Source organism: Rhinopithecus roxellana, chromosome 12, assembly GCF_007565055.1.
Source record: "Rhinopithecus roxellana isolate Shanxi Qingling chromosome 12, ASM756505v1, whole genome shotgun sequence".
NCBI lineage: Eukaryota > Metazoa > Chordata > Mammalia > Primates > Cercopithecidae > Rhinopithecus > Rhinopithecus roxellana.
In genome coordinates this window covers 9645865-9716765 of record NC_044560.1, presented here as the reverse complement: position 1 = coordinate 9716765, position 70901 = coordinate 9645865, and the positions used below count along the sequence as shown (strand labels likewise).

Below are 70901 nucleotides of genomic sequence, written 5' to 3'. Positions count from 1 at the left end.
TAATATTCTATATGAAAGTCTCATTCATTCACAGAACATCAACTCTTTACCAGGTAGGCTTTGATATGCTCAGCCACAGAATTAGAGGAGAATGGAGTGGCAGACTTGTTGGAGCAGCCACATGATTTTTTTTTGGTCTACATTCTGTTCCATAGGCATCCTTGTATCTTCTGTCAATGAAAAGAGTCAAACTCTGTAAAATATTTGAAGAGCTGTAATCCCAGCACTTTGGGAGGCCGAGACGGGTGGATCACGAGGTCAGGAGATCGAGACCATCCTGGCTAACACGGTGAAACCCTGTCTCTACTAAAAACTACAAAAAACTAGCTGGGCGAGGTGGCGGCGCCTGTAGTCCCAGCTACCTGGGAGGCTGAGGCAGGAGAATGGCGTGAACGCGGGAGGCGGAGCTTGCAGTGAGCTGAGATCCGGCCACCGCACTCCAGCCTGGGTGACAGAGCAAGACTCCGTCTCAAAAAAAAAAAAAAAAAAAAAAAATATATATGTATGTATATATATATATATATATATATATATATATATATTTGAAGAGGTTTATTCTGAGGAAATATGAGTGACCCAATGGCCTGTGACATGGCTCTCAGGAGATTCTGAGAATAGGTGCCCAAGGTGGTCAGACTGCAACTTGGTTTTATACATTTTAGGGAGACATAAGACATCAATCAATACATGTAAGATGTACATTGGTTTGGTCCAGAAAGGTAGGACAACTGGAATTGAGGGCTTCCAGGTCATAGGTGGATTCAGAGTTTCTGATTGGTAATTTGTTAAAAGAGTTATTGTCTAAAGTCATGGCATCAGTAGGAAGAATGTCTGGTTAGATAAGGGGCTGTGGAGAACATGGTTTTATCATGCAGATGAAGCCTCCAGGTAACAGGCTTCAGAGATAATAAGTTGTAAATGTTTCTCATCAGACTTACAGCCTATCAGTCTTAAGGTCTGTGTTGATGTTAATGCTGGTCAGCTGGGCCCGAATTTCAAAAGGAAGGAGGGAATAATGAGGCCTATCTGAATCCCCCTTCCTATCATGGCCTGAACTAGTTTTTCAGGTTAAGTTTGGAATGCCCTTGGCTGAGAGGGGGAGTCCATTCAGATGGTTGTGGGGTTTAGAATTTTATTTTTGGTTTATATTTCACTGTACCCTTTCCCTCCTGGTGGGCAAGGACTGTGGAGTTTTGGGAAAGTACATGATATTCTTAAGAAACATTTAACCTTCCCCCCACCCAAAGGACATGGGGTTGGGGAAGCTGATTTGAATGTAAAAATGGAAAAAGGCAAGACTTCAACAAAGAGAATGTTGAGGTCTGTTTGACCTTCCCTTTCTGGACAGCATCCTTTGGCACGGTTTCAGTGCTCTTTGTCTCCTGCTGGCAGGAGGCAGACACATTTTCCCAGAGCAGCAACATCCTTTATCCACAGACCATTTCAGAAGTGCTATCTCTAAATTGCCTGCAGAGGTGGAAGGAGGTTTTGCTAAAACTGTTGACAGAGCAAAGCTGCAGCCAGATCAGAATCCTGCTGCTTGAAACTCCTGGGCTGTAGTTTTTGGAGGTTAGAAGAAGACCACAGTGGGCAGAAAGTGAGATTTCACTGGAAGGAAGCATCCCTATGTTGTCTGGGCAAGATGGATGAAAACATAGTGATGGTGGATCAGGGAGAGATTGCTCTGTTAAGAAACCCAGGCAATCTGTGGTTCCTTCATCCAGAATATTTGCTGTCCTGCAGTGATTGTTCAAATTACAAATATGGCCATGTTGCCTACTGTGGATAAAACCTTCATAAGCTCTGGATCCTTGCCCACTGCCCTTGGGATAAAGCCCAGACTCCTTAACCTGGCACACAACATTCCTCACTGTTTAGTCCCAGCATCCTTCTTACTGTCCCCCACCCTGCTTTTTACGGTCCAGCATCACTCAATTACTTACAGTTGTCTCAACCACCATGGTGACTCCTCTGGGTTGATTTACTGCTCTGAAAGAATCCCCATTCATACTTGAGGTCACCTCCTCCAGGAAGCCTTCTTTGACCTTCTCTGGACTGCACTAGATGTCCCTTCTTTGTCTCTCCCACTAAAATGTGAGTTCTGTAAGGACAGGGATTGTGATGTTTAAATCTCATATCCCTCAGCACCTAGCATGGGGCCTGCTGGGTCCCTAGCCCTTGTTTGAGACAACTGGGAATTCAGTCCCTCAGTGGGCAGGCTCATGCCCAAGGGGAAGGTGAGAGGAAGGGGCTGGGCGACACTTTGAAACTCCCCAGTCATGAGTCACTCTTCCTTCCAAGCAGGAGTGAGGGGAGGGGTAGAGAAAGGCTGGAAGGAAACAGGAGTATTAAGCACTCACACCCCCACCCCAACAGAATCAACTACTGCATTTATGCTTTAGAATGTCCACCACATCATTGCCAAATGAATTTCCTTTCCATGGTTTCCTTTTTATCCACTTTCTGTCTGTTTGTTTGTTCATTTGTTTTGTTTTTTAAGAGGTGGGGTCTCACTATGTTGCTCAGGCTGATCTTGAACTCGTGGGCCCAAGCAATCTGCCTGCCTCGGCCTTCCAAAGTGCTGCGATTACAGGTGTGAGCTCTGCGGTTGTTTTTTAATTAAGAATTATTTTAAATAAAAGCAACATAAATACATGGTTTTAAAAATACTAAGAGTTTATGTAGATCAGCTTATAATGAAAAGCAACAATCTTCTGTCCCAACTCTTTGTAAACCTAATGCCCCAGCCTAGAGATAATGATTTTTTTTTACCTTTTTAGCTATTTTTTTCTGAGTTTTCTTCATAGCTCTACTTTTCCTTCCTCCATCCCTCCCTCCCCCTCCTTCCCTCCCTCCCTCTCTTCCTCCCTTCCTTTCTTCCTTCCTCCCTTCCTTTCTTCCTCCCTTCCTTTTCTTCCTTCCTTCCTTCTTTTCTTCGTTTTCTTCCTGCCTGCCTTCCCTCCTTCCTTCCTTTCTTCCTGCTTTCCTTTTCTTCCAAGACAAAGTCTTGCTTTGTTGCCCAGGCTGGAGTGCAATGGCGAGATCATAGCTCACAGCCTCCAACTCCTGGGTTCAAGCGCTCGTCCTGCCTCAGCCTCCCAGGTAGCTAGGACTGTAAGTGTGAACCACTGAAACCACCTTTGCAAAAATTATAGCGGTGAGAAAATTACGGCAGTGGCAGAGATCTGATATAGCCAGCCTCCCCGCTCTTGCCTTTAGCTTTCAAGTTGCCTTAATTATTCCTGGCCTTAGGCTGAGCTAACTCTGAAAGACATTTAGTTTATAGTTTAAATGTTAATAGCCCTTCTCCAAACTCAACTGCTTTTGCAAGGCTAATGAAAGGCCCCCCAGCCTGGGGGAAGAGGAGCCTGAACTCTGCTAAGGTATAGACATAAAATTGTCAGCCATTTTTCTGGAGGTTACAAGATATACAACTTCCCCAATTCCTCGTGCGAATAACATCACTATTGTAGACTGGCCTTTTGAGATACCTTTCCAAGTTTTTTGCGTGTCAGACACCCATGGCTCCACCTGGACCCCCCAGTCAATAGCTCCACTGCTCCTGTGACCCCACACAGGAGCAACCCAGTACAAGAAGAGGCTTCAACTCCCTATGATTTCATCTCTGACCCAACCAATCAGCAGCAAGCACCCATTACCCAGTCAGCCCCAGCCCTTTCCCCAAACTGCCTTTGAAAAACTCCTAACCCAGGAGCTTTTGATGAGATTGACTTGAGTAATGACTTTGCCTCTCAAGTGGCATGGCTGGCCTCATGTCTATTAAACTCTTTCTTCACTGCAATGCCAGTGATTTGTTTTTCTAAGGCCACCAGAGCAGGCACAAAAGAACCAGCGACTAGGCAAGGGTAGGAGCAAAACTCCAAGTTTATTTTGGTCACCTAAGGTGTGGGGAAGAGGTCTGTCAGCCTCCGGCAAAGAAGGCCGACAGAGTCCCCCGGTGGGGCTCTCAGACGGAGTTCCTGCCGTCCTGACATCCCGACAGGAGTGGAGGACTGAGGAAGGCCGCGCGTGGCGTCCCTCCGGAGCGGCTTTTCTAGGAGTGGGAGGGCAATAGGCGGGGCACGGGCGTGTCAGGGGGCGTTCCGCAGGTGCGACCAGGTAAATCTTGGTCTCTTTGGATTGACGTCACCTGGCGCATGCCCAGTTGGTCTGCACCTTCCCGGGCGCCGACTGCATTTTCGTGCGCGCGGGAAAAGTTGGTGAAGAAGAACCCGGAAGTGCACCATCTTGCCTCCGTTCGTCCAAACAGTCCAACCTTTTATTGGTAATAGTGATAAGGGACGCCGTAGTCTGTCTGGCTACTTCCTGCTGTTAGGGGCGTCGTTAAGGTCGGGGCCCATGGTTGGCATTTGGACGTACGGATGAAGAATAAAATAAGGTATTAGTATAGGAATGAGGAATGGAAGCATTTGTTGGAATAGGGGCAAAACCCAGAAGGAAGGTCCCAGCAAGGTTGAGGAGTATGAGATAGTTAAGAAAATTTAGTAAGTTTGAGGCGAGTGGGGGAAAGCCAAACTGATTTCCACTGATTGCTTTCAGTAGGGGCCCTTTTTAGCTGGGAATGAGGAACGAGCGCGCAGAGTAGTTGTTGGCCAGGCAGCAATTAAAGAGTGGAGTTTTTGTGGAGTGGATGGCTTTCCGCTTACTCCTACTACAGAGATATTGGATGGAAGGCTAGGTCCAGAGAAGGACGGCAAAACAGAATAGGTAGCCTCGCTGTTGATTAAAAAATTGATTGTCCTACCCGCTACCAGGAGAGTTACCCGCGGCTCGGCGAGGGTGATGGGGGTCCCCGAGTCTCGGCACCTTCAGTTGTCGTTGTTGTCCAGATGTAGGAGCTGGAAGGAGCTCCCAGGATCCTGGGAAAGGGGGGTCACGTGAGGACGCGGCACCTGTTCTCAGGGTGGGGCAATGAGACTTCCAGTGTCCTCCCTGCTAGCAAGCAGGGCAGGGGGTTGCTGGTGGACGAGGGTTAGGACATTCACTGGCCCAATGTCCTGATGCCTTGCACTTATAGCAAGGCTGCGTTGGGGCTCGGGGACCTTGCGGACACCTGTTGGCATAGTGTCCTGCCTTGCCGCACTTATAGCAGGCTCCTTTCGTAGCCTTGGAGTCTGCGGAGTGTGTACTCTCTGGCCTGGGGTTACGACTGGGCTGTAAAGCCGCTGCTAGGAGCTGTAACTTCTGTTTGAGGCGAGCCTGCCGTCTCCTCTCTGGAGTTATAGACCTTAAAGGCTAATTTAACCAGGTCTTGTATTGGTGTCTGAGGACCATCCTCTACCTTCTGAAGTTTCTTACGAATGTCGGGAGCTGACTGAGAAATGAAATAAGACGCCAAAATGGTGGCCCCTGTGGGGGAGGCCGGGTCTAACCGGGTATACTGGGTTAGAACCTCAGTCAGTTAGGGTAGGGGTTAGGATAACCTGGAGGTTATGCCAAGTTAAGTCATAGGCCTGACAAAGGTATCTAAATTCCTTTATGTATATGGTAGGATTAGCTGAGAAATCACCTAAACGCTTCTCAATTTTGGAAAGATCGGCCAATGAAAAAGGGACATGTACTCTGACTACCCCCTCCGCCCCAGCCACCTCTCGCAAAGGCGCTAACACTGTAGGAGGGTGTGGGCAGAGACAGGGGACTCAAGACAGCCAGTTGGGGGCCCGGAAGGAGGCACGGGACCGAGTGGATTACTAGTAGATAAGGAGGAGGAAGGAGGAGTCTGGATGGGGGGAGGAGGAGGAGTCTGGGCAGGAAGGGAGGGGTTGGAGAGAGCGGGGAGAGAAGGAGTATAGGGCAGGTCGGGATGAGAGCGTAAGGCCCAAAAGCCTTGTACGTAATTAATTTCAGACCACTTGCCTAGCCGCTGGCAGAAATTGCTGAGGTCGATCACGCCACAGTGGAAAGGAAAATTAACCGCTTCCTCCTAAGGTCTTGTTCAAGCTGTAAGGTTTTTAAATTGGCTAGGAGGCACCCTAAGGGGGTGCTCTTTGGAAATTTGGACTGGGGGTTTCCCGTTTGTTTCCTCTTTACTTACACAATGGACACAATGGAAATGGAAGTGGATCTCTGCCTGGCTTCAAAGTGTCCTTTGGAACCAGCAGAGACAGACTGGAGGCTCATGGAGCCAAAGTGGAGATTACCTTCAGGCGGACGTCTCCCTCCTGAACGGGTCTCCTGAGCCACTTGGTGGCTCAAAAGTGGGCCTCGGACCTGTGCAGGATTTTTGGCCGAGGGAGGTAAAGAGGAGACAAGGGCACTTACCCCAGAGAGGCCGGTGCTCTTTGGAAATTTGGACTGGGGGTTTCCCGTTTGTTTCCTCTTTACTTACACAATGGACACAATGGAAATGGAAGTGGATCTCTGCCTGGCTTCAAAGCGTCCTTTGGAACCAGCAGAGACAGACTGGAGGCTCATGGAGCCAAAGTGGAGATTACCTTCAGGCGGACGTCTCCGTCCTGAACGGGTCTCCCGAGCCACTTGGTGGCTCAAAATGGACCTCGGACCTGCGCAGGATTTTGGCCGAGGGAGGTAAAGAGACAAGGGCACTTACCCCAGAGAGGCCGTGAGAGTGAGGGAAGCGGGTCTCAGGTCCCGGTCCGTCCGCGGCGTGGAACGAGGAGGAGGCTCCCCAGACCCTGGGGGCCCTGAGGAGGGGTCTCCTCCTGGGTTCGGCACCAACTGATTTGTTTTTCTAAGACCACCAGAGCGGGCACAAAAGAACCAGCGACTAGGCAAGGGTAGGAGCAAAACTGCAAGTTTATTTTGGTCACCTAAGGTGTGGGGAAGAGGTCTGTCGGCCTTCGGCAAAGAAGGCCGACAGAGTCCCCCGGTGGGGCTCTCGGAGTTCCTGCAGTCCTGACATCCCGACAGGAGTGGAGAACTGAGGAAGGCCGCGCGACAGGAGTGGAGAACTGAGGAAGGCCGCGCGTGGCGTCCCTCCGGAGCGGTTTTTCTAGGAGTGGGAGGGCAATAGGCGGGGCACGGGCGTGTCAGGGGGCGTTCCGCAGGTGCGACCAGGTAAATCTTGGTCTCTTCGGATTGACGTCACCTGGCGCATGCCCAGTTGGTCTGCACCTTCCCGGGCGCAGGCTGCATTTTCGTGCGCGCGGGAAAAGTTGGTGAAGAAGAACCCGGAAGTGCACCATCTTGCCTCCGTTCGTCCAAACAGCCAGGATTTTTGTTTGTGCAGTGGGCAGGAAGAACCCATTGGTGGTTACACCACCACATCAAGCTAATTTTTAAATTTTTTGTAGAGACAGGGTCTCGCCACATTGCCCAGGATGATCTCAAACTCCTGGCCTCAAGCGATCCTCCTGCCTCAGCCTCTCAAAATGCTGGGATTACAGGTATGAGCCATTGTGCCCAGCCTCTACTATTTCTTGATTTAGCAAACTGAGATATTTAAGGTACACAGCTGACCATGTGACCCCCACCTGAAACTGATGGCTGCCCTTTGGAATAAAGTCAAACTCCTTAACAGGGCTAACCAGGCCTGCATCTTATGACCCTTCCACCATGTTTATCTACTGTTTAATTTTATTTTGTTTTCCTTGTTCATGTACATTGTGAATTTTTACATCTTTAGAACACCTGCCTCCTGGCATGTGTGCCATATATATTATCCCCTCCTCTGGATTGTGGGCTGGATGTGAATGATTTGCTTCTATGGACTAGATTTGTCAAAAGTGATGGAATGTCACTTTCATGACATTCCAAAGACTCTGGTTTCTCTCTTGCTTGCTTGTTCTAAGAGAAGTGAGCTGCCAGGTTGTAAATTGCCCTGTGGAGAGGCCCACATAGCAAGGAATTGAATAGTAACGGCAACAGTCCATAGTGAACTGAATCCTGGCAGAAACTGTGAGTGAGCTTTGAAGTAGATCCACCCCCAGTCAAATCTTTGGATGAGACTGCAGCCCTTCCTGACACGTTCATTGCCACTTTATAAGAGACCTTGAGCCATAGCACCTGGCTCAGCCCAGATTCCTGCCCCACAGAGACTGTGAGATGATAAATATTTGTTGTCCTCAGCCACTAAATGGAGTAATTTGCTATACAGCAATAGATAACTAATGTCACTATTATGCCATATAGTTTTCTATTCAGTCATACAGTATTCTTTTTTTTTTTTTTTTTTTTTTTTTTTGAGATGGAGTCTCACTCTGTCACCCAGACTAGAGTGCAGTGGTGCAATCTCGGTTCACTGCAACTTCCGCCTCCCAGGTTCAAGTGATTTTCCAGTCTCAGCCTCCTGAGTAGCTGGGATTACAGGCGTGTGCCACCACAACCGGCTAATTTTTGTACTTTTTAGTAGAGACAGGGTTTTGCCATGTTGGCCAGGCTGGTCTTGAACTCCTGACTTCAGGTGATCCATCCGCCTCGGCCTTCTGGAGTATTGGTATTACAGGCATGAGCCACCATGCCCAGCCTAAAAATTTAATCTTCTTAACGCCTCTTTCCTGTACCCATAAAAAACTGTGTTTACAGATTGGGCATTCCTTCCACATCTGTTCCTGTGCTCATATCACCATATACAAAATATTAAACGCAGGCCGGGCACAGTGGCTCATGCCTGTAATCCCAGCACTTTGGGAGGCTGAGTCAGGTGGATCATGAGGTCAGGAGATCGAGATCATGTTGGTTAACATGGTGAAACACTGTCTGTACTAAAAAATACAAACAATTAGCCAGGCGTGGTGGTGGGCACTGTAGTCCCAGCTACTTGGGAGGCTGAGGCAGGAGAATGGTGCGAACCCGGAAGGAGGAGCCCGCAGTGAGCTGAGATTGCACCACCGCACTCCAGCCTGGGCGACAGAGCAAGACTCCGTCTCAAAAAAAAAAAAAAAAAAGAAATTAAACACATGAGGGACTTATTAGGTCATTCCATTATTTATTTATTTATTTATTTATTTATTTATTTATTTATTTATTTTTCCATCATTTATTCTTGAACAGTGTTCTCTGGCTTGATTTCAGACACAGAGATCCAAAGTACCCCGAATGTCTGTCAATTATAGCTGTGCTCTCCTCCCTGCCAAAAGGAAACCCTGAAGAGTCACATGGTTTACGTGAGCAATTAGCAGCAGCCGGCCAGAGCAGAAGAAATATACATGCTTCTATTAATTTCCACGGGAATCTGGGACTGTGCTTTAGGGTCCTAAAAAACACAGACAGCACTGGACAATAGAACACATGCTTGGCTGGGTGCGGTGGCTCATGCCTGTAATCCCAGCACTTTGGGAGGCTGAGGCAGGCAGATCACCTGAGGTTGGGAGTTTGAGACCAGCCTGACCAACATGGAGAAACCCCGTCTCTACTAAAAGTACAAAATTAGCCGGGTGTGGTGGCACAAGCCTGTAATCCCAGCTACTAGAGAGGCTGAGGCAGGAGAATCAATTGAACCTGGGAGGCAGAGGTTGCGGTGAGCCGAGATCAGCCATTGCACTCCAGTCTGGGCAACAAGAGCAAAACTCCCTCTCAAAAACCAAACAAACAAACAAAAAAAACACATGTGCTCTGAAAACACATGTCCTCAGCACTGCCCTCTGCACAATGGAACTGCAAAGTGAAAATGCTTTTATTGCCTTTCTACAGGCAAATGAGTTTTGTTCTTCCAAGAGGCCATTGTTGAAGAATCTCTAGAATTCTTTGAGAATCACCTTCCACAGACTGTTTCCACAAAGTATAAGGGCGCTGGGCTTAGTCCTTTGGTCAGTCTCATATTTTACCCTTCTCCAAACCCCATTCCCTTACTGGATGACACTTCTCTGCTCTAAAACATCCTCTACTCCAGGTGGTCTTGCATGAAGGCAAGTTTTACTTTTTGTTTTTTCTTTCTTTCTTTTTTGTTTTGTTTGAGACAGGGTCTGGCTCTGTCATCCAGACTGGAGTACAGTGGTGAGATCTTGGATCACTGCAACCTTCACCTCATGGGCTCAAGCGATCGTCCCATGTCAGTCTCCTGAGACGCTGGGATTACACATGCTCGCCACCACACCCTGCTAATTTTTCTGATTTTTTTTTGGAGATAGAGTCTTGCCCTGTTCCTCAGGCTGGACTACAGTGGCGCAATCTCGGCTCACTGCAACCTCAGCCTCCTGGGTTCAAACGATTCTTCTGCCTCAGCCTCCTGAGTAGCTGGGATTACAAGGCAAGCGCCACCACGCCCGGCTAATTTTTATAGTTTTAGTAGAGACAGCGTTTCATCATGTTGGTCAGGATGGTCTCGAACTCCTGACCTGGTGACCCACCCGCCTCGGCCTCCCAAAGTTTTGAGATTACAGGCATGAGCCACCATGGCTGGCCTAATTTTTAAAATTTTTTGTAAAGATGGGGTTTCACCATGTTGCCCAGGCTAGTCTTGAACTCTTGGACTCAAGAGATCTACCTGCTTCAGCCTCCTAAAGTGCTGGAATTACAGGTATGAGCCACTGCGCCCAGCCAAGTTCTACTCTTTCTGCTGCTTGCTGCCAGGGCTTTCTTCACCTTCAGGGCCACTTGTCATGAAGTACTATAATCACATAGATCTCATTTTCCCACTGATAAACTAGGAGCTCTGTGAGGGCAAGGACTTTGCCTCGCTTACTGCTGTGTCCCTTGGAACTGGTCTCAGCAGTAAGCACTGATAAATAATTGTGAAAAGAGGCCGGGCGTGGTGGCTCATGACTGCCTCGGCCTCCCACAGTGCTGGGATTATAGGCATGAGCCACTGCGCCCAGTCAAGCGTGTGTTCTATTGTCCAGTGCTGTCTGTGTTTTTTAGGACCCTAAAGCACAGTCCCAGTTTCCCGTGGAAATTAACAGAAGCATGTATATTTCTGCTGCTCTGGCCAGCTGCTGCTAATTGCTCATGTAAACCATGTGTCCTCGGTCAGGAGACTGAGACCATCCTGGCGAACACGGTGAAACCCCGTCTCTACTAAAAATACAAAAAAATTAGCCAGGCGTGGTGGCGGGCGCCTGTAGTCCCAGCTTCTAGGGAGGCTGAGGCAGGAGAATGGCGTGAACCCGGGAAGAGGCGGAGCTTGCAGTGAGCGGAGATCGCGCCACTGCACTCCAGCCTGGGCGACAGAGGGAGACTCCGTCTCAAAAAATAAATAAATAAAAAATGAAAATAATAATAATTTTGAAAAGAACGTATAGGCTGGATGCAGTGGGTTGCGCCTGTAATCCCAGTACTTTGGCAGGCCGAGGCAGGCGGATCACTTGAGGTCAGGAGTTCGAGACCAGCCTGACCAACATGGTGAAACCCTGTGTCTACTAAAATACAAAAATTAGACAGGCGTGGTGGCAGGTGTTTGTAATCCTAGCTACTCGGGAGGCTGAGGCAGGAGAATCGTTTGAACCCTGGAGGCAGAGGCTTCAGTGAGCTGAGATCATGCCACTGCACTCCCCACTGGGCAACAGAGGGAGACTCTTATCTCAAAAAAAAAAAAAAAAAAAATGCTGTAAAACACTGCTGCTTGTTTGCAAAAATCAAATCCAGCTTTAAAAAAAAATAAAATTTGTCACCCTTGATGAGGGTTAACAGTCAAGATTTACGGAGAATTTACCGAGGGTCAAACACTGGGCCTTTATTTTATTTTATTTTATTTTATTTTTTTGTGATGGAGCTTCACTTTTGTTGCCCAGGCTGGAGTGCAGTGACGTAATCTCAGCTCACTGCAACTTCTGCCTCCCGAGTTCAAGCGATTCTCTTGCCTCAGCCTCCTGAGTAGCAGGGATTACAGGCACCCACCACCATGCCCAGCTAATTTTTTGTATTTTTAGTAGAGACAGGGTTTCGCCATGTTGGTCAGGCTGGTTTTGAACTCTTGACCTCAGGTCATCCACCTGCCTTGGCCTCCCAAAGTGCTGGGATTACAGGCGTGAGCAACCATGTCTAGCCAACACTGGGCCTTTAAAATTGCATTATTTCAGTCAATCCTTGCCACAATCCTAGGGGCTGTATACTATTATCCCCATTCTGCAGATGAGGAAATTGAGTCTCAGAATAATGAAATAACTTGCCCAAAGTCACAAAGTTTGGAGGCTGTTCAACCCCAAAGTGCAAACCTTTAACCATATGTTATACCCTTTTTTTCTTTCTTTATATATTGTTGTTATTAATTTTTTTAATGTTTTGGAAATTAAAAAACAGATGTGTACAAAGAAGAAAATGTCAGTCATTCATATTTCCAATAAGCAGATTAATAACTGATGGCCAGATTTTCCTCTAGCTTCCTCTTTTTAAAAATTTCTCCACCCGCCTTTGCTGAGAACATTCAGAGGAGTGTGCTGAAGGCCCCCAAAGCCATTTCTTTTTGTTCTATTTATTTATTTGTTTATTCTGAGACGGAGTCTCACTCTGTTGCCCAGGCTGGCGTACAGTGGTGCGATCTTGGCTCACTGCAACCTCTGCCTCCAGGTTCAAGTGATTTTCCTGCCTCAGCCTCCTGAGTAGCTGGGATTACAGGCACACACCACCACGTCCGGCTGATTTTTTTGTATTTTTAGCAGAGACAGGGTTTTGCTGTGTTAGAGAGACTGGTCTCGAATTCCTGACCTCAAGTCAGGAGTGATCTACCTGCCTCGGCTGCCCAAAGTGCTAGGATTATAGGTGTGAGCCTCTGCACCTGGCCTGTTGTTGTTTTAGAGACAGGATCTCACTCTGTTGCCCAGGCTGGAGTGCAGTGATGTAGTCACGGCCCACTGTGGCCCTGAATTCCTGGCCTCAAGAGATCGGTCTGCTTCAGCCTCCTGAGTAGCTGGGACCACAGGCGAGCACCATAAGGCCAAGCTAATTTAATTTATTTAACTTATTTTATTATTTAATTTATTTATTAATTATTTGTTTATTTTAGAGACAGAGTCTCACTATGTTTACTTGTCTGGTCTTGAATTCCTGACCTCAAGAGGCCCTCCTACCTCAGCCTCCCACAGGGTTGGGATTATAGGTGTGAGCCACTGTTCTTGGCCACCAAAGCCATTTCTAAAGAAAGTCAGGCCAGGCATGGTGGCTCACGCCTGTAATCCTAGCACTCTGGGAGGCCGAGGCAGGTGGATCACGAGGTCAGGCGTTCAAGACCAGCCTGGCCAAGATGGTAAAACCCTGTCTCTACTAAAACTACAAAAATTGCAGGCGCTGTAATCCCAGCTACTCAGGAGGCTCAGGCAGGAGAATCACTTGAACCCGGGCAGCAGAGGTTGCAGTGAGCCGAGATCGCACCACTACACTTCAGCCTGGGTGACAGAGTGAGACTCCATCTCAAAAAAAAAAAAAAAAAAAAAAAAAAAAAAAAAAAAAACAACAACAACGGCAACATAGAGTTGTGTATCAAACAGCCATGCTGGAATGGCTGGGATGCTCCCAAGATGCCAGCAGATAAGTCTGAGTATGTTGTGGCAAAGCCATTCTCATCAGGTGGCAACACTGGATCAGGGTGGAAAGGGCTTCCAGGGAACGGGTGATGATACTTGGTTGCCTCTAAGTACTTGCTTGCCCTGGAAACAGGAAACCTAAGCTGTATTCTTACCCCACCCAATGAGCCAGCCCCAAGGCCAACTCCTCCTGGGAGGGCTCCCGGAGCTGTCATCCCCCTCCAGAGGACCCACCCTGGCTCCTTCCTTATTTAGTCCTGACCTTCCTAATGTGCGTGTGTGTATGTTGTGTGTGTGATAACCAGTGAACCCACGAAAGAAACAGTCCCTCTGTGTCCTCACACTCCAGGCAGCAGCGGGCTCCCCGACACACCCACCTGACACTTGGTTCTGCCTGGATCACAGTGTGCACTCCTGTGCGTTAGACCCGTGTACGCCTCACTCTCTCAATCTGTGAGGCTGGGAGTTCCTCAAGGGCAGAGGCTGTTTTTTTCTGCACTATTTGGCATATTTGACATATAAAAGATAATCAGTAAATTGAGACATCAGCTATGGGGGAATGGAAAAAAAATGCTTGGAATAAGACAGACGTAGTTTGTTGTTGTTGCTGTTGTTTTGAGATGGAGTCTCACTCTGTCACCCAGGCTGGAGGGCAGTGGCGCAATCTCAGTTCACTGCAACCTCTACCTCCTGGGTTCAAATGATTCTCCTGCCTCAGCCTCCTGAGTAGTGGGGATTACAGGCACTTGCCACCACACCCGGCTAATTTTTGTATTTTTTAGTAGAGACGTGGTTTCATAATGTTGGCCAGCTGGTCTCGAACTCCTGACCTCAGGTGATCTGCCCTCCTCGGCCTCCCAAAGTGCTGGGATTACAGGCGTGAGCCACCGCCCCAGCCCAGACAGACCTAGTTCTGATTCCAGTTCTGCCACATTAGCTGCTGTGTGACTTTGGGTGAGCAACTCAATCACTCTGAGCTTCGAGTTGCTTATTGCTAAATTGAGAACACTATAATCAACCTTTGAGTTTGATAAATGAGGACCGAACGGGTCCAGGTACGTCACATACCTCAGTATAGTGCCTGGCAAAAAGCATGCAATGTTTCCGGACCACAGTGGGGGTTAAGGGGCCTGGATTCTTTCTGAGCTTTGCTTTTGTCCTAGAACAGGGTATTCAACTTCTCCAAAGCCCAGTGCTCTCATCTGTGAGAAGGGGGCATCTCCACACCCACCTCACAGAACTGTGGAGCACTTTCAACTTAAAATGATGCACAGGACAGTACCTGACACACAGTAGCTACTGAGAGAAACCTTTGTTACATTGTCTAGACAAACCATGCCTGACCCTTTATACTCTGGAATCTCCCAGTGCTCAGGTCTATAATGAGACAAAAACACACTCTAGGATAGTTATTGGCAGTTAGGTCCAGCCCAGGGGAGCTTCCCATTTAGAGAACACGCGGGCAAGTTTGCCTAAAACCTCAGCTTTCCACACCACAAGGTCCACGGTTCCAAGGTACCCATTTCCTTTCCCAGCAGAAAGAGTCCAGGTCTTCCTATAAAGACAAATCACGCCGTCCCTCCTAAGAGCTGCAAGCAAGGATAGAGACAGAGCAAGACACACGCTTTGATTCAGGATGTTCTATGATGTTTATAATTAGAAAAGTTGCTCGGAACAGGACAGAACCTTGGGGAGGCTGATGGGGAAGCAGTCCAAACTAGGCTGGACTTTGAAAGAGGACCCACAGGAAGGAAAGGAAAGGTGGCTGGGGGTGGGAGGTGGGGTTCTAAGTCCCAAGGTAGGTTGCTAGGAGGGGTGCTGGCCTGGGCTGGAGTGTAATTTGGAAACATCATCTTTGCCCAGCCTCTGTAGGGCTGGGACCCACTGGGCAGGTGTCCCCAGGGCTGTGAGACATCTTTATGAAGTTCTCCAGGTGGCTGTCACAGGCGGTGGGCGTTCTCTGGCTGTCACTGGGTCTTCTGCAGGTCCTCAGGCCCAAAGGAGGAGGGCAGCAGCTCCTGGACCGTCATGACAATAAACGTACCATCCGGCTTGGTCATGTACACGGGCCAGTTGGTGCCAAACTGGAAAAGAGGCAAAGCCGGCGTGAGAGATGCAGCGTGGCTGAGGGGTCTGAGACTGACTGGGTTTGAGTCTGACTCTGCCACTCACTGACTAATGTTCCTCTCTTTGCCTTGATTTTCTCATCTGTAAAATGGGAATGACCATCATTGTTCCTGGATCATAGTGCTGTAGGGAGGAGGAAATGAAAGAATGCTGTGAAACTGAACAGTGCGTGGCACATAGTGAACAGGCACCATTCAGGACTCACCCAGGGTTTCATAAGAGCAACAGCTGGCCGGGCGCGGTGGCTCACGCCTGTAATCCCAGCACTTTGGGAGGCCGAGGCGGGCGGATCACAAGGTCAGGAGATCGAGACCATCCTGGCTAACACAGTGAAACCCCGTCTCTACTAAAAAATACAAAAAAATTAGCTGGGCGTGGTGGCGGGTGCCTATAGTCCCAGCTACTCGGGAGGCTGAGGCAGGAGAATGGCGTGAACCTGGGAGGCGGAGCTTGCAGTGAACTGAGATCATGCCACTGCACTCCAGCCTGGGTGACAGAGCAAGACTCCATCTAAAAAAAAAAAAAAAAAAAAAAAGTGACAGCTAACCCCTGGAACCAGACCTTCTTCTGCTATGACAAATGACAACTAACACCTGCTTCCCTTACAGTATCCCCTTTACACCTCACACCAGGAGAAGTCGCATGCCTGCCACATACACTCAGTGTATTAGTCTGTTCTCAAGCTGCTAATAAAGACATACCCAAGACTGGGTAATTTATAAAGAAAAGAGGTTTAGGCCAGGCGTGGTGGCTCATGCCTGTACTCCCAGCACTTTGGGAGGCCGAGGCAGGAGGAACTCCTGAGGTCAGGAGTTCGAGACCAGCCTGGCCAACATGGTGAAACCCCATCTCTACTAAAAATACAAAAATTAGCCAGGCGTGGTGGTGAGCCCCTGTAATCCCAGCTACTCAGAAGGCTGAGGCAGGAGAATCTCTGGAACATGTGAGGCAGAGGTTGCAGTGAGCCAAGATCACGACACTGCACTCCAGTCTGGGCCATAGAGCAAGACTCTGTCTCAAAAAAAAAAAAAAAAAAAAAAAAAAGCCTAGGCGCAGTGGCTCATGCCTGTACTCCCAGCACTTTAGGAGGCCGAGGTGGGCGGATCACGAGGATAGGAGATCGAGACCATCCTGGGTGAACATGGTGAAACCCCGTCTCTACTAAAAATACAAAAAAATTAGCCACGCGCGGTGGCAGGAGCCTGTAGTCCCAGCTACTCAAGAGGCTGAGGCAGGAGAATTGCTTGAACCCGGGAGGCGGAGCTTATAGTGAGCCAAGATGGCACCACTGCACTCCAGCCCGGGCAACAGAGCAAGGCTTCATCTCAAAAAAAAAAAAAAGACAAGAAAAGAGGTTTAATGGACTCACAGTTCCACATGGCTGGGGAAGCCTCACAACCATGGCAGAAGACGAAGGAAGAGCAAAGGGATGTCTTACCTGGCAGCAGGCAAGAGAGGACTTGTGTGAGGGAACTCCCGTTCCTTCATGAGACTTACTCACTATCATGAGAACAGCATGGGAAAGACCTGCCCCCATGATTCAATTGCCTCCCACCAGGTCCCTCCCATGACACATGGGAATTATGGGAGCTACAATTCAAGATGAGATTTGGGTGGGGACACAGCCACACCACACCACATAGATACTGCACATGCATGGTTTCATTATCTACCCTGTGAGGTAGGTGCTATTATGATGCCCATTTTACTGATGAGGAAACGGAGGCTTAGCAGGGTAAAGTCAGCAAAGAAACATTTGTCTCTTGATTTTTCTCCTATGCTATGAGGAGCACTGTTTGTTCGCTGTGTGACCTTAGGAAAATGATAACTTTCTGGGGCTCACTCAGTGTCTTGGTCCATAGAATGGTTTTAGGTATGGGCGAATGCAGGGTGGTAGGCAAGAGGTTAATCAGCAGTGGCATCATGACAAGAGCCCTGGAGGTGGGGTCAACAGACCCAAGCTCTTCCTAGCCAGGTATTGTGAGATGCAGAGATGATTCATGTAAAGCGTCTCTATGCACATAGTAGGTGCTCAATTAATAGATGTCATTCTTATGGATTATGTTGGTAACCAGTGACTACTTAGGTCTGCAGCCTCCTGTTCTTCCACACTTCTCTCTGAATCACCAAGTTATTGCCAGGCACACTCAGTCTTCTGGCTTTTTTAGAATTAATGTTTTAAGGAAGGAAATTTTTCTGCTTGACTGGCTCTGCCTGAGGGTAGGTATGGATGAAAGTTGAGCGGAGGGCGAGTTTACGTGCCAGGTCCCTGGCCCCAACGCCTCATCTCTTATTATTTGCATTTTGGTTTCAGTTTCGCCCCTGCCTCCTTCAGCTTTTTCATTTGCCTTCTGTCGTTTGCCAACATCCAATCTGTTTGGAGAAAACAGCACTGAGCAATTGGATCACGTCGGGGCCTTGGGAGCCAGGGACTTGGCGCCCTGTCTGTGGTGGTTTCCTTATATGACCTTTGACATTTTCACTGTACAGGCCAGCTATTTCTGACCCTCTTAAGTGAGATAAATTCCACGGTGTAAATTCACTGCTTTCCCGGTGGTATGTTTTTGGATTTGGGAAATGTGTCTGATTTGCACTCCTGGCAGGAAACAGGAGGAAGATGGAAGTGTCTGCATCCCCGGATGCTTTGAAACCCCACGGCACAAAAACAAAGCTAAAACAACCCCCTTTCTCCCAAAACACGACTCCAAAAGCAGAAACTCCCACAGTACAAGCAGCATTCTCATGCCAAAGTAACATTATGTTTCCTCCATGGCTGAAAATAATTTTGTCCAACTTACAGAATCACAAAGACAGAGAGGCAGCCGTGAGGAGCATGGGCTTCAGAGTCAGCCTGATGGGCCATGGATGCCCGTGTGTCACCGCCTGGCAGGGGGCCCTTCAGTAAGTCATTTTACTCCTCTGAGCCTCAGAGTAGTCACTGGGCAATGGGAATAATGACATGCACTTCCCTCAGTCTCGGGGAGGGGATTAAACAAGATGCTGTAGGTGTGTATTTATTTTTGAGACAGGATCTCACTCTGTCGGCCAGGCAGGAGTGCAGTGGCTTGATCACGGCTCACTGCAGCCTTGACCTCCCAGGCTCTAGTGATACTCCTACCCTCAGCCTCTGGAGCAGCTAGGACCACAGGCATGCACCACCATGCCTTGCTAATTTTTAAATTGTTTGAAGGGACCGGGTTTTACTATGTGGCCCAGGCTGGTTTTGAATTCCTGGGCTAAAGTGATCCTCCTGCCTCAGTCTCTCAAAGTGCAGGGCTTACAGGTGTGAGCCACCATGCCCACAAGATGCTGTGTTTCCAGGGGCTGACGGTGCTATGCTGGAGCTCAGGGCCTGTGGGATTCTCTAATCTTTTGGGACTCTAGAGGACACAGATCTCTTTGATAATCCACAATAGTTACTAACATTCCCCCTTCCCCAAATGTACACATAAACATGAAAACCTTCCCTTGAGCCTGGATTAAGAACCCATGATCTAAACTATCCCTTCATTTTCTTTTTTTTGTTTGTTTTATCCTTTTTTTTTTTGTGGAGAACAAGGTCTATGTTGCCCAGGCAGGTCTCGAACTCCTGGGCTCAAGTGATCCTCCTGCCTCTGCCTCCCTAACTGCTGGGATTACAGGCTGAGCCACTACACCTGGCCTACCCTTTTGGGTTTTTTTGTTTGTTTGTTTGTTTGTTTTTTGGAGACGAGTCTCGCTCTGTCGCCCAGGATGGAGTGCAGTGGCGCTATCTCGGCTCATTGCAAGCTCCGCCTCCTGGGTTCACACCATTCTCCTGCCTCAGCCTCTCCAGTAGCTGGGACTACAGGCACCCGCCACCACACCCAGCTAATTTTTTTGTATTTTTAGTACAGATGGGATTTCACTGTGTTTGCCAGGATGGTCTCTATCTCCTGACCTCGTGATCCACCTGTCTCAGCCTCCCAAAGTGCTGGTATTATAGGCTGAGCCACTACACCTGGCCTACCCTTTTGTTTTTAGAGTTGAAGAAATTGCAGCCTTCCATCAAGAGGACTTTTATAAAAAGTACTTCAGATCCCTCAAGTCTCTTCTTGAAAATACCCAATGGCTTACCTTTATTCTCTTTTTTCCCAATGTATTTAATGTGATAAAATATATATAACATAAGATTTGCCATTTTAACCATGTTTAAGTGTACACTTCGGGCTGGGAACGGTGGCTCACGCCTGTAATCCCAGCACTTTGGGAGGCCAAGGCGGGCGGATCATAAGGTCAGGGGTTCGAGACCATCCTGGCCAACATGATGAAACCCAGTCTCTACTAAAAATACAAAAATTAGCCGGGCGTGGTGGCACGTGCCTGTAGTCCCAGTTACTTGGGAGGCTGAGGCAGGAGAATTGCTTGAACCCGGGAGACGGAAGTTGCAGTGAGCCGAGACTGTGCCACTGCACTCTAGCCTGGGTGACAGAGTGAGACTCTGTCTCAAATTAAAAAAAAAAAAAAAGGCCAAGCGCGGTGGCTCAAGCCTGTAATCCCAGCACTTTGGGAGGCCGAGACGGGCGGATCACAAGGTCAGGAGATCGAGACCATCCTGGCTAACATAGTGAAACCCCGTCTCTACTAAAAAATTCAAAAAACTAGCCAGGCGAGGTGGCGAGCGCCTGTGGTCCCAGCTACTCGGGAGGCTGAGGCAGGAGAATGGCATAAACCCGGGAGGCGGAGCTTGCAGGGAGCTGAGATCCGGCCACTGCACTCCAGTCTGGGTGACAGAGCGAGACTCCGTCTCAAAAAAAAAAAAAAAAAAGTGTACACTTCAGTTTTGTTTATTCTTGGAATAAAATGTACCCTTTATCCCATAGCCAGGCCCCATGTGATCTGGCCCCTGCCTACCCTTCTGACTTTAATCCCATTGCTTTCCTTCCACTTACCAGACCCTAGCCCTCTTGGTGCCTTCTTGCCTCTTCTCAAATTCACCAAGAGTCTGAGCGCAAAACTTGCTGCTTATGCTGTCTCAGAATCTCCTTTTCTAGACCTTTGTTCATCTCATTTTTTTCTCATTATTTATATTTCTGCTCAAATGTCATGCTCAAAAAGAGGCCCTTCCTGGACATCTAAAGCAGGGGTTGGCAAACCTTTTTCTGTCAAGGACCAGACAGTAAATATCTTAGGTTTAGAGGCCATGTGGCCTTTGTCATAATGGCTCTCACCTCTGCTGTTGTCAGGGCAAAGTGGCTATGAACAATAGGTGAATGAATGGCCATGGCTGTGTACCAATAAAACTTTATTTACAAATATAAGCAGCAGGCTGGATTTGGCCCATGGGCTGTTGTTCACTGACCCCAGTCTGCAGTGTCCCCTGCTTGCCCCTTTGTCACTGGACTCCTTTTTTTTTTTTCTGCATTTTTTTTTTCTCTATAGCCCTCTTGACTCAGAAATGTCACTGTTTGTTTATTTATTTTGCTCCTTGTTTATCATCTGTCTTCTGCATTAGCCTATGAGCTCTGTGAGGGCAGGGCCTGGCCCATCTTTTCCCTGCTGCCTCCCCAGAGCTACCTCAGTGCCTGGCACAGAGCAGACACTCGCTCAGTAAGTATTTGTTAAATGAAGGAATAATTTCCAGTGACTCATGCAAGTGTAGGGAGGCCTTAGAAGTCAGCCAACCGAGCAAACGGGCCAATAGCTGTGTCTCCACGCCTGCCACGCCTGCAGCTTGGCATGGCTCCCATAGCCTGCGACAGGGAAGAGATTTGCATTCCAGAAAGCAAGAGAAGCTACTTACCTCTCTCATGACTTGCCTGCAGGCCCCACATGGAGAGATAAAATCATCTTGCATGTCACTGGGGAAGCAAAGAGTCAAACTCAAATTAGTCTCTCCCAAGGCCTGAGGACAATTGCTAAGATTTAGGCAATTGTCTTGGCCTCGTTCCTGATTTGGGTCATACCCCATCAGGCAGTTCCTGATTCACAGATCCGCTGTGTCCTGAAGGCTGAGGTGGCTTTCCACACTGCCACAAGGCAGGGCCACGAGCAGGACTTTCCTTAGTGCCGTCCATAAACGTTTAGTGAGCACTTACCGTCACCCACACCCAGGGAATACAAAGGTCAAAGAGAATTTGTCTCTGGTCTTCAGGAGATTGTTCAGCCCAGTGGGTGATGTAAAAAACCAGCTGAGTTATCATTTTAAACAAAATGCAGCTGGGCGCAGTGGCTCACACCTGTAATCCCAGCACTGTGAGAGGCCGACGTGGGTGGATCACCTGAGGTCAAGAGTTTGAGACCAGCCTGGCCAACATGGTGAAACCGCATCTCTACTAAAAATACAAAAAATTAGCCAGGTGTGGTGGTGCAGGCCTGTAGTCCCAGCTACTCGGGAGGCTGAGCTGGGAGGATCACTTGAGTCTGAGAGGCGGAGGCTGCAGTGAACTGCCATCTGGCTGACAGAGACCCTGTCTCAAAAAACAACAAATAAACAAACAAAAACACGGTATGTACAAAGGCCCTGAGGCATGAAAGAATAAGGTGCGTGTGACTCAGAGAGAAAAATGGGTTGCTTGCACTGGAGAAAGCCTGGAGAAGAGAAGCTCACCAGCCAGGGATTGCCTGTGAGAGTTTAGGCTCCTACAGGCAGACCTCTAGGTCTGAGCAGGACAAGGATTGGTCCCTAAAACAGGTGGCTTTGGCCAGGCGCAGTGGCTCACGCCTATAATCCCAGCACTTTTGGAGGCCGAGTGGCTCATGAGGTCAAGAGACTGAGACCATCATGGCCAACATGGTGGACCCCGTTGCTACTAAAAATACAAAAATTAGCTGGGCGTGGTGGTGCACGCCTGTAGTCCCAGCTACTCGGGAGGCTGAGGCAGAAGAATTGCTTGAACCTGGGAGGCGGAGGTTGCAGTGAGCCGAGATGGCGCCACTGCACCCCAGCCTGGGCGACAGAGCGAGACTCTGCCTCAAAATAAAACAAAACAAAACAAACAAGTGCCTTTGATGATGGAAAATTCCAAGCCTGCTGGAGCACCACAGGTGAAGCCAGCAGCCACCATCCTCCTTATTCTTTTGGACACACAGCTTTGTGATATCTCTGGAAGAACATAGGATTTTTATTTATTTATTTATTTATCTGAGACAGGGTCTTGTTCTGTTGTCTAGGCTACAGTGCGGTGGCATAATCATGGCTCACTGCAGCCTCTGCCTCCTGGCCTGAAAGGATCCTCTTACCTCAGCCTCCTGAGTAGCTAGGACTGCAGGCACACACCACCACACTCAGCTCATTTTTTGATTTGTTGTAGAAATAGGGTCTCACTATATTGCCCAGGCTGGTCTTGAACTCCTGGGCTCATGAGCCACCGTGCCTGGCAGAACACAGGATTTAAATTTTGGTTCTTAGTTGGCTCTTCCTTTTGCTATGGGTGACTTTGACTAAGTCATTTTAACTCATCCAAGGCTCATTTATTTGCTGTAAAATGTGGATGATACGTCATCTGCTTTGTAAGAATGCTAGAAGATAAAAGGAGATAAGGTGTATGGAAGACTTTGTAAACTTTAGAATGTTATATACATATTGTTACTCCTGTTCTAAGTGCTGGATATTTGTTTCCTTACTATGTAAGCTTTGTCATAATTTTAGTCCTTTATCATATACAGTTTTATTATATGCTGTTTTATGTACTATTTAATAATTCATCTTATTATATCTTAACAACAATTGTTATTAAGATAGTGTGTGCCTGTGCCTGTAATCCCAGCACTTTGGGAGGCCGAGGTGGGTGGATCACAAAATCAGGAGTTCAAGACCACCCTGGCCAACATGGTGAAATCCCACCTCCACTAAAAATACAAAAATTAGCCGGGCGTGGTGGCAGATGCCTGTAATCCCAGCTACTCGGGAGGCTGAGGCAGAGAATTGCTTGAACCTGGGAGGCAGAGGTTGCAGTGAGCTGAGATCATGCCGCTGCACTCCAGTCTGGGCAACAGAGCAAGACTCCATCTCAAAAAAAAAGAAAAAGAAAAAAAAAGATAATGTGTGTCTAGAATGTGCCAGGCATTCTGCAAAGCATTTTATATGCATCGTCTCATTTCAACCAGCAAATATTTACTGAGCACCTACTATGTGCTGGGCACTGTCATTGGTGCTAGGAGTGCAGCAGTGAACAAAACAGACAAAATTCACTATGCTCAGGAGTTTATAGACTAGTGAGGGGAGCTAGGCAACTGATTAACCAACCAACCATGTGGAGACAGGGATAGACACTCTGATTAAAATAAAGCAGCCGAGATGCGATTTTAATTCTCACCATAACTACCTTTTATATGTGGGGGTCCAGTCAATGAAAGGTTCTGTTCCATGGGAAGATGGGGTTCTCTCTGAGCACGCTTCCAGCTTCAGAAGAAAAACCCATGGGTACATGAGAGGGTGGCGACTCCTGCCCAGGACGCTGAGTGAACTCTTGCAATTACTGGATAACAGCTGTTGCAGCCAGGGCCTCTCTTAAGCTTTTTGGGGGTTATTTTTCACTTCATTCCACACATGTCGACCAAAACCCTTCTCTATGCCAGGCAGGCATGGGAAAGGAGCAACAAAGACCAATCAGACAATCCCGGGAGCTTACCCTCTGGAGGGGTAGATAAAATTTCACAGAAATGCTGTAACAAAGGCATGGTTAGGGCCATGGGAGAGTTGCTCTGAATGAAATTCAGCCTTCCTTCCATGGCCTGTAAGGCCCTGTGTAATCTGACCTCTGCTGAGCTCACCGCTTCCTTTCTGAATCTTTTTTTTTTTTGAGACGGAATCTCTCTCTGTCGCCCAGGCTGGAGTGCAGTGGCGTAATCTCGGCTCACTGCAACCTCCGCCTCCCAGGTTCATGCCATTCTCCTGCCTCAGCCTCCCGAGTAGCTGGGACAACAGGCGCCCGCCACCATGCCCGGCTAATTTTTTTTTGTATTTTTAGTGGAGACGAGGTTTCACCGTGTTAGGCAGGATGGTCTCGATCTCCTGACCTCATGATCCACCCACCTCGGCCTTCCAAAGTGTTGGAATTACAGGCATGAGCCACCGCGTCCGGCCTCCTTTCTGAATCTTGTGGCATCTGTGGCCCACTACCCAATGGCTAGCTCCCTGGACAAGGTGATCTGCATCAGGGATTTCAAGGTAAACATGCATTCCACTGGGAAGGTAGATTTGGTGTAGGCTTCAACAACCAAGTCACAGGATGGTGTTTCCAGGCAGCCTAGCACTGAGGATATAGAGACAGCGTGTTAACATTAATGGCTTACCCGTACATGGTGGTTCTGTGCGCCAGCCTCTGTGCTAAGGACCTTAAGTGAATTAGTTCATTTAATCCCCAACAACCCTGTAAGGGGCGGAGGTATGCAGGCACTCTTATCACCTGCATGCTGTAGATCATGAAAGATGAAACAGCTTGCCCAAGGACACAAAGTTAGTAAAGTGGCAGAATCAGGATTTGAACCCCAAATCTACACATTCTGCCTTTGGTAGTTTTGCGGCTTGCAGAATAAATAACGATAACTTTAAAACAATGTAATAGTTTGAGGCTGAATGTGGTCACTCACACCTATAATCCCAGCACTTTGTGAGGCCCAGGTGGGCGGATCACTTGAGGCCAGAAGTTCGAGACCAGCTTGGTCAACATGGTGAAACCCCATCTCTACTAAAAATTCAAAAATTAGCCAGGCATGGTGGCAGGCACCTGTAGTCTCAGCTACTCAGGAGGCTGAAGCATGAGAACCGCTTGAACCTGGGAGGCTGAGGTTGCAGTGAGCCGAAATCTTGCCACGGCACTCCAGCCTGGGCAGCACAGTGAGGCTTGTTCTCAAAGAAAAACCAAACCAAACCAAAAACCAACCAAAAAAAAAAAAAAAAAAAAAAAAAAGCAACTATATAATAGTGTGAATGTATTACATACCCTGTGTCAGGAACTTTATAGAAATTGTTTCATGAGACCCTGTAACAAACCAGTCTCCTCCATTTCACAGATGAGAAGCCAGACTCAGGGTCTAAGCAGCATGCCTAAGGTCCATAATGTGGCTGGATTTGGAAACAGGTTTCATTGACACTGAAGCCTGGGCTTCTAACTTACTCAACGTTCCTGCCAAGAGAGAGACTCAAGACTGAGTGAGCACTTGCTGGCTGCCTCAGGATGTTTCTTCACTGCTTCACCGCTTCCCCCTTTCTCCCTCTCCCCTGCCCTTCACTCTGTCTTGCCTTTTGCTGGCTATTTACAGTTTTCTGTGGTTTGTGCTCACCTTGATCATACACTGAGGCCATGCTTATCAGACTCGATGGGCTGGAAACCTACTGACTCTGATCATGAGAGCTGGGACCCAGTGGGGCGAGCTCACCTGTCTGAGAGCAGTAAGACACATGGACCTTTCCTGAGTGCGGTCTCCATCCTTAGAGACCTCAGAGGGGTTTCCTCTGAGGCTGCTCAGACCCATCTGATGTTAATGAGGGAGTTGGTACTTCTCATTCATCCTCTAAATCCACAAACGCTCTCAATTTAACAAATCATGAGTGTGATAATGAGTGTATTTTGGGCTCAGGGACACTGATGCAGGCTGAATACCCAGAGTACAGCAGTTGGGGGCTGGAAAAATGGCAGGTTTTGTGTAAATAACGACATTTGCTAATCATTGCTAGTGACATTTCGTTGTGTTTGAAAGTAGATAATGACCAAGAGAAAAAGCCTCTCATTTGGAAAATTCTAAACAGAGCAAGGCATCATTATCCTTTGGTTGACTTTGGCCTCTTTTTGCCTAGAATATCATTATTTTCTTGGATCAGCTTTGAAATTGAGTTATTTCCCTCCTTTTTTTTTTTTTTTTTTTTCTCCCATAAAGTGCAATTCACATCCTGATCTCGGCCTATCTGCACAAAATGTTCTCAGCACAGCATCATTTATTCCTCTGGAAGCCTTAAGGAAGCCAGGACACACCTCGGTCACAGGGAAGGCTCTCGGATACTGGGGCCCTTCTCCTTAAGTGCACCTCGGGCTTTACTTACTCAGAAACAAACCTTGAATAAGCTGGGTCACCTCGGGGCCAGACTGAGGCAAAGTTGAGGATCTTATAAAAGGCACGTGGGCTCGCTTCTGTACAGTCCCCACTGACCTTGCACTAAACCCCTGCATTTCCACATTTTAGCCAGAAAGGTGCTAAAAGGTGTAGCTCTTTTTCTGCATTTTAGCCAAAAAGGTGCTGTAGCTCTGCCACAGGAATTAATTCCACTATGAGTGAAGAGGTAATTCCCTCATAGAATGTGACCTATGCACCCAGATGTTGCTAAAGACCAACAAGCATGCAGCCTCCTTCTGGGTGGGATAAACATTTCCCATGTCATTTTTCTTGCATCAATAACTTGTTAAGAAAACTGTCATATACAATGCAAAGGTGCACACTGGAGAGATTCACCATTAAGTCATTAAATAATGGAGTCTAGTAAAAGGGCTAATTTATACATGCTTGGATCCTGAAACCACTGAGTCTAGGGCCAGACCCAACAAGAATTCAACGTGCTCCCATGGAGAGGAAGCCATGCCAACTAGGATATTTATGTTTGGGACATATAGGAGCATTGATTGGGGCTCTTGTTCAGCCAGAACCCGGGCTGGACTCTGATTAGTTTGAACCATGACTAGTGTTTACCTGGCTGATTTTGTATCCTGGTTCTTGAACCTTGAGGCGAGTGTTGCCAAATGAAGGAGTGAGCAATGCTGAGTGGCTCATTCAGGATCCTAGCATCAGCTTGCGGAGAGCAGGGAAACGTGTTCCATCTCCTAGCACAGCATGATACAGTGGAATGAGCCCTGCAGTGAGACTCTGGAACCTGGGTTTTATCCCAGCACTGGCACTAACTCCCAAGAAAGTTGCTCAACTTATCTGGGCCTCAATTTCATCAGCTATAAAATGGGGGTGGTGGCAAGGGAGTCTATAGCAGGTGATTTTTAGGTCCTCCCCACTCTGTGTTTCAAGGCTGCCTTTCTGTTGTTTCTTGTAGGAAAGGAGTCTGTGTCACTTTGTGTTGCTGGAACAGGGGCATACCGGCCCTTGTATGAGTTGCCTTGCTTATTTACCTGCCTTGCAGGCTCACTGAGGGCAGACTCCATTTCTTATTTGTCTCCTTATCCTCAGCACTCATCCCAGGGCCCTATACGGCGCCTGGCACATAGGAAGTCCACAACAAACATATGACAGATGAATGAATGAATGAATAATATGTGTAAGGAAGATGTTGGCTAAAGAGATGAATGAATATTGTTGCAACCTGGGCTTTCCCACTCACCTGGCGATAGCAATTGCCCTGAAATCCTTGTACCCTTCTGAGACGGCCTTCTGGATAGCGGTCCGTTCAGCACAGATGCCCAGAGGGTAGCAGGCATTTTCTATGTTACACCCTGAGAAGAGAGCAGAGTCCAGTGGTAAGTCTGGCAGAAACACTTCCTGCTGCATGTGTTGAGTAAGAGGCTTGCCCCATTCCAAAGCAGGAAGGAACTGGTTACTCCAAACAAGATGGGGAGAAGGAAAGGGCAATTCGACTTGGGGCACCGGTAGACTCTTTGGTCCATGGTAGTGGCCCTTCCCAGGAACCTGGCACTGTCTTAATTTACCCAGTGCCTCCATGATGAAGCACAGCTTGGGAGCAGGGCAGCACAACAGGCAGATTAGGCAGCCGCATCACCCCTGCAGAGGTCAAGGCCAGGGGAGATGCTGAGGCTTACAAAAACAAGTAGAGCCCCCATACCTGCATCTAAGAGCCCCACGGTATGAATGTGTTCCCATCAAATTCATATGTTGAAATCCTAGCCCCCAAGGTGACGGTATTAGGAAGTGGGGCCTTTGGAGGAACGATTAGATAATGAGAACAGAATGAAAGGGACCAAGCCTAGGAATGGGAGTCATGCACTTAGAAAACCAGAGAACTGCCTTGCCCCTTCTGCAGCATGAGGACATAGCAAGGAGTCAGCGTCTATGAGTAAGCAGGCCCTCACTGAATCTGCCAGTGCCTTGACCTTGGACTTTCTGGTCTCCAGAACTGTGAGCAATACACTTCTGTTATTTACAAGCTACCCAGTCTATGGTATTCTATTATAGCCGCCTGAACGGACTAAGACAGATCCTGATTCCAAGTTTGAGCCTGGACAAAATTTTGGGGTTAGGTACTGGCTGTCAGAGTTCAGCCAGGGTTCTATTTCAGCTGTGTTGCAAAACAAACTGTCAAAACTAACTAACAAGAAATCAACAAACAAACAAACAAAAAAAAAAAACCCTGAGCTTTGTGCAAGTTGCCTGTGATTGCACAAGGCTTAAAACAATCCTTGGGCTTCCAATGGGATGTGGGCTTCTAAGATGGCCCAGCCCTCAGTAAGGGAGTCCTTCCTATTGGCTCTCTCAGGGTAGTTCCTGGGGTACGATAAGCCAGGGCTGCTCCCAGGAGACAAGATGTTTGCATCACCAGATTGGCTAAGAAAGTCCCCATATTCAGGGAAGTGAGTCTATGAACAAATCACCATGGAACCTGGGTTTTCCCTTGACCAGCAAGATGTGGTATTTGGTCTGTACCACTGTTTGTAAATTGCCTTTTTCCCTGAGGCAGAGATAGGAATTGTTCCCCAGTATTCATTTCCTATTTCTTCCTTTAAGTAATATAAGTGCCTCCCATTCCAGCATGGCCACTCAGCTAGGGACTGTAATTCCCAGACTCCCTTGCAGCACAGTGTGGTCACATGATGCAGTTCTGGCCAATGGGATGTGGCCCAAAGTGATATGGGAAATTTCTGGTAAGGAGGTTGCTTGCCTATTACTTCCATTCTTTTCTCCTTCCACAGGCTGGAAGGTGGAGGTGATGGAGTGGGACACTTTTGACCTTGTGGCCATGGGGATGGAGGAGCAGCAAGGAGAGAGAAGGAATTTGGAAACCTGGTCAACTCATGGGGCAGAGTTGCCTGTTTGCCTGGGGCCTACTCGGAATTGTTGTGTGAGAGAAAAACAGAATTCTATCATGTTTGCGTCACTGCATCTTGGAATCTGTTTGCTATAGTAGTGTAACCTATAGCTAATGCAGACATTTATGCTGAAGGTGAGATGCAACTTGAACAAAAAAAATCTAAATATGTGACATTGGCTTAGTGGCTGAGCAACGCAAAGGAGAAAACACAGATGAGGGAAGATGGCCGGACGGTGACTCCTCCTAGTCTGTTATTTGGTAAAGCTCCACCTGCAATTACTGGGAAGGCAGGCCGTTGTACCTACCACTGAAATTTCTCTTCCTGGCAGTGGGAATCAACCCTGTGGCAAAGATGTGATGTGTCATCTGCCCACCCAGCCTGTTGTTTCAGTCACCACAATAGCCAGCATTAAGATGGGGCAGCAGGGATGGGTCAGGCATGGGAGCTAGTTAGGAAAATGTGAGAGCTGGCAGGCTTCAGAACCATGTCCAGAAGGGATCTTTGGGTGTGGCATTTCTGTATGGAAATAATTGGAAGCAAATAGATCAGCATGTTTCTAACTTTTTGATAGAATTGGATTGCCAAAGAAGCCACAAGTCTGGCCTATAAAAACCCATGATGAGGCTGGGCGCAGTGGCTCACACCTGTAATCCCAGCACTTTGGGAGGCCGAGGCAGACGGATCACAAGGTCAGGAGTTTGAGACCAGCCTGGCCAATATGGTGAAACCCTGTCTACTAAAAATACAAAAATTAACCTGGCATGGTGGCAGGCACCTGTAGTCCCAGCTACTCAGGAGCCTGAGGCAGGAGAATCTCTTGAACCTGGGAGGCAGAGGTTGCAGTGAGCCAAGATTATGCCACAGCTGCACTCCAGCCTGGGCGACAGAACGAGACTCCATCTCAAAACACAACAAAAAAAAACACCATGATGTGGGTGTGATGATGTGTGTCAGTTTGAACATGCAGATGAGGACACAACTCTAGGGATGGTGGGACACCTAGTCAGAAGGAATCTGATTTCCAGGACAACTTTGCAGGGCAGAGAAAAGCATCTCCTATGCTGTGGACTCCAGCCCACCCCTGGTCTGTTAGATGAGGGAAATAAGCCACCATCTTGTTTGAGTCACTGTATTCTTATTTATTTCATCAACTTAGCCTCCCCTCCCCTCCCCTTCCCTTCCCTCCCCTCCCTTCCCCTCCCCTCCTCTCCCCTCTCCTTTATTTTTGACAGGATCTTACTCTGTTGTCCAGGCTGGTGTGCAGTGGCACGATCATAGCTCACTGTAACCTCAAACTCCTGGGCTCCACTGACTCTCTCATTCTAACCTCCCGAGTAGCTGGGACCACAGGTGTACACCACCACACCTGGCTAATTTTTTGTATTTTTTGTAGAGATGGGGTTACCCAGGCCAGTCTCAAACTCCTGGGCTCAAGTGATCCACCTACCTTGGCCTCTCAAGGTGCTGGGATTATAGGTGTGAGCCACGGTGCCCAGCCTACACCTCCTTTTCTAAGTCCAAGTCTTCATTGTGATTATGAAGTATTTTGTTCTGTGTTGATCACATTTGGGAATTATTTGGTCATTATCTTCTTGTATATTTTTCCTCACATATTTTCTGGTCCCTTCATTATTTACATTGGCATGTTAGGAGTGATTAGTCATTTAGCTCATTGTTCTCAGGATCACAGGCATTCATGTCCAGAGTTGACAGATGTCATTAGACACCACTGGGTGCCACAGCTGCAGGTCCCTTGTCGGGGTGAGAGTGAATGTGGTCACAGTGGTGCATGGGATGGCTATATGGTGTTAGGTGGGGGCTGGTTCGGAGTTCTACTTTGGGGAAGAAAACAGGCGTGTATACTGAGCACCAAAGGGTAGACTACAGTGAGCATCTACTGTTTTGACAGCTTAGCACCTCTTACTTTTTTTCCCCTGAGGGATGACCCTTACTTTATTCCCCAGCATGTAGTTCAAATGGGAGCTGCCATCTTGTCTCCTATGACCTTGCTATGGGATTAAAGATGAGCAGCTGACTCAAACTGGCCAATCAGAGTTCATCTCGGCGTGGGAACTTCAGTTTCTCTCTGAGACGCTGAGTGTGGGCCGCCACGTTTCCATTCATTATGGAAGAGACCAGTGAGGGAGGCTGAAATGGGCACTCAGAAGAATGGATGACAGATGACAGCTGGAAAGAAAGGAGTCTGGCCGGTGCCAGTTGCCCCTGAGGTCTGACTACACTCCAGCTCTTCCCATGGTTTAGTTACAGGAACCAATACATCCTCCTTTTGTCTAAAATAGTTCATGTGTATTTTTATCATTTGAAACTGTACAGAGATCAGTTAATACAGTTGGACTGTGGGGCAGGGAACAATCAGGAAGTTGCAACCCTGAGAGCTTTTGTTTATTTAAATGTTAGTTATTATAGCTGGGATAACTGGCCCCTTATTGCTCAGTCTGTCTGCTGAGTCAATGAAAGTTGAATGAATAAATGAATGAGTGTCTCTTGCTCCTCACCTTCTCTCCCCAGCCAGGTTCCTGATCCTCACCTGAAATGACTTTCTTTTTCTTTTCTTTTTATTTAATTTAATTAATTTATTTATCTGTCGCCCAAGCTGGAGTGTAGTGGCACGATCTCAGCTCACTGCAATCTCGACCTCCTGGGTTCAAGTGATTCTCATCTCAGCCTCCCTAGTAGCTGGGATTACAGGTGTGCATCACCATGTCTGCCTAATTTTTTAATTTTTAGTGAAGATGGGGTTTCACCATGTTGGCCAGGCTGGTCTTGAACTGCTGGCCTCAAGTGATCCTCCCAGCTCGGCCTCCCAAAATGCTGGGATTACAGGTGTGAACCATGATGCCCAGCCCCTGAAAATGACTTTCTTTAAACACCACTCTCACCTACTGTATCTGCTCACCACTCCCACCTTCACTGACATCCCTACACTTGGTTTCTGCCTCTCTCCCAGATTACGGTCCCTGCCAGCCTCACTCCAAGTCTAGTGACTCTCCCAGTCCCACCCTTACAGCTTCCCTGCCCCATCCCTGACTAAAGTCTAGCACTTTTCCCATCAAAAGTGATGTATGCAGATCTTGGGTTTTGCTGATGTGCCATTAAAGCACATTTCCATACTTGCAGAAGACCCAGTCTCTCAGGATAGTCACATGTGTCTGCATTGTAAATTCAGAAAAGCCTCAGAGAGAGAAATCTTCCTTTACTATGTGTAAAACGTGTCAGTAGGCCAGTTAATGACAGAGAAAGATGGTTGTGGCAGGGGGCACACTCACACGCCCCACTACTCAAACAGTGCCCTGTAGAAAGAGGTTCTATTAGGTTTCATTCTGCCCTGGGACTCTTTGCCCTACTGGCTCTGAGAGCTGGGGAAAGGGACTGAACCTCTTTGAGACTCACTGGCTCATTTGTAAAATGCTAATGATAGAATCTCTGTTATAGTCCTCTTGTGAGAATAAATTGAGATCACTCATGTAAAGCACTTAACACAAAGCCTGGCACAGAGGAAATGGTCAGCAGCTGTTAGCTGCTGCTGTTATCAATTGCGTAAAAATAAAGGCTTTGGTGACGGTAGGGCTATGTGACCCTCTGCGCCTTCTCGACAAGGTATGCCAGTGGTCCTCTCCCTGTCTTTCAGGCACTTTGAAATCTTTTATTCTTATTTTATTTTATTTTATTTTTGAGATGGAGTCTTGCTCTGTCACCCAGGCTGGAGTGCCGTGGCACAATCTCGGCTCACTGCAACCTCCTCCTCCCAGGTTCAAGTGATTCTCCTGCCTCAGCCTCCCGAGTAGCTAGGACTACAGGAGTGTGCCACCACACCTGGCTAATTTTTGTATTTTTGGTAGAGATGGGGTTTCACCATATTGGTTAGGTTGGTCTCGAACTCCTGACCTTGTGAACCACCCACCTCAGTCTCCCAAAGTGCTGGGATTATAGGCGTGCGCCACTGTGCCTGGCCTGAAATCCTTCCTATGACGACAAGGTCATATGTGATCTGGTACCGAGGTCATAAGTGATCTGGTACCGAGGTCATAAGTGATCTGGTGCTACCTCTTGGCCCTCATCTCCTTTTGTTCTCTAGACCTGCTGTCCTTCCAGGTGCTCCCCCAGGGTACCAAGTATGCTGCTGCCACAGGGTCTTTGCACTGGTTGTTCCTACTGCCTGGAACTCTCTTTCCCTTTTGTGCACTATTCACTCTACTCAGGGCTCTGCTCACATGTCACTTTCTCAGAGATGCTTTCTCCAATCACCTATCTAAAATGGCTTCACCACTGCCTCCAACCCTCTCTATCCATTTCTCCTGCTTTAATTTTCTTCATAGCACCTAAGACTCTCCTGAAATGAATGTCTTCATTATCTAATTCCTCCTATTATATTACAAACTTTCCGAGGGCAGAGATTTTGTCTCTAGCATGCTTTGTGGTATGTCCTGGGCCTGAAACAGTGAAGCCAGGGGGCTCTCAGTTTTCCTTACGGATTAAAAGTTTGTGTTTCCCTAAAATTCTTCTGTTGAAGCCCTAACCCTCGATGTGATACTATTAGGAGGTGGGGCATTTGGGAGATAACCAGGTTTAGATGAGGTGGTGAGGGGGCAGCCCCCATGATAGGATTAGTGCTATTATAAGAAGAGGAAGAGACTCTTGAACTCTCTCACTCCATCATGTCAGGGCATAGTGAGAAAATGGTCAAGTTGGAAAGAGGACCCTCGCCAAGAACTGAATCTTGGACTTCCCGGCCTCCAGAACCGTGAGAAATAAATGTCTGCTGTTTAAATCACTACTCTGTGGTATTTTGTTATAGCAGCCTGTTTTAGTCTGTTTTGTGCTGCTGTAATGTAATATCCCAGACTGGGTAATTTATAAAGGACAGAAATGTATTTGTCATGATTCTGAAGGCCTGGGAGTCCAAGGTCAAGCTGCTGGCAGGTTGGTGTCTAGTGAGGAGCTAGTCTCTGCTTCCAAGATGGCGCCTTGAACATTGCATCCTCCGGAGGGGAGGAGCACTATTCCTCATGTGGCAGGAGAGTGAAAGAGAGAGAAGCTACCCTGTAAGCCCTTTTTATAGCGGTATTAATCCATTCACGGGGGCAGAGCCTTCATGATCTAAATACCTCTTATTAGGCCCCACCTCCCAACACTGTGGCATTGGCAATTAAACATAGTGAGACCCTGTCTCGAAAAATGTATATAAATAAATAAATTTGAAAAGAGAAGCCCTCCAAAGTATGCTTATGCATTTTGGACAGGCAAACCTTCAAACCACAGCATGGTCTGAGCTGAGATGGCTAACCATTATTGAAAGAGTGGAATTTTCCACTTCAGTGCCAGCTGCTTAAGATGCAGAGGAATAACTGTATTTGGAGCCTCTAACAAATTCACGTAATTTCCTTGAATTTTCTAGCTTAAAAAAAAAAAAAAAAGGAAGGAAGACTTTGTCCACATACTGCATCCTGAAATGCTGCGCAATTTTATTTTGCTTCTCTAAGCCCAGAAAGCCGGCGTCATCTGACCAGGCAAACCAATTCTGCTTCTGCTATTGCCTTCGCTTACTTCAAAACACACATGAGAGAGATTGGGATGGTGCTAAGTTAGAAATCCATGATGATAAGATTGGACGAAATAACACTATGATCATAGTGCCAGTATTACTAATTGCTTTCTTTTACTGGGTACTCACCTACCAGGCACTCTGTGGAGCGCTTTACCTGCATAATGTCAGTTAACCCTTTTAACTGTGGGGTAAGGTAAATACTATTAGAACACCATTTTACAGAAGGTAAAAGTGGAGGCTGGTGGCAGGAGGCCAAAACAAGTATCCTGGTCTGTGAGATACGATGGACTCTTCTTATTCTCTATGGCCTTGCAGGAAGGGAGGCCATGTTTTGAGGTGGTTTGGTACTTAAGGCGGGGCTGGGGTCAGATGTTATTAAGGCATCAGCAAGACTGGGTGTGGTGACTCACGCCTGTAATCCCAGTACTTTTGGAGGCTGAGGTGGGTGGATCGTTTGAGTCCAGGAGTTCGAGACTAGCCTGGGCAACATGTCAAAACCCCGTCTCTACAAAAAATTTTAAAAATTAGCTAGGCATGGTGGTGCACACCTGTGATCCCAGCTACTTGGGAGGATAAGGTGGGAGGATCACCTGAGCCGGGGAGGTCGAGGCTGCAGTGAGCTGAGATTGTGCTGAACTCCAGACTGGGCAACAGAGTGAGACCCTGTCTCAACAAAACAAAATAAAACATCAACAAGGAAAGAAGCTCACAATGAGGCAATTTGGGCCCAGCCACCCAAAGAAACAATAATGCCAGAGAGCACTACACCCGCTCTCTTTTCTGAGGGATCTTGAACAACACTCTCTTTAATCTGAGGGATTAAAGCAGTATTTCTCACACTCAAGCAAGTGGGCATCTTTTTTTTTTTTTTTTTTTGAGACGGAGTCTCACTCTGTCGCCCAGGCTGGAGTGCAGTGGCCGGATCTCAGCTCACTGCAAGCTCCGCCTCCCGGGTCTACGCCATTCTCCTGCCTCAGCCTCCCGAGTAGCTGGGACTACAGGCGCCCACCACCTCGCCCGGCTAGTTTTTTGTATTTTTTAGTAGAGACGGGGTTTCACCGTGTTCGCCAGGATGGTCTCGATCTTCTGACCTCGTGATCCGCCCGTCTCGGCCTCCCAAAGTGCTGGGATTACAGGCTTGAGCCACCGCGCCCGGCCGCAAGTGGGCATCAGAATGTTTTGGAGGGCTTCTCTTTTTAAATTTATTTATTTACATATTTTTTAGAGACAGGGTCTTGTTATGTTGCCCAGCTGGAATTTGAACCCTGGACTCAAGCAATCCCCCTGCCTTAGCCTCCTGAGTAGGGGGCTTTTTAAAACACACTTATAAGCCTCTTTCCTGGAGTTTCTGATTCGATAGGTCTGGGCTGGGTTGGAGCTCAAAAATTTGAAATTTTCACAAGTTCCCAGGAGCTGCTGAGGCTGCAGGTCTGGGACCACGTTTGAGAATCACATGAGGGGCCGGGCGTGGTGGCTCACGCCTGTAATCCCAGCACTTTGGGAGGCCGAGGCAGGCGTATCATGAGGTCAGGAGTTCAAGATTGGCCTGACCAACATGATGAAACCCCGTTTCTACTAAAAGTACAAAACTTAGTCGGGCATGGTGACACGTGCTTGTAGTCCCAGCTACTCAGGAGGCTGAGGCAGGAGAATCGCTTGAACCAGGGAGGCGGAAGTTGCAGTGAGCTGAGATCGTGCCACTGCACTCCAGCTAGGGTGACAGAGTGAGACTCCATCTCAAAAAAAAAAAAAAAAAAAAAGGAGAATCACGTGAGGAATGTTCTGTCCATATACTTGAAGAAATACGATACTCTCTCCATGTTCCTAACCTCCTCCCACTGCAAATGCACCATTTCTGGTATTAATTATGTTTGAACTCATCTATAGAGTCGAGAGACTGTAGTAAAGTTTGCCTTTGTAATGAGCCACTTTTTTGTTTTTTTGAGATGGAGTTTCACTCTTGTTACCCAGGCTGGAGTGCAATGGTACGATCTCGGCTCGCTGCAACCTCTGCCTCCCGGGTTCAAGTGATTCTCCTGCCTCAGCCTCCTGAACAGCTGGGATTACAGGTGCCCACCACCACGCCTGGCTAATTTTTGTATTTTTAATAGAGATGGGGTTTCATCATATTGGCCAGGCTGGTCTTGAACTCTTGACCTCAGGTGATCCACCCGCCTCAGCCTCCCAAAGTGCTGAGTGAGATTACAGGTATGAGCTACCATGCCTGGCCTTTTTTTTTTTGAGAGAGAGTCTTGCCCTGTTGCCCGGGCTGGGCTGGAGTGCAGTGGCATGATCACAACTCACTGCAACCTCCACCACCAGGGCTCAAGCCATCCTTCTGCCTCAGCCTCCAGAGTAGCTGGGACTCTAGGCATGTGTCACCACACCCAGCTAATTTCTGTATTTTTTTGTAGAGATGGGGTTTCACCCTGTTGCCCAGGCTGGTCACAAAATGAGCCACTTTTGAGTGACAGTGGAGAGGACTAACTGAAGTTCCTTGGCAGGCGGAAACAGCAGGAAACGGGGTGTGGGTGGAGCTGGGCTGTAAGCTGAAGACCCAAGTTAGAGAAGCTTGCTCTTACCTAGACCGGAGGTGCTGTGGTGTTGGGGGATGGGGCCTGGGGTCCATCAGCTGCTGAAGAGAGGGGCTGGTGTCAGGCACCAAGAAATGCTTCTAGGAAAATGCATCCAGGCAGAGGAAGGGAGCCCAGGGACAGAATCAGAAGAGCAGGGGCTGGTTTGAGGGAAAATGGAAGACTCAGATTTAAGAGTTAAGCCAAGGTAAGCTGGATTCAGTGGTTAATTAACCAAGACATCCTCAAGTGTCTTCTAAAATGTGGTGTGTTTTTCTCAGAATTCACCCCAGCTGGTCCAGTAAAGTGGCTTTTTCCCTAAATGGCAGACAGAGAGGGAAGGAGGAGGAAAGAGGGAGCGAGACCACTGTCCCAAGGTCATGAGCTGAAGAAGATAAACCCCCCCATCCCTTGGGTTGTGCCAGCAGAGTTGGCAGAAACTACAGCTAAGAAGTCTTGTGTCGGCACCATCTTGGGACCCTTTCTGGCCCTCTCGCGGTCTCATCGTCAGGTGCCTACTCGCCATGAGCCCAGGGACACCTCACGCAGTACCCATAGGGTTACAGGTACTCCTTCTCTTCCTTGCCCACCAGGTGCTGCATGAACACTGGCTGAGCCTCCGCCATGTGCAAGGCCCAGAGTTGACTCTGTTTCCCCAGCCCATTTTCTTTGCTTTCTTTTCTTTTTCTTTTTTTTTTGAGATGGCGTCTTGCTCTGTCACCCAGGCTGGAGTACAGTGGTGTGATCTCGGCTCACTGCAACCTCCACCTCCTAGGTTCAAGCGATTCTCCTGCTTCAGCCTCCTGAGTAGCTGGAATTACAGGTACCCGCCACCATGCCTGGCTAATTTTTTTGTATTTTTAGTAGAGACGGGGTTTCACCATGTTGGCCAGGCTGGTCTCGAACTCCTGACCTCAGGTGATCCGCCCAGCTCGGCCTCCCAAAGCGCTGGGATTACAGACGTGAGCCACCGCGCCTGGCCCATTTTCTTTGCTTTCTCAATCCTCCTTCTGTACCATCTCCACTCTCCTCTTTGTGTCCTCTTTGTGCAGCTCTTTCCTCACCAGTGAGCTCCTCTTTCTGTACCTCTCCTTTGGCTTTCCCCGCAAGCAGTCACGAATGTCACCAGCCCGAGGTGCATCATGAAAACCTAATCACCATCCCGGGTGGCCCATCTGTGAGGGGCACAAGGTCCTGGCCAGGGTTGGGAGTAACAGAGAGAAAATGATGATTATTATGAAGTCGTGATAGCAAGGCTGTCTTTGCAGCCAGGCCTGCTTTAGAATTGGGTGGGACACCAGCTGCCTTGGAGGGGGAAGCCTTCACTGGTGCTGGTCTTGTGTTCAGCTGGAGGAAGTCACAGACCTGGGCAGACCTGTTCTGCCATAAGCTGTAAACTCACAGTGTCTAAACTCAGCTGTGCCATTTCTGCCTCCTGATCAGCTCTGTTTCACCCCATGATGCCACACCAGGCTTCCTCTGGGTGTCCAGATGCCCCCTGCTCCAAGCCCCAACTTACAGCATCCACCTCCTATTCTGCACCTGACCTCATTTCCTACTTCAGTAAGGAGATCCAGGGATTCTGATAAACACCTTCCATTTGTCCCCCTTCCTTTTCAGCACAAATCTCTCTGCTCCCTTCCCTATCCCCACCCTGCAGCAAGGGGTGGCAGAAAGAGCACGAGTCAGATAAAATAGCCTCAGGTATCCCCAGGCTTTGATAAAATGTGAGTGTATTGGTTATTGGTTTGGTCTGCTCAGCTCTCCCCACCCCTTCTCGTGGTAACAGACCCACCCACTCCCCACTGAGGAGATATTTTGAGTTAGCTGGCCAATCACACTACATGACCACAGTGATTGGCCCAGGGATGTGCCTGCAATTGGAGATGGACCAATTGGACTTCTTTTTTGGAATTTTTCCATGTAGAATTGGTGGGGAAGAGTTCTGTCCTCTCTGGTTTTGAGGCTGTATGAACGATAAACAGGCCAGATGCAGTGGCTCATGCCTGTAATCCCAGTACTTTGGGAGGTCAAGGTGGGAGGATCATTTGAGGCCAGGAGTTCGAGACCGACCTGGGCAACGTAGCAAGACCTCATCTCCATAAAAATAAAAAAATTAGCTGGGCATGGTGGTACATACCTGTAGTCCCAGCTACTTGGGAGGCTAAGACAGGAGGATCGCTTGAACTCAGGGGTTTGAGACTGCAGTGAGCTAGGCTTGTGCCACTGCACTTCCAGTCTGGGCGGCAGAGAGAGACCCTGCCTCTAAAACAAAATCAAAAACAAAAGAATGGAAACCAGAGACTGCTTGCACTCATGCTCCCTGATGCCCAGAAAAAGCCTACCTGCAGGACAAGAGAAAGAGACCAGCCCCCAGAAGGATAAAGAAGGACATGGTGATGTCTGTGTTCCTGGGTCCAGCTGCTCTGAGACAAGTGCTACCCTTGCCCACTCTGGTTCTGGTTGCTTTCTGACACTGACCATAGGAAGTACTCTGCTTAATGCACGTGAAACTCATTGTCCCCCATCATGAGTTGGCTGTGAGATTACGGAAGGTCATCTAAATGAAGTCCTTAGTGAGCTCACTCCATTGTAGCTTCGAATACTGCTGCTGGTCCCTGCCCAGCACATCCCCAGCACACAGTCCAGCCATGCCTTCAGTGCCTCACCTCAGTCAGTGCCTCATCATTCACCTGGGCCACCTGGGTGGAAATCCTAAAGCCATGTGCCTTCACTTTATTTAGTATTTTATTTTTTATTTTTTGAGACACGGTCTCATTCTGTCACCCAGCTGTATACAGTGGTGTGATTACAGCTCACTGCAGCCTCGAACTCCTGGGGCTCAAGTGATCCCTCCACCTCAGTTTCCCAAAGTATCTGGGACCACAGGTGCACGCCACCACATCCAGCTCATTTTTGTATTTTTGTACTTTTTGTAGACACGAAGTCTTACCATGTTGTCTAGGCTGGTCTTGAACTCCTGGACTCAAGGGATCCTCCAGCCTCATCCTCTCAAAGGATTGGGATTACTGGTGTGAGCCACTGCACCCAGCCTTTATTTGTAACACTGCCCATGCCAGGCCCGGTCCATGTGTCCCACACAACATCTCTCGGATCATTCCTTTCTCTTCATTCTACCTGTCCCACTCCTAGTAAAAGCCTTTCATTCATGTATTCGACAAACCTTATAGAGTCCCAGTGATAGGCCAGGAAATGTGCTGACACTGCGGACAGGTCAGTGAGCAGAGCAGATACTGTCCCCTGCGGACAGGTCAGTGAGCAGAGCAGATACTGTCCCCTGACACTGTTCCTCTGTCCCCGCCCTTGGTGAGCACCTGTCACACTAAATGTCATCACACACCACTTTTATGTTACTCTTCTTCTTAATAACATTCCCTGGCTCCCTACTTCCTACCTCTTCAAATCTTAGTGTCTCTGTTTGGCCTCCAAAAGTCCTCCACAATCTGCCTCCAGATAATAAGAATAATGATAGCATTAATAGTGGTAGCAGAAGCAGCTATCATTTGTGACATTCTTATTACGAGGCAGAAAATGTGCTGCATGTTTTATAGGCATTTACTCATTTAAAGCCTCACAACCAGGGGTGAAATTCAACATATTCAGCACAGGCACCAACCGATCAGAGTGGATGCTGCCTGCCATGCCGTGCCGTGCCAGGCATACCAGCTGAATCTGGCTCTGTTCACAGTCATCCTGAAAGGTGGGTTTTATGATCCCTGGCTTAAAATGTGTGAGCTGGCCGGGCGAGGTGGCTCACGCCTGTAATCCCAGCACTTTGGAAGACTGAGGCGGGTGAATCACCTCAGAGTTCAAGATCAGATTAGCCAACATGACAAAACCCCATCTCTGCTAGAAATACAAAAATTAGCCGGTGTGTAGCGGATGCCTGTAGTCCCAGCTACTATGAGACTGAGGCAGGAGAATCGCTTGAACCTGGATGGCGGAGATTGCAGTGAGCTGAGATTGCGCCACTGCACTCCAGCCTGGGCGACAGAGTAAGACTCTGACTCAAAAAAAAAAAAAAAAAAAAAAAAAGTGTGAGCTGACACTCAAGGGTGAAGGGTCTCACCCAGAGTCACACAGTTGATAAACACCAGCCTTCCAACCCAGGACCTTCTGACTCCAAAGCCTCCATTTCACTCTCTAAATCCCCCTCACACAACCCTTTCTCTGGTGGCACCAGGTCTTTCCCTGCAATGCACATGGGCCACAGTCCTGTTTATCTCCTCCATTCATTCCTTCCACAATCATTGGATGAGGCTTCCACCTTCAGTCATCACCTGTGCAAGATGAGGGGCCTGCCATGGGGGCAGGGACTATGTCATCCCTGTTCACTGTGATATCCTCAGCACCTGGCACCTTACCTGGTGCAGAGCTGGTCTTCAGCAAATATCTGTTGAATGATCAGTATGAGGGTGACAAAGGCATGGACTTCACTGGAAGTAGCTCCCAGGTGTCACTAATGAGTGAAAGTGTGCCTCCTTTATTGTGGGTTTTAAAACAAGAAAGGACCAGAGCATTCTGGCATGGGGGCCCCCTGGCTCTGGAGGCATGATGAGGCTGTCTGACCTCTTGCTGGTCCAAGCAGAACACCAGTCTCAGAGCTGGAAAGCATGGATGGCAGGCAGCCACGCTGGCCCCACAGGCCAGGAAATGCCATGGCCCAACATGCTGAGCCCCCATCACCACCACCTGCCCTGCCATCCCTCTTCCTTCTGCTTCTCCAAACGTACTCATCTCATTCATTCATCCAGTCAGTCGCTCAACAGTTATTGAGTGCCTGTTCTGGGCCAGGCAGGTTCTAGGTCACAGCACGAGAAAGTCAATGGTACAAAGATTCAAGACACAGCCCTTGCCCTCTGCAGCACAAAGTCCCAAGGGAGAGGCAGATACGTAAGTGGACAGTGATAAGCATGACAGGAGGGGTCAGTGCAGGTGCAGGGGGATTGTAGGAGGGCCCTTTCTGTGCCATTTGGAAACGATGTGGAGGTTTTTGTAAGAATCAAGAGCTGATTCCACATTCAAGACTCTGTAATGTTGCGAGTTGCAATGGTGTTTGCAGTGGTGGTTAATGTTTGTTGTTTGTGGTGGTGGTTAATGTTTAATATTCATCTCAGCCACCAAAACAGGTCTGAATTTCAACACGGTACTCAGAGATCCTTCACTCCCCACAGAACAACAGCTTTTGGAATCAGGGGAACTCTGGGTTCCAGTCCCAGCTCTGCGATTTTGAGCACTGAAACTTTCCGAACCTGTTTCCTTCTCTGCCTTTCAGGGTTGCAGGGGTTAAATGGATAGCATTAATCACCTTCCTTTCACAGGCCGTTAGCACTCAATCAAACCTGCTTCTCCCTCTCAAAGATGTTTAAGACCCAGGCAAGTCACAGAACCTCAACAGAAAAGGAGTAACATCAAGGGGCACCTCCACATCATGTTCCCCACTGCCCTGAAGGAGAACGCCTCTAAGCTTAGCAAAAACAAGTTTGAATTTTTGTTCACAAGAACTTTTCTATAAAAGCAATACATCAAAGAAAAAAGTTTCGGAACAGATTAGAGCAGACTCAGACGGGCTCAGTTTCCCTTACCCGCCCCCGCCCCGCAGGGCGCTGCTCACTGCTGGACTCAGAAACCCCAGCTGGCTTTTCACTTCCAAGATTCTCCAAGGACCACACCCGACAAACACGTCACCACCCTGGCTGGCACAGAGCACAGTGGGTGGAAGGAAGAGAGCAGGGCTTTGGGGAACCTCCCGCCCAGGGTTTCACCACCAGCGCCCCACATGACCTTGGGCAAGTCATGTCACTTCTGGGGACCTCGGTAGTTTCATCTAAAGACGAGCATTAATACCTAGGTCCAAGGTGCCAGACACATCCGAGGCTGGGAAAGCACGAACGCTCTCCCCGCCAGCACCCCAGGACTGTTGATGTTTTTGATTTATGGCCTCCCCTTCCTGCCTCCTTTCCAACTTCCTTCCTCATCCCAGTCCTCCAAGCATTGACAGCCCATGGATTTAAGCCACATTTGAGCGCGGTCTGGGGCAGTCGGCAGGGTAGGAACATTCCAGCGTAGGCTGGGGGGAAAAGGGACAGAGTCGCGCTCTTGCCACTGCCTGTGCCTCTGCGCCTCTTCCTGTACATCCTCCTCTGACCCGCCACCCAGGCTGCTGGGCTGGGGTACCCTGGGGTGCCCGCTTTTACCTTTGAAGATTCTCCCCTCCTGGGTGAGCAGGGCGGCCCCCACGGGAAAGTGACTGTAGGGGCAGTAGGCTGACTTCTTGGCCTCCTGGGAGCAAACCAGCAGCTGCTGGACACACTCGGGCTTCAGGGTGCAGGCGGGAGGCTTCTGGGCCATGTTGGTACCCTAGGCAGGCAACAGAGCTGTGGAAACAGGACCTCTGGCCACCCTGGGCTGGGGCCCCAGACACGATTGCAGCTCCTCCCCCGGGGTGTGTCCCTGCAACCAGATGGCAGGCTGTTAGGTACGCGGCTTTCAGGATGCAGAGTCTAGGAGAGGAGCCTCCCATGGTTTGGACTCAGCAGGTGTGGTGTAAGACGGTGCCTGCGTGTGCTTCACACTCTCCCTTGGGAACCACTCTCACTATCGGACACACTGAGGGGTGGGTCAGAAGGTGGTGCCACGCTACTAGAAGGGGAAGCTACTGGGTGGGTCAGTGTGGGATCTCAGAGGTCCAAGCTCCAAGGGCTGACAGCCCTCGGTTTGTTAAATCACTTTTTCTCTCCTCCACTGAGGGAAGGACTGAGGCTGAAAGGGCAGGGCTGGGGCAGCCAGTGTGGCATCCCCGAGACAGGAGGCATGAACAAGCTGCAGTGCGACTGAGAGCGTCTTTATTTTCACCCATTGTCCTTCCAACTTCTCTTTGCCCCAGCCCAGAATTAAAAAGTATCTCAGCTGCTGGGTGCAGTGGCTCACTTTGGGAGGCTGAGGCAGGAGGATTGCTTGAGCCCAGGAGTTTGAGAACAGTCTTGGCAATATGGCAAAACCCCATCTCTACAAAAAATACAAAAATTAATTGGGCATGGTGGCATGTGCCTGTAGTCCTAGCTGCTTGGGAAGCTGAGGTGGGAGGATGGCTTGAACCTAGGAGGCAAAGGCTGCAGTGAGCTCAGATTGCACCACTGCATTTCAGCCTGGGTGACAGAGAGCCAGATCCTGTCTCAAAAATAAATAAATAAATAAATAAATAAATAAATAATAAAAAAAAAAAATGGCCGGGTGCGGTGGCTCAAACCTGTAATCCCAGCACTTTGGGAGGCCAAGATGGGTGGATCACGAGGTCAGGAGTTTGAGACCATCCTGGCTAACACGGTGAAACCCCGTCTCTACTAAAAAATACAAAAAAATTAGCTGGGCGTGGTGGCGGGTGTCTGTAGTCCCAGCTACTCGGGAGGCTGAGGCAGGAGAATGGCGTAAACCCGGGAGGTGGAGCTTGCAGTGAGCTGAGATCTGGCCACTGCACTCCAGCCCGGGCGACAGAGCAAGACTCCGTCTCAAAAAAAAAAAAAAAAAAAAAAAAGTATCTCAATTGGAGAGTGGAGGGAACCATTGAGATTATTCACTTGGGCCCCCTCATTGTTTTGTTGCAAAATAGATAATGGTGGTAAAGAAATGTGTTTGCATCCTGGTTCTACTGCTTTCCATGTGTACAAGCTTTGGCAGGTCATTTGACCTCCCTGAGCCACAGTTTCCTCATGTCAACAGCAGGGATAGTAATAATCCCTGTTCTAGATCCTGAGACTATAGAAGAGCTCCAGCTTTGGAGTTTAGTAAACCATGGTTTGAATTCCATTCCTGCCATTTATTAGCCATATGACGTTGGGAGAGTCACACACAATATCCCTAAGCCTCGGTGTCCTCATCTGCAAAATGGGCGCACTAACATGATTTCACTTCCAGAGTTGTCATGAGGATTGAATGAGATAATGCGTGTACAATGGGTGTGGCTGGAGAGTCTGGTGACATCATGATGTGAACACCCTTTATGACTCCACACAAACTGGGTTATTGTCATTAAGTGACTCAGCCAAGATCACATGGGGTAGAACTCCAGCTTGAGTGGCCAAAGACATCCAACTGTTTCCATACCCCTGCCTAGCAGGAGAGTTTGGATGGGGAATGGGGAAGGGGCAGGCAGAAAGGCAGGGGAAAGGAGAAAACAAGGCAGCATCTCATGTCCTGCATGCTGGCATATCTGTGTCCCAGACTTGGAGCTCTCAGCCATATGTGGACACCGCAGACACCCAGGTGGGCCGCCGAAGAGTTGGGTAAAGTTTGCTTCCTTTCCTCCTCGCCTCCCCTCCCTTCAGATCCCCTCCCCTCCCACTGCATCCAGCCCTCAGAGAGGCAGCCTATTCCCTCCTGCTGGGGCTGAGGGCCCCTCCACCCACGCACTTTTCTCCTGTCTCTATACCTTTGGCATCTAGAGCAGTTTCCTGGATCTCAGACGGCCAAGGATGTCTCAGGACACTGTGTGCCCACTCGACGTGGGAATAATTCTAAGGCTCTTTGGGGTTAAGTATAATTACAACTGGGAAAAGAGTTGTAGTGCCCTGCTGGCCTGACAGGCCTGTCAGAGACCTCAATAAGTCATCCCGTTTCTGTCCCCTGCCCTGTCTCAGTTTGCCCCACCCAGCCCTGCCCAGGCCTGGGACCGGACTTCAGGATTCCTTGACTCCACAGTGCTAGGAGAACCTAGATGACCTCCCGAGCTAATTATAGCCCTTGGCACCTTCAAAGCTCTTTACCTGCACGTAGTCATACGTGAGGGCAGCGCTCATTCCAAACCCAGCTGTATGGAGCGTGGGTGCCAGTGGTGGCTCTAGAATTCCTTTTTCTTTTTTGAGGCAGAGTCTCACTCTGTTGCCTAGGCTGGAGTGCAGTGGGACGATCTCAGCTCACTTCAACGTCTGCCTCCTGGGTTCAAGCAATTCTTGTGCCTCAGCCTCCCAAGTAGCTGGGATTACAGGTGTGTGCCACCATGCCCAGGTAATTTTTTGTAGTTTTACTAGAGATGGGATTTTGCTGTGTTGGCCAGGCTGGGCTCAAACTCCTGGCCTTATGTGATCTGCCCACTTCAGCCTTCCAAAGTCCTGGGATAACAGGTGTGAGCCACCGCACCTGGGCTAGAATTCCTAATGGAAGGGGCTTGGGCTGGTCATCCGGTTGGAGGGAGAAAGTGGGCTTGGAAACTTGCTTAGAGCTAAGTCACAGATCAATAATATGAACAGTACTTTCTAACACGTTTTTCTTTTCACTTTATGTAAAATTAAGAAAAGTTGGCTGGTTGCAGTGGCTCACACATGTAATCCCAGTGCTTTGGGATGCCAGGGTGGGAGGATCACTTGAGGTCAGGAGTTTGAGACCAGCCTGGACAACATAGAAAGACCCTATCTTAACAACAAAAAAAATCCACTGGGCATGCTGGTGTGCACCTATAATCCTAACTACTCAGGAAACTGAAGCAGGAAGATCACCTGAGCCTAGGTGTTTGAGGCTGCAGCGAGCTATGATTGCATCACTGTACCCCAGCTTGAGTAACATTATGTTATGAGACCCTGTCTCAAAAAAAAAAAAAAAAAAAAGAAAGAAAGAAAAATGAAGAAAAGTTAATTGCCCAGCTCAAAGAATAGAAAATCCATGGAGAGTGTTTTGAGTCATAGTGGAGATTTTCAAGGGTCCAAAGCCCTCCCTAAACCCTGCTCCCAGGCCTTCACACTGTGAGATGAACCACCAGAGTCTTCATGTTAGAGTCTAGGCACCATGCATTCACTTACTCATTCAATGAGCAGTTATTGATAATAGGAGCAAGCATTAATTTAGCTCTTTTTTGTGCCAGGCCCTATGCTAAATACATTATTTGAATGATTTCATTTAATCCTCATCACAAGATAAAGATACTATTATTGCCCATCTTCGACTGATGAGGACACTTGAACTCATAGACATCACAGCCTCAAAAATGGATCTCAGGCTGGGTATGGTGGCTCACGCCTGTAATCCCAGTGCTTTGGGAGGCTGAGGCTGGAGGAGGATCGCTTGAGGCCAGGAGTTTGAGACCACCCTGTGCAACATACTAAGACCCTATCTCTACAAAAAAAAAAAAAAAATTAGCCAGGTATAGTGGCACATGCCTTTAGTCTCAGCTACTCATGAGGCTGAGGTGGGAGGGTGGCTTGAACCCAGGAGTTTGAGGCTACAGTGAACTATGATGTTGCCATTCATTCCTGGGTGACAGAGCAAGATCCTGTCTAATAATAATAATAAATAATAATAATAATAATAGATCTTAAACCTGAGTTTGCCTGTCTTCTGAATCCTGGGCTCTCATCCATCCCATAATTCATGGGAGGAGCCAGTATAATGGATGGGCAAGGGGTGCAGGACTTGGCATCAGACCCATCTGTTTAAATATCACCAGTGGTATCCCCAGGCAAGTGATCTGTGCCTCTTTCCTCATTTATACAATGGGACAACACAAGGACCCATTTCTGGTGGATCGTGGTTTTATCCTGCTCAGGAAGGCTTCCCATCTCTTTTGTTTTATTTTGATTCTTTTAGGTGAGACCTCTTGGTGGGCTGCCAATCATTGTGCTTCCACTCCATGAGCAGGTACAAGCAGTTGACAAAGGATGTGCCAATCAGAGACCTCGCTTTTCTGCTGAGTCAGTGCGAATGTTGGTTTTTCCCATTGTGGCTGCTAAGCTAGGAAGATACAACGGTTGCTGGCAGCTAGCTTCCCCCTCTTGGTAGAGAGAGCTTGCTTGCAGAATGAAGCCTGATGGAGAGAAACAGAGCTGAGAGATGGAGGAAAAGAACCCCAATTGCTTGCTGAGTGTCTGGATCCAGCCATGCCTGAAGGCATGCTTTTAGATTTTCCTTTAATTGAGCCAATACAATTCACTTCTATCTTAAACTTGTTTGAGTTTTGTTTCTGTCAATCCTGTGGCATCTAGAGGAACGTATTACTTCCTAGGATGTTTGTAAAAATCAAATGAGATAATATACATAAAGATTTTAGCATGGCGAATGGCATGTGGTAAGTGCTCAAAAAGTGTTAACACATGTTATAGCAAATACTGTGTGCCAGGCCCTGTGTTTGGTACTAGAGAATCAGAGGTGGATGAGACTTGGTGCCTGTCCTGAGGATCTCACACTAGTGAAGGAGACAGATAAGCCAACAGACAGGTATAAAACACTATAAAACAAGATTAGGTACTGGGTCTCATAGCAATACAGAAAAACTACTGTTTGGAAGGAGTGGTGGGGTAGGTAGGTTAGGGAAAGCTTCCCAGGTAACAAGAGGATAAAATGAGTCTTTTTTATTTTATTTATTTATTTTTATTTTTATTTTTTGAGATGGAGCCTTGCTCTGTCACCCAGGCTGGAGTGCAGTGGCACGATCTTGGCTCACTGCAACCACCGCCTCCTGGGTTCAAGCAATTCTCCTGCCTCAGCCTCCCAAACAGCTGGGATTACAGGTGGGTGCCACCATGCCTCGCTAATTTTTTGTATTTTTTTTTTTAGTAGAGATGAGGTTTCACCATGTTACCAGGATGGTCTCAATCTCCTAACCTTGTGATCCGCCCCCCGCCTCAGCCTCCCAAAGTGCTGGGATTATTACAGTCGTGAGCCATTGCACCCAGCCCAAAAGGAGTGCTAAATGATGGGTGACTGTTCATATTGGACAATGTGGGTATAGCAAATACTGTTGGAGCCTCACCCACACCCCCTTAGCCATCCCAGATGTCACCTCCAGCTTTAATGGATAGTTTCTAAACATACCCATGGCTTCTTACCTTAAGCATTCCCTGGGCATATGATTCTGCTCAGCCCATGCATAGGGTAGGCCAGAAATGCCAGGGAGTTAACACTCCCTGGAAGGATTATGACCCATAATATATCAATAATTCTTTTTTCTTTTCTTTTCTTTTCTTTTTTTTTTTTGAGACAGTCTTGCTCTGTCACCCAGGCTGGAATGCAGTGGCGTGATCTCCACTTCCTGCAAGCTCTGCCTCCTGGATTCTCTCCAGTCTCCTGCCTCAGCCTCCCGAGTAGCTGGGACTACAGGTGCCCGCCACGATGCCCAGCTAATTTTTTTGTATTTTTAGTAGAGACTGGGTTTCACCATGCTAGCCAGGATGGTCTTGATCTCCTGACCTCGTGATCCACCCGCCTCGGCCTCCCAAAGTGCTGGGATTACAGGCGTGAGCCACCGCCCCTGGCAATATATCAAGAATTCTTAAAACCAGTAAGAAAAAGACAAACATCCCAACAGAAAAGTAAGCAAAAGACTTGAACAGATATTTTACAGAAGAGATGGTGATGGAAAAAAGTTCTCTACAAACTTTCAAGTCTTCAAACTTGGCTACATAAAAATTAAGGAGTTTTATTTGATGAAGGACTTCATGGACAAAGTCAGTAAAAAGTTGAAAAAAACAGGAAACAGATCTTTTCGGCTGAGCTCAGGGGCTTATACCTGTAATCCCAGCACTTTGGGAGTCCGAGGTGGGAGGATCACTAGAGGCCAGGAGTTCCAGACCAGCCTGGGCAACATGCCGAAACCCCATCTCTACTGAGTAGTAGTCCCAGCTACTCAGGAAGCTGAGGTGAGAGGATGGCTTGAGCCCAGGGAGGTTGAGGTTGCAGTGAGCCATGACTGAGCCACCGCACTCTAACCTGGGTGACAGAGTTGAGACTCTGTCAAACAAAACAAAACAAAACAAAAAAAACAAAAACTCTTTTCGATGGCTGAAATGATTGCAAATAATTAATATAGTGACTACGTAAGTGACGCATGACAAACCAACAAGAAAAAGACAAGGAACTCTATAGGGAGATGGTCAAAAAATATGGATGGGCAATTTACAGAAAGGGAAGTATTTGTTTTTATTTTTCATTTATTTTTTGAGATGGAGCCTCGCTGTGCCGCCCAGGCTGGAGTGCAGTGGCACGATCTCGGCTCACTGCAAGCTCTGCCTCCCGGGTTCACGCCATTCTCCTGCCTCAGCCTCCCGAGTAGCTGGGACTACAGGCCCCTGCCACCACGCCCAGCGTTTTTGTATTTTTAGTAGAGATGGGGTTTCACCCTGTTAGCCAGGATGGTCTCTATCTCCTGACCTTGTGATCTGCCCGCCTCGGCCTCCCAAAGTGCTGGGATTACAGGTGTGAGCCACCGCGCCCGGCCAGAAAGGGAAGTATTTGTACAACATTTTAAAGTATTCACAGAGATGAAATTAAGACAGTAAGATGTCACTTTACACTCATCAGAATGGCAAAAAAAAAAAAAAAGTTGGATAATGATAAGGGTTGGCAAAGATGAGGAGAGACTTGAGTCCTCCTGCACTGTTGCTGGGATTTTAAACTGGTGCAACCTTCTGGAGAGCAACTTAGCAGGGCTCAGTAAAATTAGGCACGCGCTTACCTTGAGATTCAGTGATTCTAGCCCTAGGTCAACAGAGACACTCTTACCTGTATCCATAAGAAGATCTGAATGAAGATACATTTTGAAAAGTTTTATTTATTATTATTATTATTATTTTTTGAGACAAAGTTTCACTTACTCTGTTGTCCAGGCTGGAGTGCTGTGGTGCAGTCTCAGCTCACTGCAACCTCTGCCTCTCCGGCTCAGGCGATTATCCTGCCTCAGCCTCCCTAGTAGCTGGGACTACAGGCACGTGCCACCATGCCCGGCTGATTTTTTGCATTTTTGGTAGAGACAGGGTTTTGCCATATTGGCCAAGCTGGTCCCAAACTCCTGACTTCAGGTGATCCACCCACCTCGGCCTCCCAAAGTGCTGGGATTAGAGGCGTGAGCCACCGCTATCAAAAGTTTTAAAGTTTTACTTTTCACTTCTTTTTTTTTGAGATGGAGTCTCGCTCTGTCGCCCAGGCTGGAGTGCAGTGGCCGGATCTCAGCTCACTGCAAGCTCCGCCTCCCAGGTTCACGCCATTCTCCTGCATCAGCCTCCCGAGTAGCTGGGACTACAGGCGCCCGCCACCTCGTCCGGCTAGTTTCTTGTATTTTTTAGTAGAGATGGGGTTTCACCGTGTTAGCCAGGATGGTCTCGATCTCCTGACCTCGTGATCCACCCGTCTTGGCCTCCCAAAGTGCTGGGATTACAGGCTTGAGCCATCATGCCTGGCCTACTTTTCACTTTTAAGTCTTTCATTCATCTGGAATTAATTTATATTAATTCTGGTATAAGGCAAGGATCCAATTTAATTTTTTCCATATGGATATCCAATTATCTCAGCACTATTAATTGAATACTCCCTCCTTTCCCCAGAGATCGACAATGCCAGCTGTGTTAAGTTTCAAATTTCTATTTGAAATTCTATTTGAGTGAGAATGATTTTGGACTCTCCATTCTGTTCCACTGGTGAATTTGTTCATTCCTACACGTATACCATACCTATCTTTATTATTACAGTTTAACAATAAGTCTTGATTTCTGGAGATTTATCTTCCCGTTGGGGTTTTCCTCTTCTATATAAATTTTGGAATCGATTTTTCAATTTCCTTTGAAAACCATCTTATCTTGCCTCTGGAGGAGTTTGTTGGAATAGTTCATTCCTTGACATTTTGGTAGGATCTTTCTCTAAAACCATCTGAGTCTGGTGTTTTCGTTTAAGAAAAAAAAGCTAAACTATTCGCTGCGTGCAATGACTCACACCCGTAATCTCAACTTTTTGGGAGGCTGAGGTGGGAGGTGGGAGGATCCCTTGAGGCCTTAGAACTTATTAATCATGCTCTTCAAAAAACGATTATCTCCCTTATTTCCATCTAACTGATCTATCAGTTTCTGGAAGAGGTTTGTTAAAATCTGCAACTACAACTGTTCATTTATATATATTTTCCATGTATTCCCATTAGTTGTTGCTTTATATCTTTTGAAGCTATATTGTCAGGTACATATATATATATATATTTGTTAACATTATATCTTCTTGATTGTCTCTTTTATTTGTATATAATGTCCCTCTCTATTTCTCATGCTTTTTACTAAAATCTTATATCCTTTTCTTTCTGATGTTAATGTTAATAGTTTAGGAATCCCTTTAAGAGTTCTTAACCTGTATTTTACTATAGACTATGTTGGCAACCTGGTGAGGCCTAAGAGTCCCGTTTTTCTTTTTTTTTTTTTTGAGACAGACTTTCACTCTGTTGCTCAGGCTGGATGGAGTGCAGTGGCACGATCTTGGCTCACTGCAACCTCTGCCTCCCCGATTCATGTGATTCTCCTGCCTCAGCCTTCTGAATAGCTGGGACTACAGGCGCGTGACACCATGCCTGGCCAATTTTTGTATTTTTAGTAGAGACTGGGATTTCACCACATTGGCCAGGCTGGTCTCGACCTCCTGATCTTGTGATCTGCCCACCTTGGCCTCCCAAAGTGCTGGGATTACAGCATTTTGGGAGGAGTGAGCCACAGCACCTGGCCCTATGAGTCTCTTTTTAAAATAATGGTTTTATTTCATTTTATTTCACTTTTTTGAGATGGAGTCTCACTCTGTCACCCAGGCTGGAGTGCAGAGGCACGATCTCTGCTCACTGTAACCTCCGCCTCCCGGGTTCAAGCGATTCTCCTGCCTCAGCCTACTGAGTAGCTGGAATTATAGGCACGCGCCACCACGCCTGGGTAATTTTTGCATTTTTAGTAGAGACAGGGTTTCACTATGTTGGCCAGGCTAGTCTCAAACTCCTGACCTCAGATGATCCACCCGCCTTGGCCTCCCAAAGTGTTGGAATTACAAGTGTGAGCCATCGTGCTAACCAAAATAACAGTTTTTTTGGTTTGTTTTTGTCTTTTTTTTTTTTTAACATTCCTATTTATTTTATTTTTACTTCAAAGGCTACATACATGCAATCATCACATATGCTTTAAAGTTCAAAAAATAAAAATACTTCAAAATCCATTTATTTATGGAAATATATATGACAATTATAGTGAAGTCAATTATATCCTTTTTTCTAATCTATCAGAAAAATACTTATAAAAAAGAGTTTTAATTCATGTCCAGAATAATTTTTTAAAATTCTTGAGTCATAATTTAAAAATAAGTTGTATGTTAGCACAATGTTTGGAGAAACAAGTCCCAGGCTTTTGCTAATGGGATCTGATATTCTCATACTTCATTTTGAAATCCCTAAGGAAACTCAAGTTTAGGTGGAAAAAAAGCATTTTAGAAAACCTATGGCGATAAGTATTCTGGCTGAGGTGGTTACTAACCAAGTGAAGGGCACGACTTCCATAAACAGATAATGTTCAAAGTCCTTTAAAACGTTTGAATGGAGATTTTTATCTACAAGCACATAGTGAAGGCTTAAAGTAGCCTTGAGTCTCTCTGCTGGTCAACACTGCAAGAGGAATTAAAAATCCCAGGTACCGTGAAGTTCTGAGTGCATTGCCCTTTTGAAAAATGTGTGAGCAGACACTAGCTCCCGTGACTCCAAAAACAAGCCGACTGGGGGAAGTGTCTTTGAAGGCCCTGCCCTTTATCAGGCAAAAGCAGAGAAAGGCTTGGCAAAGTCAGGAGAGGGAAATCGGCGTATTCTGAGCAAATCTCCATGGTCCAGAGGATGACCATTTCCTTCTAATACAACCAATATTTCTTTGGTAGTGTAATACAATATATATCAACAATCCCAATAACTAATATGAGCAGAATGCACTCAAAGTTCAACTTTGTAAACATTCACATGCATCCTGGAAATGAGATGTAACTTCCTGCACCTACATGAAGAAGGGTAGGGACAGCTGCCCAGGCTGGAGGACTACTGATGATGAGAAATGATACACAACGTGAGCAGGGAAAGGGATCATTCAACAAAATGTGTTAGCGTTGACTGGGAAAGCCCTAAGTGGATAAACACACCCGAACTTTGCAAGGAGCTTAATCCAAACAATTAAAATATCACTTTCTCTTTAAATCGGAAACATCAGGTTTCCTATTGGGAGAAATTGCTTGCTATTATTCTAAGCCTTTGGTTGAAAAGGCCAAATTAAAATTCGGATTAGAAATGTTTTTACAAAGGGTCCAAAGACTTAGAGCTTGATTTATATCCTGATACTGAATTGTGATTATAGTTTTCATGTTAAGCAATACAACTATTATTTTCCTTTTATCCAATTATTATTTTCCTTTTATTGCTAAAAAAAAAGTTTTAAAAAGGAAAATTAAAGATTTGAGTGCAGTCAGTGTAAAATCAGATTAAGTATGTTTTTTCTTTTCCCTGGGACAGAAAAAAACAATGCCAAGCTCACAGTATATAGGAATGTGTTACAACAAATAATCAGAAGACAGGTTTCTCCAAGCTAGTATTCCTCCTTGTACAGTGTGGTATTCAAAAGCAGTATTGTCACGATTATGCATATTCTCATTAACTAGGTACAGCAGAGCTACTTAAAGGGAAACCGATTTCTCATGCCTCAATGAAAGGGGAGTGTAGAAAACAATAATTAGGCTGAATAAGGAATTTTAAAGGGCACACAAAAAAAATTCACAGTGAAAAAAGAACAGAGAATTTAGAAAGCCAAAAAAAAAAAAAAGTTTTTATTTTTTGTTTTTTTGTTTTTAAAAAAGCAAGTAATGTGATGGTAGAAACCCACACAATCTCCCTCAACCCCACCTGCCACTTTGAGTCCTAATCGCCCATCTGCAAGGACAGAAACCCACTCTAAATTGACCAGCATCGGCTTCCGCAAGTCTTCTCTTCACTCTCCCTCCTGTTAAGATCGATTCCAAAACCAGGGAAGGACAAATAATTCTTTACAGAGTGCAATTAGTGTTTTCCACGTCCACCTTCAAAAGCATGATGCTCTTCATGGGGTTTATAAAATACTGCCTTTTTTTTTTTTTTTTTTTTGAGACATTGTCTCGCTCTGTGGCCCAGGCTGGAGTGCGGTGGCCGGATGGATCTCAGCTCACTGCAAGCTCCGCCTCCCGGGTTCACGCCATTCTCCTGCCTCAGCCTCCTAAATAGCTGGGACTACAGGCGCCGCCACCTCGCCGGGCTAGTGTTTTGTATTTTTCAGTAGAGACGGGGTTTCACTGTGTTACCCAGGATGGTCTCGATCTCCTGACCTCGTGATCCGCCCGTCTCCGCCTCCCAAAGTGCTGGGATTACAGGCTTGAGCCACCGCGCCCGGCCAAAATACTGCTTTAAAAGTTATGTGGGCCCAGCACTTTCGGAGGCCGAGACCGGCGGATCACGAGGTCAGCAGATCGAGACCATCCTGGCTAACACGGTGAAACCCCCGTCTCTACTAAAAAATACAAAAAACTAGCCGGGCGAGGTGGCGGACGCCTGTAGTCCCAGTTACTTGGGAGGTTGAGGCGTGAGAATGGCGTGAACCCGGGAGGTGGAGCTTGCAGTGAGCCGAGATCCGGCCACTGCACTCCAGCCCGGGCGACAGAGCGAGACTCCGTCTCAACAACAACAACAACAACAACAACAACAACAACAACAACAACAACAAGTTATGTGGGGCAGAAGTTCATAGATCTTTTCTAAAACAGTCGCTTCACCCACTAAAGAAGCATTTACATTCCAGACTTGGACGACGTCTTCTCGGTCCCGAACACTAACACTAACTCCTATTACTTCGTCATCTGCTGCAGCACATTCTGTGAACTGTTTCTCGATGGTTGCTAACAGCAACTCTTTCCAAACTGTGGACGTGCTGTCCTTGGGGACTTTCGTCTTCCATACGCCGCCCTTTGCGTTACTCTCCTCTTCCCAAAGTGGTCGCCTCTCTCCTCTCATTAAATGGTAACTGCATCTCAAAGGCAGGCTAGTCACAGGAGGGATATTATTGTATACACTCCAGAATATCTGTACTGTCTGTACTGTGTAGATTTTCTTCAGATTTCATGCGCACTCAGCTGCTGTGGGACCAGGGAGGGATCTGTGGAGCCAGAAGGTCCAGGGCGAGTGCAGCGGGACCGCGCCCGGTTTGGGGTGCAGTGCGGACAGCTGCTGCAGGCCGAGAGGCGGCTGGGGGCAGCGGCCGTCTTTTTTTTTTTTTTTTTTTAAGACAGAGTCTCACTCTGTTGCCTAGGCTGGAGTGCAATGGTGTAATCTCGGCTCACTGCAACCTCTGCCTCCTGAGTTCAAGTGATTCTCCTGCCTCAGCCTCCCAAGTAGCTGAGATTACAGGCGCCTGACACCGTGCCCGGCTAATTTTTGTATTTTTAGTAGAGACAGTGTTTCACCATATTGGTCAAGCTGTTCTCGAACTCCTGACCTTGTGATCTGCCTGTCTCGCCTTCCAAAGTACTGGGATTACAGGCATGAGCCACTGCACCCGGCCAAAATAACAGTTTTAAATGCACATAATTATAAAGCAAAACAATTGTATTGAAATAGCTATCAGAATAGTTAAAATATTTGTGATATTATATTGCATGTACTTATTTTTTTTTAATTTTTTTAATTTTTGAGACAGAGTCTTGCTTTGCTGCTCATACTAAAGTGCAGTGGTGTGATCTTGGCCCACTGCAACCTCTGCCTCCCGCATTCAAGCGATTCTTGTGCCTTAGCCTCCTGAGTAGCTGGGCTTACAGGGATTTGCCACCACGCCCGGGTAATTTTTGCATTTTTAGTAGAGACGAGGTTTTGCCATGTTGGCCAGGCTGGGCTTGAACTCCTGGCTTCAAGTGGTCCTCCCGCCTCGGCCTCCCAAATTGCTGGGATTATAGGCATAAATCATCATGCCTGGCCTGTGATGCATATATTTATTGACGGTTATAATTATTCCCTTTCTTCCTCTACCATTTTGAATAATGTGATTTGTTGGTAGTAAAGTTTACAATTTAATGTATAGATTATAGGATATCAAGATGGGATTGTGACTAAACCAGAGAAGAAGTGAACATCACCCAAGTTCCCTGCAGTGGGAGATGGAAGCAGTAACTGCTGGGGCTTTGGATGTCCCTGTCTGAGCAAAGAATAGGAGTGTTTCTTGTTTGATCGAGGTACGTTTACATTACTGTGGGTGGTAACATGTTGTGGTTGTCTCATGGAAGTTTAAGAAGGGAATGCAGGTTGGAAATGGAAGTTGAGTGATGAAGAGTGAGTGGACTGCGGCAAGGTCCGAAGACCGACCCCACTCAGCCCCTCTCCAAACCTCTTTCTTTCCATCATGACTTCTTGAACTTTAGAGCCTGGATGGCTAGAGAGGACATTTCCAGACTCTCATGCAGCTGGGATTTCCACATGTCACCTGGCTTCTGCCAGGAAAATGCAAGCAAACCAGAAAGGGAAGGTACTGGGAGGAAGTGGCCACACAGCTCTTCTGGCTGCATCGTGGTGGAAGCATTTCGGTTCTTCTGAGGCGGCTGCAGCAGAGGCCCTAGTTCCAGATCAACTCCTGGCTTCCGGGTGCTAAGCAGGTGTCAGCAGCTTCCTGACTTGGAGCCTCCTGTACTGCAACATGGGTAGCGAGGGTCTTGAGTCAGCAGCGGTGGCAGAAGCTCTCCAGCTAGGCTCATTTTACAGTGAGATTCAGGGGATATTCCTGGAAGTTCAGCCTAGAGTTGGCCTCTCAACCCTTCCAACGTGTCTGAAACCAACCCGATCACCCTCGTCAACCCATTCTGGTTAGGCCTGCTGGGCAGACACTGTTGTCTGCAGTGGAACCCTGAGCAATCACTGTATTTTATTTTTGTTTCTCCCTCACCCCCTCTTTTTCTGCCTTTTATTACATTGACACTTTTCCTTCTACTCATTTGAAAATTATTCCTTTTCTTTTTCTTTCTTTAATGGTTAGCCATAATTATTATTTGTATTTATGTTAATTTCCCCTGTCAATTTCTGAAGTTTATCGACATACATAATTTCCTTCTCAACAAGACAGCACCTTAGCATATTCTCACTTCCTCTGGCCACTGCCACTCTACTACCAAATAGGTTTTCTGTGGTGCTCCCAGGGAAAGGGCTGAGGAGGGAGGGAGGGAGGGAGGCAGCAACCTTGCTGGTTGTGATATTGTCAAGAACTGGAAGTGTATCATTCCTAACTCATACTTTTACCTCTTTAAAACATTGTGCTGGTCAGGCATGGTGGCTCATGCCTATAATCCTAGCACTCTGGGAGGCCAAGGCAGGAGAATCACTTGAGTGCAAGAGTTCAAGACTGGCCTGGGCAACAGAGGGAGACCCTGTCTCTACAAAAAATTTAAAAACTAGGTGGTGTGGTAGTGTGCACCTGAAGTCCCAGCTACTCAGGAGGCTGAGGCAGGAGGATGGCTTGAACCTGAGAGGCCGAGGCTGCAGTGAGCCTTGATTGTGTCACTGCACTCCAGCCTAGGTGACAGAGTGAGACCTTGTCTCAAAAAATAAGTAAATAAATAAATAAAAGTGTGCTGAAGAACGACATATCTCCATAGGTGTCATGTAAGAATATTAGCAAACTGGAAAGCCAAGCTTATTTAATGGGGCTTGGTTCAGTTACTTTTCCAAAGACCTTGGAATCAAATTTCTACTGTCTTTTCTGTGCATACATTCAACAATTCAACACATATTTATTGAGTAACTACTCTGTGCCAAACACTGTTGTATGCTTTTAGGATGCATCAGTCATCAAAGCAGGCAAACATTCCTGCCATCAAACTTACCATCTTTTATTATTTTTTTTTATTTTTGAGAAGGAGTCTCACTCTGTCACCCAGGCTGGAGTGTAGTGGCGAGATCTTAGCTCACTGCAGCCTCCACCTCCTGGGTTCAAGCTATTCTCCTGCCTCAGCCTCCCAAGTAACTGGGATTACAGGCACATGCCACTACACCTGGCTAATTTTTGTATTTTTGTAGAGATGGGGTTTCACCATGTTGGCCAGGCTGGTCTTGAACTCCTGACCTCAAGTGATCCACCTGCCTCGGCCTCCCAAAGTGCTGGGATTACAGGCGTGAGCTACCGCACCCAGCCAAGCTTACTTTCTAACAGGGGAGAAAGGTCATAAAAATGAGCATAATAAATACGTACGTTATAGAGTGTGTAAGGAGGTGATAAGTTCCATGGAAAAAAGGGACAAGTAGGCAGGGTTGGGGGACAGGTAATGCTGGGGGAGAGGAGCAGATCATGGTATTCAGTCAAGTAGTCAGTGTGGGCCTCATTGAGAAGAAAACACTTGAAGCAGGTGAAGGGGTGAGCCGAGCAGATATCTAGGGAAGGGTGTTCACAGCAGAGGGGACAGCCACAGCAAGGGCCTTACATCCTGGAGCAAGCCTGGTGCATTTTATCTTTTTTTTTTTTTTTGAGGCGGAGTCTTGCTCTGTCGCCCAGGCTGGAGTGCAGTGGCGTGATCTCCGCTCACTGCAAGCTCCGCCTCCTGGGTTCACGCCATTCTCCTGCCTCAGCCTCCCAAGTAGCTGGGACTACAGGCGCCCGCCACCTCGCCCGGCTAATTTTTTGTATTTTTAGTAGAGACGGGGTTTCACTGTGTTCGCCAGGATGGTCTCGATCTCCTGACCTTGTGATCCGCCCGTCTCGGCCTCCCAAAGTGCTGGGATTACAGGCTTGAGCCACCGCGCCCGGCCGGTGCATTTTATCTTATTTTAAATATGCTATTGAGAAGCACTCTCTCTTTTTCTGTCTGGAATCCAGGACCTCAAATTTCTGCTTCTTGCCGGGCGCAGTGACTCACGCCTATAATCCCAGCACTTTGGGAGGCCAAGGCAGGTAGATCATTTGAGGTGAGGAGGTCAAGGCCAGCCTGGCCAACATGGTGAAACCCCGTCTCTACTAAAAATACAAAAATTAGCTGGGTGTGGTGGTGTGCGCCTGTAATCCCAGCTACTCGGGAGGCTGAGACAGGAGAATTGCTTGAACTTGAGAGGCAGAGGTTGCAGTAAGCCGAAATTGCACCACTGCATTCCAGCCTGGGCGACAGAGCAAGCTTCTGTCTCCAAAAAAGAAAAAAAAAAAAAAAAAAAATCTGTTTTTCAAAACTATACAAGCAAGTATATATTACATATTATACACCGGTTACTAGGCTTAATTAAACACCAAGCAAATGTCGGCCATTACATTTTAAAGTATGTTTCTAGCACTAATGGGCTAGATACTGTCCATTGGCACCTGACCTTCATTCTGACCCCTCCTATGGTCTGACCTCTATTGCAGAGGCTAAATGACTATCAACTACCTTTTCTGGACTCCCTTGCTGCTAGGATCTGGAAGAGATGTAGTTCTTGCCAATGAGACTCACTCACATGATATATGGAAGCTTCACATGAGGCTGAGGCTATCTCCTTTGATAATGATAGCTGGTAAGCTGCTGCTGCTGCTGCTTTTCTTTTCTTTCTTTTTTTTTTTTTTTTTGAGACGGAGTCTCGCTCTGTCGCCCGGGCTGGAGTGCAGTGGCCTGATCTCAGCTCACTGCAAGCTCCGCCTCCCGGGTCTACGCCATTCTCCTGCCTCAGCCTCCCAAGTAGCTGGGACTACAGGCACCCGCCACCTCGCCCAGCTAGTTTTTTGTATTTTTTAGTAGAGACGGGGTTTCACCGTGCTAGCCAGGATGGTCTCGATCTCCTGACCTCGTGATCCTCCCGTCTCGGCCTCCCAAAGTGCTGGGATTACAGGCTTGAGCCACTGCGCCCGGCATCTTTTTTTTTTTTTTTTTTTTTTTAAGAGATGGGGTCTTGCTCTGTCATCCAGGCTGGAGTGCAGTGGTGCAATCACGGGGCTCACTGCAGCCTCGAACGCCTGGGCTTGAGTCATCCTTCCACCTCAGCCTCCAGAGTAGCTGGGATTACAGCATGTGCCACTACGCCTGGTTATTTTTTTCTTTTTCTTTTTTTAATAGGCTGCATCTATGTTACCTAAGCTGGTCTCGAACTCCTGGCTTCAAGACATCCTTTGGCTTCTGCCTCCCAAAGTGCTAGGACTACAGGTGTGAGCCACCATGCCCAGCCTCTTTTCTTTATAAATTATCCAGTCTGTGATATTTTGTTATAGCAATACAAAACAGACTTAAGACAACTTCTTTTAAATTTCTGAATCAGAAAAAATAGAGAATATCCTCAAATAGCAAGCAAACTGTTCACAAATAATAACTTTAGTAGATGCTTTTCTATGAGAATGAGGATTTCTTTTTTTTTTTTTTGAGACGGAGTCTCGCTGTCACCCAGGCTGGAGTACAGTGGCCGATCTCAGCTCACTGTAAGCTCCGCCTCCCGGGTTCACGCCATTCTCCTGCCTCAGCCTCCCGAGCAGCTGGGACTACAGGCGCCGGCCACCACGCCCAGCTAGTTTTTGTATTTTTTAGTAGAGACGGGGTTTCACCGTGTTAGCCAGGATGGTCTCGATCTCCTGACCTCGTGATCTGCCCGTCTCGGCCTCCCAAAGTGCTGGGATTACAGGCTTGAGCCACCACGCCCGGCCGAGAATGAGGATTTCCTTGATACCAGCCATTTATACAAAACACAGGCATCAAATGGATGCTTGAAGTGGCAATAACATTGAAGTAGCCTCTGTGACCTCCAACTCCAAATAAAAAAAAAAAGCACTCAGCCTCATTATTCTCAACGACTGACTTTAGAATAAATAAGTTTATAAAATTTAACCAAAAAGACATGTGCATTAATAACATATTGCTCTTTTCTGTTTTATATATTGAGATTACCTATAATTTTAATTTTATTTGAATACGTTGCTTTTTTTTTTTTTTTGAGATGGAGTTTCAAGCCCAGGCTGGAGTGCAGTGGCATGATCTCAGCTCACCGCAACCTCTGCCACCTAGGTTCAAGTGATTCTCCTGCCTCAGCCTCCCGAGTAGCTGCGATTACAGGCATGCGCCACCAGGCCTGAATGATTTTGCATTTTTAATAGAGACAGAGTTTCTCTATGTTGGTCAGGCTGGTCTCAAACTCCTGACCTCAGGAGATCTGCCCGCCTAGGCTTCCCAAAGTGCTGGGATTACAGGCGTGAGCCACCACACCCGGTCATGAAAAAAGTTTTCATTGTTAAAGCACATGGGGCCGGGCACAGAGGCTCACACCTATAATCCCAGCATTTTGGGAGGCCAAGGTGGATGAATCACTTGAGGTCAGGAGTTCAAGACCAGCTGGACCAACATGGTGAAAACCCGTCTCTACTAAGTACAAAAATTTAGCTGGGCATGGTGGTGTATGCTTGTAATCCCAGCTACTTGGGAGGCTGAGGCAAGAGAATTGCTTGAAAACGGGAGGCGGAGGTTACAGTGAGCCGAGATTGTGCCATTGCACTCCAGCCTGGGGAATAAGATGAAACTCTGTCTCATAAAAAAGCACATGGGGACCAGTGGACTGGCTGCACGACTGCATGGTCTTGGACATTACCTAACTTCCCTCTGAGCCTTATTTTTCTCATCTGCAAAGTGGGGGTGACCTCACAGCACCTCTTTTGCAGGGTTGTTGTGAAGGTTACAGGAGATCAAGCATGTGGGGTGCTTAGCATAAGGGTTAACTACTATTATTGTTTTTGGTGGTGATGATGATATTATGATAATTATGAACTTTGGGATTTTGGGTACCTGCTTGACTAAGCCATGTCTTCCTGTCCCATCCACTTCTTCCTAGCCCCAGGGCCCAGCCCCGCTGCTTCAAACATCCCCCAGACTCAAAGCTTCTAAGTTAGTCCCTCCCCTTCTCAGAGTCCAGGCACAGAGGAGTAGGGCAGAGCTGGTAATGGAGGGAGAATGGGGGTTGGGGGGGTCACTGACAATTTCTTCTGGAACTCTCTGCAGTGTGGCCTGCCCTGGGCATCATCAAGCACTTGCAGATTTATTGTTAAAATGGCTCATGGGAGTCTAAAGGTATGAACTCCAGCCTTGAGAGTCTATGGGATCCTATTCCCTCCCAGGGGTCCCTGGAGGGAGTAAAATCCGGCCTCTGGAGGAGGCCACAGGGAAGCAGAAGATAAAGGTGCACCCCCTGTGGTTACTCTGTGTGCACTTCAGACCAACTTGAGCCAGGAGTTGTCTCTTCTGTGCCCCTCCCCTCATAGGCCATGGCTACAAGGAGGAGACAGGAGAGACAGAGGAGGAGGATTCTGTCTGCCTGGGGAGGGGGCAGCAGGAAAAGCCCCAGAGAGGAGGTGCAATTGCAGCTGGATCCTGAAGGATGACTAGTTCCCCAGGAGTTGAGTAGGGAAGGGCATGGTAAGACGAGGGAACAGCTTGAACAATGGCTCAAGGCGCTGCCCACCCTATTTCCCCATAGATATTAATGATGGAATCTTTAAAATGTCAAAGGTATGTGGTCTTGTTCTGGGGCCTGCAGAGGAGGATGCTGGGGAGAGTCCCAGGCTATGACAAGTTCCAGGGAAAAGACATCTCAAGTGATTGCCTGAATTGGGAAGCTATGAGAGGGGGGACAACAGAGTCTCATACAAGTGCCCACCATGTGCGCATGAGCTGGGCACTGTGACACATCTGCCACCTCGCAGCCACCTTGCAAGGTAGGTGTGCTGCTCATTGCATAGATGAAGAAACCAAGGTTCTGAGAGGTGAAATCTCTTGCACATGTTCCCTCAGAAAGCAAGAGAGTGGCAAGATTTGACTCTAGATTCTGTGACCCTAACTACTAATAAGGGAGAGCACAGAAGGTTCAACAGTGTATTAGTCCATTTGCACGCTGCTGATAAAGACATACCCAAGACTGGGTAATTTATAAAGAAAAAGAGGTTTAATGAACTCACAGTTCCACGTGGCTGGGGAGACCTCACAATCATGGCAGAAGGTGAAAGGCATGTCTTACATGGCAGCAGGCAAGAGAGAGAATAAGAACCAAGTGAAAGGGGTTTCCCCTTGTAAAACCATCAGCTCTCAGGAGACGTATTCACTACCATGAGAACAGTACGGGGGGAACCATCCCCATGATTCAATAATCCCCAACCGGGTCCCTCCTACAACACGTGGGAATTACGGGAGCTACAATTCAAGATAAGATTTGGTTGGGGACGCAGCCAAACCATATCAACCAGAAAATATATCTTTATTTGGGGTCTCCTTTAGGGACCCCAAAACATAAGACAAAAATAGGCAGCTGCACTTTCCTCCTAAGCATGAGCAACTCAGTAGAAACTGGGCCACTCCCGGGTGCCTGTAGTCCCAGCTATTCGGGAGGCTGAGGCAGGAGAATGGCGAACCTGGGAGGCGAGCTTGCAGTGACCTGAGATGGCGCCACTGCACTCCAGCCTGGGCTACAGAGCGAGACTCCCTCTCAGAAAAAAAAAAAAAAGAAAGAAAGAAAGAAACTGGGCCACTCCTGGAGCAATCCCTTTATTATTATTATTATTTTTTTTTTGAGACAGAGTCTCACTCTGTCCCCCAACCTGGAGTGCAGTGGAACAATCTTGGCTCATGGCAACCTCCGCCTCCTGGGTTCAAGCAATTCTCCTGCCTCAGCCTCCCAAGTAGCTGGGATTACAGTCATGCACTACCACACCTGGCTAATTTTTGTATTTTTAACAGAGACGGGGTTTCATCGTGTTGGCCAGGCTGGTCTCGAACTCCTGACCTCAGGTGATTCCCCCGCCTCGGCCTCCCAAAGTGCTGGGATTACAGGCATGAGCCACTGTGCCAGGCCAAGCCCTTGTCCTTTAAAGACAGGGGCTTCCTACTCCGTGTGGGGTGAGGTTGTAGGGCATGGGTTGGGGATGTGTGCAGAGAGTCCCTTTGCCACACCAGCTGTGGGGACAGGCAGGCAGGCCACACCTTTGTAGGGCCCAGGACATGACATGCCCTCTTTTCCCAGCCTCCATGCTCAGGGACTTGCTGGGGGGGGAGAACAGTGAGTGGGAGAGAGGAACTTTAAGAGGACCCCTGGGTAGGGGCTCATCCCAGGGTGAGGAACAGCGATCTGTTAGGGGCCCCTCCTGCCAGCAAGGATTCAAAGATGGGTGTCTACACGGACCAGGTTCTGCCCGCAATGAAGCCCATCCATGGATGAGAATCTCCCCTGGAATAGAGGATGAGGAGATTGAAAAGGGCCCAGGGGGTGTCAATGAAAGGACCAAGACCCGTACACAGCAGGCCTGCTGTGCCCTTGCCTCTCTGAGAGAAAGGCCTGGTCCCTCTTCTCTTCTTCTACCCACTCCCGCCCAGCTGAGCGGTCCCGGGTTACTTCCTCCCCATTGGTCTTTGTAAACCACATTCCACCCAGATAGGGTGGGTGCGCCCCCTACTGGACCCCGGGGCCGCTCAGGGATGGAGGGTGTGAGCTGCGGAAAGGAGATAGGCTTTTTGCCAGGTGTTGGCTTTGAGACCGTGCAGACTGCGGAGACAGGGCTCCCTTATCTGGACCCCTGTTCCCTCCCCCAGTCTTCTTCCCTCTACGTTCCACACCCCATTTCTTTCAAATGTCCCTGCACAAGCTGTGGCTCCCAAACCATCACTATCCAGATCACTTCTCCAGATCCGCAGGCGCTGAAAGCCTTGCTGCCTCAGGGCCCTTGCGGTTGCTGTTCCTGGAGCCAGGGAGGCTCTTCCCTGAAACACTTTCTTCAGGGCTCACGTCAAATGTCAGCTCCTCAGGAGGCCTTCTCTGACCACCCAGGCTGGGTCAGGGCCCCCATAGGTTGTTCTTTGGGCACTCGGGTTTTTCCTTTAAGGCCAAGTCGTGACTTCAATTACAAATGAAGGAGGTGACAAGTAATTCAGAGTCAGTCTCCCCAGAGAGGCCTCTCCAACTTCATAAACGTAAACTGGATCTTGAAGGATGAGTCGTTTGGCAGGAGTTGAGCAGAGAAGAGCACGCCAAGAAGAGGGAGCAGCTTGAACGATGGCTCAGAGGTTCTGTCAACTCTCTTTCCCTATAACTATGAATGAGAAAATACCCTATAGATAAGATTGTCAAAGGTATGTGGTCTTGTTCCAGGACTCGTGAAGGAGGACACTGGGAAGAGCATCTTAGGGATTACAGGGACTAGCACAGGGGTTCCACTTTAGGTAGGAAGAATGAAGAAGGCCTTTCGGCCTGAGGAGGTGACAGTCACATGCCCCACTGTGCCTGCAGCTTCTCCCATGATGCCTGCCTTTTCTAGTGTTTAATAGACCATATGCTGGAACAGGGACGAGAGAATGACTAAAGATGGTTCCCTTGACCTCAATCTCCCTCCAGCCTCCACCTCTTTTAGCTGCTCACAGTGAAATCCCCTCTCTCTGTCTCTGTTTCCTGTTTCCTTTCCTTTCTTTAATGTGCTCCTGCTAAGGCTTTGATCCCCAGCAAGATGCTAAGATGGCTATTGCTAAGATCTGACACCATCATTTGCAACTTTGAAGATTATCTGATGTGTTAACTCCTTGTTTCTTATTGTCTTTTCACTTTCTTTCTCTTCCTTTCTTTCTTCCTTCCTTCCTTCTTTCCTTCCTCCTTCCCCTCTCCTCCCCTCACCCCTCCCCTTCCCTTCCCTTTTCTTCCCTTACCTTCTCTTCTCCTCCTCCCCTTCCCTCCCTTCCCCTCCTCTCCTTGCTTTCTTCCTTTCTTTCTTTGATAGGGTCTTGTTCTGTTGCCCAGACTGGAGTGCAGTGGCAAGATCATAGCTCAAAGTTACTTCAAACTCCTGGGCTCAAGCATCTTCCAGCCTCAGCCTCCTGATGTTTTCTTTACTGGGCTGCTAGGATGCCATGTTCTCCTGGTTTTCCTCCTACTTCTCTGCCTTCTCCATCCTTGCCTACCTTCTTTTCTACTCATCTACCAAACAGGGCAGCATCTCATAGCTCAGTCTTAAGGTCTCTTGGCTTCCGTCTACATTTGCTCCTTCTCTCCGAGGTGATCTAATCCACAGTTATAGCTTGAGATGCCATTTTAGAATAATCATTCCCATACCTGTGTGCCTTGCTCTTGGAAGCTCTTGCATGGATCCAACTGTCCACTTGACCTCTGCACTTGGATGTCTAATTAGCCTCTCAATGCAGGAAGGTCTAAAGCAACTTCTGTTTCTCTTCTCACTCAACCCTGAACCTGTTCCCACCCCACCCCAGTCTATGCTTCAGGCTAAAGTCACCCAGTTACTTGGGCTAGAAGTTGAGAAGTGCCCCTGAATGCCTTGTTTCCCTCACCCCCACATTCGATCTGTCCCCATGCCCTGGCTCTACCTTCAAAACCTGTTTTGACCCATCAGTCAACGAGTGGATAAAGAAAATGTTTTATATATACATATATATATATGAAAATGTGATATATATATCTGATGTGTGATATATATATATCACACACCATGGAATACTACTCAGCCATAAAAAGGAATGAAATAATAGCATTTGCAGCAACTTGGATGGAGTCGGAGACCCATTATTCTAAGTGAATAACTAAAGAATGGAAAACCAAACATCTTACGTTCTCACTTCAAAGTGGGAGCTAAGCTATGAGGACACAAAGGCATGATGCAATGGGGACTTGGGGGGAAGGGTGGGAGGGGGTGAGGAATAAAAGATTACACATTAGGTACAGTGTGCACTGCTCGGATGATGGGTGCACCAAAATCTCAGAAATCACCACTAAAGAACTTATTCATGTAACCAAACATCACCTGTTTCCCCAAAACTGTTGAAATAAACAACAATAAAAAACAAACCTGTTTTGAATCCGCCCACTTGTCACCATCTTCAATGTTAGAACCCTGGTCCAAAATACCATCATTTTTCACCTGGACCCTCTCAGGGGCTTGCTGACTGGTTCTCCTGCTTTCTCTCCTACTGTTTTTTCCACTATGGCATCCTCCTCCCAATCCTATCCTTTAAAGAGTAGTCCTGAGTGCACTTTTCAAAACATAAATATCCCAGACGTATTCCGACACCTAGACTGGAACCCCAAACCTTCATCATAGCCTGGCCCTGCCCGCCTCCATGGTCCCATCCCCTGCCAGTTTCCCACCGTCCACCAACCACATCTAGTCCCAAGGAGGTTTTAGACATATCAAGGTGAGTCTCATTATAGGATCTTTGCACAAGCTGCTCTCACTACCTGGATGTCTCTTCCCTGGTGTCTTCAAATAATACCACCTTCAAGAGGCCCTCCTTGACTGCACACCCCATCATTCATGACTGTTCCACTACCTGGCTCAATTTTCTTCAAGCACTTATTGCTGTCTGGTAACATTAATTATAGGCTTACTATCTGTTTGTAACGATAGATGAATGTCTATCTTATATCCTGCTTTGTCTGGGCAGCTAGATCTGTGTCTGGCACACAATAGAGGTTCAAAAAACATACACAGAAAGAAGGGAGAGAGGAAACCCCCGAAGTGTAGTTTAGGGCAATCTCTGGGGCTCCATAAGAGACCAAAAAGCCCATACTATAGGTGCCAATCTTGGTTCCTTGATCTTAAATGACTCCTGATGGGAGTGATGATTCACTATCTGAAATTCTTCTCTCCTCCCTACTCTTTTCTTCTTCATGCTTAAGAGTAGTCAGACTAATGTCTACCCAAGGCAACTGTTAACCTCCCAAACCCACAGCCACTATAGATAGATTTAGGGTGACCTCACAGAATTCTCCAGTATCTATCATTTTATACTTGAGTAACTACAGAGGTAAACAGAGTTCTAAAAATGAAGAAACTTGGCTCTAAATGATATAGTGACAAGAAGTAGCTATATTTTGGGGCTATTGTTTTGTGCCAAAAAAGATTTTAAATGCTTTCGGTGCATTTCCTCATTCAATCCTCAGAAACGCTCCTTGAAGTTGTCCAGTGAATTATCTGTTACTGCATAACAAGCCACCTTAAAACTTAGTGGCTTAAAAGAACATTTTGGCTCATAATTCTGTAGGCCAGCAATTTGGATTGGGCTCAGCTGGGTGGTTCATTTGCTGGTCTCCCTGGGGTTGCTCATGTGCAATCATCCAGTGGCACAACTGGGCTAAGATGGCCTCACTCATGTGTCTAGTGGCTGCTGCTGACTGTCAGCTGGGACCCATGTCTCCAGCAGGCCAGCCTGGGCTTCTTTCACATCATGGCAGAGCTCCACAATAGCAAGCCTTATGGCATTTTTCAAGCTGTTGCTTGAGTTGTGTTTGTTGATGTCCCATTACCAAATGAAGTCACAGCCAAGCCCAGAGTCAATGTGAAAGGAGACCATACAAGGGAAAACTTGTTTATTGGGGTCATTACCAAGCAATCTACCACAGAGGTTAGAACTTTATTTTAATTAATTAATTATTATTTATTTATTTATTTTGAGATGGAGTCTCGCTCTGTTGCCCAGGACTGGAGTGCAGTGGCAAGATCTTGGCTCACTGCAAGCTCTGCCTCCCAGGTTCACACTATTCTCCTGCCTCAGCCTCCTAAGTAGCTGAGACTACAGGCGTCTGCCACCATGCCTGGCTAATTTTTTGTATTTTTAGTAGAGACAGGCTTTCACTGTGTTAGCCAGGATGGTCTTGATCTCCTGACCCTGTGATCTGCCTGCCTCTGCCTCCCAAAGTACTGGGATTACAGGTGTGAACCACTGCGCCTGGCCAGAGGTTAGAACTTTATTATCCATGTTTTACCGGTGAGGAAACTGAGCTTTGGAAAGGGCAAGAAATCTGCTCCATGACCCAGAGCTACTAAAGGCAGAGGGGAACAGAAATCCTTTGCTCGCAGCCTCAGTATCTTCACTGCCTTCCAAAGGCAATTAAGTCCTCACCTGGAGGAACCAAGACACGACCTTGTGAAATGGCAAGATGTCAAGTTCGTCTTTGAGCTCTCAGCTGCACTTCTTTTATTACAGTTAGCCAAAATTATATTAGCTTAAGTCACCTAACCCATTTGTTCTGCAGATTTCTCATCTATAAAGTGGGTTTGTAACAACAGTCTTATTTTTCCTTCCCTTCTTTTCACAGGTGTTGATCTTGTCTGGGCAAGGTGGCTCATGTCGGTAATCCCAGCACTTTGGGAGGCCAAGGCAGGCGGATCACTTGAGGTCAAGAGTTCGAGACCAGCCCCGCCAACATGTCAAAACCCCATCTCTACTAAAAATACAAAAATTAGCCGGGCATGGTGGCATGTGCCTGTAATCCCAGCTACTCGAGAGGCTGAGGCAGAAGAATCACTTGAACCTGGGAGGTGGGGGTTGCAGTGAGCTGAGATTGTGCCACTCACTCCATCCTGGGTAATTGAGTGAGACTGTGTCTCAAAACAACAAACGAACAAAAACCCCACAGGTGTTGATCTTTTCTTATCATTTTGTTTATTGTCTGTTTTTGCTTACTAGCTTCTTAAGGGCTGGGGTTGTTGCCTAGCAGTTCTAGGCACTGCTGTATCCCCATTACCTAGAACAGTGCCTGGGATATACTAGGTGCTCAGTAAATATTTAC

The 70901-nt window shown here is 47.6% G+C and overlaps 1 protein-coding gene and 1 pseudogene across 3 annotated transcripts; both read right to left on the bottom strand.

The window, feature by feature from the left end:
• Positions 1 to 15006: 15006 nt before the first annotated feature.
• CDA (cytidine deaminase) lies at positions 15007 to 44127 on the bottom strand. 3 transcript variants are annotated; one of them, XM_030913472.1, is made up of 5 exons: positions 43804 to 44051; positions 27784 to 27895; positions 27147 to 27277; positions 21265 to 21322; positions 15380 to 15460 (listed from the first exon to the last, which is right to left on the bottom strand). In XM_030913472.1, exons 1-4 carry the CDS (start codon positions 43955 to 43957, stop codon positions 21270 to 21272), a joined length of 450 nt encoding a protein of 149 aa, XP_030769332.1. In that variant the 5' UTR covers positions 43958 to 44051; the 3' UTR covers positions 15380 to 15460; positions 21265 to 21269. The 3 variants fall into 3 exon arrangements, with proteins under 3 accessions (XP_010362629.1, XP_030769332.1, XP_030769331.1); XM_010364327.2 differs by lacking the exon at positions 27147 to 27277 and having other exon boundaries at positions 15007 to 15460; positions 43804 to 44127; XM_030913471.1 differs by lacking the exons at positions 15380 to 15460; positions 21265 to 21322 and adding an exon at positions 24517 to 24718 and having other exon boundaries at positions 43804 to 44054.
• Positions 44128 to 55406: 11279 nt separating this feature from the next.
• Positions 55407 to 57980, bottom strand: LOC104663203 (annotated as a pseudogene).
• Positions 57981 to 70901: the final 12921 nt, after the last annotated feature.

Bases quoted from the DNA above. Each gene is read 5' to 3' on its own strand.
- CDA (XM_030913471.1), bottom strand. From the start codon at position 43,957: ATGGCCCAGAAGCCTCCCGCCTGCACCCTGAAGCCCGAGTGTGTCCAG. The intron at 27,896-43,803 runs GTAAAAGCGGGC...CTCTCTTCTCAG, and splicing joins GGAGGGGAGAATCTTCAAAG to GGTGTAACATAGAAAATGCC. The intron at 27,278-27,783 runs GTGAGTGGGAAA...ATGCTGTGCTAG, and splicing joins AGGGCAATTGCTATCGCCAG to GAGATGGAACACGTTTCCCT.